Source organism: Diabrotica virgifera, chromosome 3 (genome assembly GCF_917563875.1).
Source record: "Diabrotica virgifera virgifera chromosome 3, PGI_DIABVI_V3a".
In the NCBI taxonomy this organism is placed as follows: Eukaryota; Metazoa; Arthropoda; class Insecta; order Coleoptera; family Chrysomelidae; genus Diabrotica; species Diabrotica virgifera.
The window spans coordinates 30,259,323-30,331,411 of NC_065445.1; the positions used below are offsets into that span (position 1 = coordinate 30,259,323).

The 72,089-nt window shown below is 32.3% G+C and overlaps 1 long non-coding RNA gene across 1 annotated transcript; it reads right to left on the reverse strand.

Annotated features, from left to right (window-relative positions):
• Window positions 1-31,787: 31,787 nt before the first annotated feature.
• On the reverse strand, window positions 31,788-36,903 carry LOC114324248 (uncharacterized). The gene is made up of 2 exons (XR_007697006.1): window positions 36,765-36,903; window positions 31,788-32,373 (listed from the first exon to the last, which is right to left on the reverse strand). It is a non-coding gene; the product is annotated as an uncharacterized LOC114324248 (long non-coding RNA).
• Window positions 36,904-72,089: the final 35,186 nt, after the last annotated feature.

Here is a 72,089-nt window from a genome sequence, read left to right on the forward strand (position 1 = left end):
TTCATTGTTCCAGTGATTATTCTCATGGTTTGATTAAATTGGACATCGATTTTGTTTGTATTTGCACTATTTAGCCATACTGGTGCACAACATTCTGCCAGCAGTCGTCAGAAGTATGTACAGAAACACCCCAAGTTGTTCCAGCCAGTTTTTTTATTATATTGTTTCTAGTTCTCCGATTACCTGCTACGTTGGTAAGATGACTTGAAGGTTAGTGTTCTATCAAGGATGACGCCTAGATATTGGGGGTTGTTGTGTTATAACACTATTAACACGTTGTCGCGACAAAAATACATGTAACGACGAAATTCACCCTGTAGGAATAATGGAAAATAGAATTTGACAAAAATGGATGTAAACGTGTTACATAATTTGAAGAACATTTTTTCGGTTGCTCAGTAACATAAGAGATATGGGGGTGATTCTTAACGGGGTGTTATTAATATGTTGTTATTAGCTTAGAAATAAGTAAATAGAAAAATCAAATAAGAATATCAAATAAAAAGAAATACAATATTGGGCGCCACTGGTTTCCTTGTGAGAACCATAAATATACAAAAATAGAAACGTAAAAGAAAAGATAGCTAAATCAAAAATTAAACAAAAACCTAGTCAATACAACATTTATAAAATAATTATGGTGTGACTTACCTTATCTATGTCTTTACTCAGAAAATTCTTTGTTGAACTTACGAAACAAGACAAAGGGAAAAGACAATAATAAGTAGTATTTTGCAATGAACCAGTTTTTTTATTGAAACAAAATAAAATAAAATAAAAAGATCTGTCATCTCTTACGATTTTACATAAAGAGATCATGTCTACCAAAAAGAAAATGAAAAGTTTACAAAAAAATACCTTGTACTAATCCTGTATCTTCTCTTGGTTGGTTTTAAGTCCAAGGCACAATTCACTTCACTAAAGTCATTAGTTCTTTCGTATATTAAACGGGATAAAAAATATAAAAGCAACTTCATGCTTTAACTATGATGTTAGAAACTGCTAACACACAAAAACATCTAACTATCTTCTGCATAATTCCTGGATAATTTCTGACTGCATGTAAGAAAAATTATACAAATAGTGGTATGAAAATATCGACATCCGCCTAACAGTAGCGAAAATGCCGGAGTACACGTTGTATGCCGGGCTGAGCTAAACTACAAGCATTAGCCAGCCAGCCGAAGAAACTCAAATTCAACTACATCTTAATCTTCTTGACGGCTCAAACTAGACTTCTCTACAGCTCAAACGTAACTACTTGACGGCTCAAACGTCACTGACTTTTTGATCTCTCTTAATTTAATCTTCAGAACCCAAACGCCCCTTCCAAAATCATTTGATTTCCCCATTAATAATCCTTAACAACCAATTACAGACTTAAGGCACTCACTTAATCAAAATCTTAACCAGTATCTCATCCAATCACCAAGAGGATAAACAAAACGATTCCAGCAGATACCACCACCCACTCTTATTTAGCTCTCTTCACAACTAAGGCCCTTTCTCAGACGAGTCAGCAAAAAAAACACTGGGACTCCTATCTCTGAACCACTTATCTCTATAAGATAAATATTTTCCAGACCCGCTGTCGGTAAAAACAATTTACTCAAAGATTTGTAGCTAAAGATCACTGGCGGTTTGAAATAACGTAAGCACATTGAGAAATAAACATTCATCTATTCGCGAAAAACAAAACTTCTGCCTATAACTGATCCAATATCGTGAGAACGAAAGAACCAAACATTTCCACGCAACAACTCTGAATCATACAATTTCTGAAAGGGATTTAGATACAGGGTGAGGCGATAGAATTACGGATTCGAAAACGTTAATGATTTTTGTACCTGTTACAGACTAGAGTGTTAGGACCTAAGTACCAGTTCTTGTGAGTAATTTGTGTAGTTATATCTTCGTTTGGAGTTCGTTTTGCTGCCTCTTTACTATTAACTTAGAAGCAGCCAATGGCCAGGTCGTCAGCATAAGCGAATTTTAAAATACCGAACATAACGTAATAAAGGCTAAATAATAAAGGAGCTAGCGCTGACACTTGGGTAAGTCGTTGTTAAGTCTTCTAACCTTACTCTGTGCATCATTCACATTATATACCTGAAACAGGTTGTTAGTTAGTAGGTTGTTTATCAGCTGACAACTTTTAAGACATGGTATGATTTTAGTTAACTTAAAGGCCCTCTCTCCATACAGTCTCATAGGAAGCGTCATCATAGTAAGCCGTGTCATCGGTAAAAGTTTTAATGTTTACATTTTCATATGTTGCTAAGTTCGTTCCTTTGAAGTCTAACATCGATAAAATTAATCAATTTTAAAAGTAAATCCTATAATTTTATAACTACCTTAAAGCCCTAATCAAATGTTTCTGATCTCGCAAAACTGTGAATACGAAATAAAAATACAAGGTTCGCAAAACAATTTCGCATTGAACGGGATAGTTTCGTCAGATGCAATCAGTTGTACGATTCTATTAAGGGCGAATGCTGATATTAAATCAAAGCCAATCATGCTAGATACATACCCGATCTATTATTGACTTTTACGAGAGTTACTAATATGGAGTACACTTTTATTAAAATCGTTTTCGATTCACTGGCAAAATAGAATTTGTATTTTACCCTGAAATTGCATGGCAGAGTACTATGTTTGATATTTTAACATGTAAACGCACATAAAAATAATTAAACCATTGTTTTAATGTGAGCTAATTAATATCGGACATCAGAAATGTTCTTTATAGTTTTTGAAATAATTTGAATAACGAAATAGTTATTTTCCTCATACAAATAGTCACACTTTTCCGCACGCGACTGCAGTTTGGCGAACGACGCGAAGCGGGAGTTCGACAAGCAGTCGAGTGCGGAAAAGGGACTTTCTGCAAGCGTTAGGAACATTATTTTTTCTACGAGTCTTTAAAAAATGACCAAATCTTAATTAATTAAATTAATTAATATGAAAATACATACACAAATTAATTCTTTGACAAGGTTGTCAAAACCAAACTTTCAGCATAATTGTTTAGCATGACGACGATCTTGGTTTCCATGACGACGATTCAAAACCACTGTTATTGTCTACTGACTTGACTTTCGAATATTATGTCAGAATTATTTTATTTCATCGAATTCTCGCGTTAATTTCATTAAAACATGAACACAATAAGATATATTTGAAATGTATTAGTAAATAATTTTTAAATATTAGTTTATTGCATGTATTATAATTACTTAAGGCCATATTAACATATCTAAATTAACACGCGTGCGGAAAAGTAAAACTGTCCAAACTAAAACGCGTGCGCGAAAGTAGACATTTTTGCACGCTCGTAGAAAAAAAATATTTCGAGAAATTTTCACACTTTTTGCCATAGAAAGTTATCAGAAAGCTTTCGATGAAATAAAACATGGCGAACTGATGGCAATACTGATAGAACTGATGGTTGGGAATCATTTAGCACAGGACATAAAGATAAAAATAGTTGTGCGAGAAGGATGTACGCTGTCCCCATTAATATTTAATATATGTTAAATAGTTTTTTAAAACGCTCAAAAAAAAGGAAAAAGCTGATACACCTTATTAATTTAGTCTTAATAAAATTTCGTTAGAATTGTGTTTTTGGTGACCAAGAGTTACACACTGGTAACATTTAATGGTATAAGCCACAACAGATTTAGTTGGACTTATTAATTCAGATCTTCTTCAGACACCAATTAAGAAATATACGATTTGCTACTTTTAATTTAGTGCTGTATATAAAAAACAACGGTTACACACAAAAAGATTATAGTGATATATGAACCACCAAATGGAAATTCAGCTCAGTTATTATCTGCTAAAGCAAAATAACTTAGAATTGCTTCGACTGTAGACTTTTTTAGCAGAAGAAGCACTGTTTCTCAACGAACAAATTGATGAGCTATGGACTGCTTTACCTTCAACCCCATAGACCAGAGGTCACCAATTAGCGGATCGCGGTCCGCATACGACCGTCAGCTAGTTTTGTGCGGACCGTCAATAAATTCAGAATGTACCTAGTGTTTGGCAATTTTGAAAATATTTGGCCATGAAATTGTGTACTATGTTTAGCTCAACTTATGTGTGCGAAGCCGCTTTATCAAGAATGAACTTTATTAAAAATCGGTAGAGATCTCACTTAACAGATGAATATCTCAACTCCCTAACGAGACTCATTTGCACTAAACTCATTCCAAAGTTCAGACATATTGCACATAAAAAATGTCATTTTTCTCTCTGATAATTTAATTTTGTAAAGAGCGTTCCCCCTTATTTTTATACTCACTAATAATTAATTTTGAAATTAAGTAAGCTGTAATATAAAATTAGTGTCATGTGCATTTTTTTATATTCATTTCCTCTCTACTATATGATAAAAAAAATTATCTAAAATAATTTTCAGATTTAATAAGTTTGCAACAAACACCTTGCATTGAAACTAATGTAGAAAAGATAACATGTTAATTAGGGGAGTGCATTTAGATTTTCACTTCGGAAAAAATCAAACAAGATAAAACTTTTTGTAATTTCATTAAGAAATGTTTAATAAACAACATATCAAAAAGTTCTACTCGAGAAGTGGGTGCTTCATTTTTTATTAAACAAATGAACAGCGAAGTTAGATGTTTTTTTAAATAACTCCGAAAATAAAATTTTTAGAAAAAAACTGACGTAACCATTGAAAAATTCAGAAAATTTTACAAAAAAAATCTTATATAAAGATTTTTCTAAAATTAAATCTCTAGCTTCTGTAATTTTTTATTTATAACGTTAAAGTCACGCTTCTCACACACATTGGCGCAATGTAAACTAGCGTTGGAAGAAGGGCACGGTTGAGTTTTTTTAATGTAATTCTTTAACTAATGGATCAAAAGAAATTTTACAAATTGGACATGAAAGAAGATAAAATAAGCTATCTTATGGTTGTAATAAAAAGAAATAAAATGTATGGACATAAGTACGGTGTGGGCGGAAAATGAGACTTACATGAATTTTGTTTAAAAATGATTTAAAAATGTGTAACTAATAAAATTTTACTTACAAAGCTCTAAAATTTGCACAACTTACTCTCAATCATGTTACTAAACGACGCGCGACGTTTCATTGAAAAAAAAATCTCAAAAATTTAATTCAAATAATACGCTGTCTCAAAAAATGTAATTTTTGAAAACTTCGTAGTTCTACAGAATTCCCACCACTTTAAGACGGTATTACTCAAATTTGAATAAATCTAATACAATTTTTTTAATATTTTTTTAAAGCCTAGGATGTAATCTTTAAAAAACACTGAATTATTTTAGATTAAAAATGAAATAAACAATTTCTTTTTGAGAAAACTAAGAAAGATAACAAAAATGTAATACAAAAACCGAAAATTACCAGCTGAAAAAATGTATATACAGAGTGATCAAAACTTTTTTCTGTAAAACTTACCTAAAATTAATTTACTAATAAGCTTCAAAAATAATAAATGTTCAACAAAAAAAAATTTTTTTAGCTCTTATACAGTATGTCCGCGCAACTTGGAACCTATTGATAACTTTTTTAATATCAGTTTTACGAAAAATATTATTCTTTATAAAATACTCTGCATCGTATATAACATAAGATGCAACCATAAAATTTCAAATTTTGTTAGTTTTGTACGAGGTATGTCAAAAAATATGAATTTCACTCAAGAGTAAAGTACCTTTATATTTCACAATATCGAAAATTTTTATAAAGAAAAGTTGTTTGGAATTAAAAACTATATTCCAATATGTAATTATATCCTTCTAATCGAAAATTTGTTTTTTTTTAGTATTGTTTCAAATTAATTAAACAAACATCATTAAATTTTCACCTATTATTTATGATAACTGATTTATTATTAATTTTATGAAGAAAGTTATTCGTCATAAATAGCTGTGCATGGTCTAACACTTAATATGCAAATATAAAATAATATATTTTATCAATATTATACGAGGTATTATGTAAAAAAATTGCAAAAAAGTGTAATTGCATATTGACACATCGTTTTTAATTCTGAACAACTTTCCATAATAACAATTTTCAGTATTATGAAAAATATAGGTATTTTACTCCTAATTGAAATTTTTATTTATTGACATATCTTGTAAAAAATTGATAAAAATTGATATTTTATGATTGCATTTAAAGTTTTAGAATATGCAGAGCTTTTTAGTAAGAATAACTTTTTATTTATGATTCCATTGCAACAATTTTTTTGAATACTGAAGAGATAGATTTTGAATAATTGGTTCTTTCTTTCTAATACATTTTAATTTTTAATATTTTTGTGAAAATTATTTGTTTATCTTTTTTTTTAAGAATGAAATTCCATATTTGTTTGATTGGATCCTACTTGTTTTTCATTTAAATATCCGCCATTTTGGATCCGCCATTTTGAAATTTAAATTTTTAATCTTTAATTCAGATTCAACAACCTGTTAAAAATAAAGACAATAACTGTTTTAGAAAAATGTTCTTTTTTATGTTCTTTTTAGAAAATCCGCATTTTGGATCCGCCATTTTATAGTTTATAATGTTAACATTTAAGTTAGGTTTATCAAAGCTCTCAAAAATAAATATATGTAGAAATAAATACATTTTGTAAAGAAATTATGATTTTACAACTATTTTTTAAGTTATCCGCCATTTTGGATCTGCCATTTTATAATTTAAATAATCAAAATTTGATTCAGGTTCAGCAACCTCTCAAAAATATTCACATATATGTAAACAAACACGTTTTATAAAAAAAATTCGGATTTTACAACTGCTTGTTAAGGAATTTTAGGAAAAAATCCGCCATTTTGAATCCGCCATTTTGAATTTGCAAATTGTAATGTCAGATTCGGGTTAAGCATAATCAAAACTAAAATAAAAACATTTTTTATCAAAATAAAATGTTGAATTCACCCATATTCTTAACATTATTTATACAAAACAATTGTTATTGTTTAAACAATTAATAAACAATTAGCGGCGAAATTTGTGAGTAGAACTTTTTACTTTAACATATTTATAAACTAACAAAAAAAGTTTTAGAAAAATATAACCTTGTTTGATTTTTTCCGAAACATTGTATCTTCTCGTTCTAATTGCACTCCCCTAAATTAGCATTTTGTACTATGATTATTTATTTTAAATTCCTCAGTTTCCTTTCTACAAAATTGAAGATGTCTAAAAACTTCATTAGCATTCAAAATATAAATTCCTGATTTTTAAAATATTCTCAGTAACATTTTACAATACTGCTGTTTTCAAAATATACTGATAATAACATCAAAACAATACACAATAAATATATTATTTATTGTACCAGGAAAACTTACAGAAAAGTATACAGTAACCAAACTCAGATATTATTAGTTTTCCTTTCATTAGTTTTCCTTTCACAATCAGATATTATTAGTTTTCCTTTCCATATTAGTCCATGTGTGAGGCCAATTTCGTATGAAAACTGTTTCTGACTCGATTTCTTTGCGGATTCCTGTTCAAAAATGTCCCCTTTAAACAAATCAGAAGGGTGCCGGGTGAAACAATTTTTTAAGCAAATTCAAAATTACTTTTGTGCCTCTAAAAATGTATTTTTAGGTTTCTTAGGTAATTATAAACAATAAAGGTCTCTTGTCATATTTCTGAAAAGTTGATAGTTTTCGAGTTATAAGCGATTTAAAATCTGAAAAATGCGAAAATATGCATTTGCGATGGTTGAAAACTCTTTAATAAAATGACTGATCTTTTTTATTTAAGATGACCCAAAAATGCTAAAAACATATTTTCGCTGGCAAAAAAGGTGATGGTTTTAATTTGTTAAAAAATATATTAAACAATTTCTGCCCAAAAATGTCGCCCGGCACTCTTCTGATTGTTTATAGGGGATATTTTTTAACAAGAATCCACAAAGAAACCGAATCAGAACAGTCAGACACAGGCAGCATAAATCCGGACCCCGGAAGTGTCATAGGTTTTCGAAACGGACCCTCAGGGAAACTAATTGGTGACCCCTGCATAGACCATAAACCAGGTAGATTTCTCGACAATAAGGTTGTACTTTCACTAGGAGACAAAAATTGTTACTTGTTATAATGGAATAACTGGAAATTGATTATACTGGCGAGATAAGTCTCCAATACATGGCGAAAAACCTGTACGGGCCTCTTCAGCAGCTGAACCGGTAATGGGTTCAAAAAAATTTGTCTCTCAGATATAATTCACACAACGTTAACTCTTCAGCCACATCGGCTTTCTTTTAGTGTATATGTTACAGTTCAAGTTGATTCTCAGTTAGAGTTGACTCAAACTAGTTGGAGTCAACTCCAACTGAAACGAGCAGTAAAAGTTGATTTTAAAAATTTAAATCAACTTTTACTAGTTGGAGTTGACTCTTCCTGGATCGATTCAGTAAATGTTGATTATACGAGAATCTCAAGCGCATTTTTGATGAGTGTGCGTTTCTTTGTTTTGACCGTTTCAACTACTTATTAGTATAGTCTGTAACGTCGCCCCCGTTAGGTAAATTATTCTGATTCGATTTTTTGCACAAACTTACTCAAAGAAATACATCCGTATAACAATCCTTATAACAAATACATAAGGTGTCACGCGGTACCACGGTCGAAAAATTGTTTAACCAATTTCAGTAAAGTCAGTCAGTAAAGTGACTCTTTATCGAACGAGTCTGATATTACGAGCAGAGAAACAGACGCGTTCGATAAAGAGTATTGAGGTGGTGCGTACAAAATTGTATCGTCAATCATAAAAAACATTAACACTTACTTACAACTTTGAGGATTTTTTTTTTAATTTTAGACGAAATAAAAAATTCCAATGACAGTAATGACAGATGACTTTTGCATGATGGCCGGTTTTGATGTTTAATCGATAGTTATCAATATTTTATACCTACCTAATTACTAAATCTGTAAAGTTTTGATTTATTTTGTATGAATATAATTGCGAAACACTACAGAATTTTACTTTTTGGCATACATTTTATTAATAATAAGATACATTTTGTACAATATTTTTAATAATTAAAGTAAATAAATTTTAATTTCACTCAGATAAATAATCGATTGCTGCCATTGACCACTTACATTCAATCTCAGTTAATTTGATTAATTATCGCGGCAGGTAACAATACAACAAACTGAGGGCAAATGAGTACAATACTGCCGAAAATAAGGGCAAATGAGTACAATAATGAATGATTTTAGTGACGTTTGGCGATGAACAATGATTTTAAACAAATTCGCAAAAATAAATTTTTTCACTTCGTACAAATTTTTTTTAGATCCTTTGTGCCTTTTTTTCTCTAAAATTGACTGTTGTCGAGTTATTAGCGACTTAAAATTTGAAAAACGCCAAAATAACCATTTTCAAGGTTTAATAACTCGGTTAAAGATAATTATTGTGAAAGTCCAGCGAGCGGCCGTGGAGTAACGGCATAATCGCTGGCCTCATACGCCAGTGCACGTGGGTTCGAGCCCTGCTAAAGACAAACCATTTTCGTTTCCAATAATGACACGAGCCGTCTCACCGTGCCTCGGAGAGCACGTTAAGCCGTCGGTCCCCCTGGGCTAGTGTACATCGACACTAGTTACTTGAAACAGGGTTAAAGATGTAATTGGCGCCGGAACTGTCCGAAAGGCAAAAATGCCATACGATATTATATATTATGAAAGTCAGAAACTAAAAGAAATCAAAGATTAAAGCTACCTCTATAAGATCCTGAAGAAATTTTTGTCATTATTTCATTAATAAGATATTATTTTTAATTATCAACAATGAGCGCTAACCGTGTATTGAGGCGGCCGTCAATTTGAGTGCGAGTGAGATTCACCATTGGACGGCTGGAATGGTGCATCTCTTTAGCACCCACCATTGACGGCCGCCTAATACGCACTTAGCGCTCATTGTTAATAATTAAAGATAAAGCTCAGTAATAAAATAGTGACAAAAATTTCTGCTGGATCTTGTAGAGGGGGCTATAAACTTTGATTTGGTCACTTTCCGACTTTCATAATAATGGATTTTAACCGAGTTATTAAGCCTTGAAAATGGCTATTTTCGCATTTTTCAAATTTTAAATCGCGTATAACTCGACAACAATCAATTTTAGAGAAAAATCACAAAATACCTTTTTTCTACGAGCGTGCAAAAATGTCTACTTTCGCGAACGCGTTTTAGTTTAGAAAGTTTTACTTTTCCGCACGCGTGTTACTTTTCCGCACGCGTGTTAATTTTTTAAAGACTCATAGAAAAAATATTGTTCCTAACGCTTGCAGAAAGTCTCTTTTCCGCACTCGACTGCTTGCCGAACTCCCGCTTCGCGTCGTTCGGCAAACTGCAGCCGCGTGCGGAAAAGTATGACTTTCTGCACTTGTTAGGAAAATAACTATTTTTGCTCAGAATAACCCAAATGATCTAAAAAAATTGTTCGAAGTGAAAAAATTATTTTTGTGAATTTGTCTAAAAAAAATTGTTTAAACAATTTATCGATCAAGGTACTGCCTGGCACCCATTAGATTTGTTATAAGGACCTCTTTTTGAGTAAGTTTGTGCAAAAAATTCTAATCGGAGTAATTGACCTAACGGGGGCGACGATAAAGCCTAGACTAATTTGAACATATTCAGTAACATTTAATTTCTAGAATCGGCTGTTTGTGTGAATCAGAATCAACTTTTACTAAATGGCATTGGGAAGAGTATACTTTTCCTAGTTGGAGTCTACTTTTACTAGTAAATGTTTAATATAAATCTTCATTTTATATTTATAATCAACTTTTACTGAAACCAGCCGTTAGAGTTGACTCCAACTAGTTGGAGTCAACTCCAACTGGATAATCAACTTGAACTATAACATATATAATTATTTCGATTTTGATTATCCAATCGACGGTTTTCAGATTTTAAGACAAAGTTCGGAATACAACGATAGGTATATTAGTTTGTGTCAACGAACAAGTATGTTTATTCCAATCCTAAAGTGCTTTCTGTGGAAATATTTATGATATCCATTAAAAACATAAATAAATTTAAGATGCAAATTATATTCTTATCCAGGGTCGCATAAAAGTTACTGCTTTCTGAATTAAATGAAATTTTAAACATTTCTTGGATCGCTACAACTTCCAAAAATATTTTCAGGCCACAATAATAAAAATACCCATCTATGTAGTATCTAATCTGATTAAAATATTTTACATTTTTTTGCTTTCTGTTTGGCTATTTTATATATCTCTGTTTTTCCTTGTATAATTTTCTGTTTTAGCTTTTGATACTGCCACTTTTACTTCCTTTTTCGTGACTTTATTATTTTGGCAATTGTGTCCGACCTTTTTTTTGCCACTAGATATATAATTTTCTCTTCTAGTTTATTTTTTCTTGAACCTTATTTGACGACGACCAGGTTTGTTTCTTCTCCATCTTCTTTCCTGGTGTTTTTCCAAGTATTTCAACAGCAGTATCTGTAACAATACTGGTCATCTTCCTCCAAATTGTATCAGGAGGTCCTGTCATATCCTAACATGTTTTTTTTTCTATTCTTAAGCTGAATATAATGCTGAATATAATAAGCTGAATAAGTCGAAAGCAGGTACATATTGTGTACCTGCTTTCGTATCTTTTAACATCCACCACTTAATTGTTTGTTGTCCTTTCTGGTATCAGAATAAAGAGTCGAAACAAAAAGCTAAAGGAATACAATTCTCCAAATAAACAAACTAATAACTCATACAGAAAGTTTAAGTGCTTTATATCGTCCATTATATTCCAAAAAAATTGTTTTTAATATAAAAATATAAATTTTCATCGTAGTTCTGAGAATAACTTGTTCGATTTAATTTTCAATATTTTATTATTCCACATTCATTTTATTCATTCATAATTTTATTTTATTTAAACTGTTCATTAATCAATTTGGAGCTAAAACAAATTGTTATCCATATTTATTTTATGTATTTACTAGCAGGTAACATTTTATATTTATAAATTTATAAATTTAATATATTAATCAATTCCGAAAGTAATGGTTATATTTTAATTAATGTTGGAACATCAGGTTTTACTCTAAAATATTATATTTGCTTTAATTCACATAGTGCAATTTATTAATTTGTGTTGCTAACAGTGAATACAAAAATTATATTGCGAAAGAGTTTTTGATATACAGGGTGGGCCATCTTTGCACGGCTTTATTTTATAGATGCGAAAATAGATAAAACACTCGAACACGTACATTTTTTCTAAAAACACTCGGACACGTACATTTTTATTCCAAAAACATTGTTTTAATATCAAAATATAAATTTTCATCGTAGTTCTGAAAATAACTTGTTCGATTTTATTTTCAAGATTTTATTATTCCACATTCAATTTAATTCATTCATAATTTTATTTTATTTAAACTGTTTTTAATCAATTTGGAGCTAAAACAAATTGTTAGCTATATTAATTTTATGTATTTTCCAGCAGGTAACATTTTATATTTATAAATATATTAATCAATTCCGAAAAGTAATGGTTATATTTTAATTAATTTTGGAACCTTCAGTTTTACTCTAAAATATTATATTTGCTTTAATTCACTTAGTGCAATTTATTAATTTGTTTTGCTAACCGTGAATACAAAAATTATATTGCAAAATAGTTTTTGATATACAGGGTGGGCCATCTTTCCACAGCTTTATTTTATAGATGCGAAAATAGATACGACTAACGGCCACGTAAATTTTTTCTAACTGATCTTGTTTTTAAACATTTTTTGGATCGCTACAACTTCTAAAAATCTTTTCAGGCCATAATAAGAAAAATACCCATCTAGCATCTAATCTGATTTAATTTTTTTTTCCTTTTTTTGCTCTCTGTTTGGCTATTTTATATATCTCTGTTTCTACTAGACTAATTTTCTGTTGTAGCTTTTGATACTGTTACTTTTACTCCATTTTTCGTGACTTTATAGTTTTAACAATTGTGTCCTACCTTTTTTTACCAATGGTTATATAATTTTCTCTTCTAGTATATTTTTTTGAACTTTCTTTGACGACGGCCAGGTTTGTTTATTATCCATCTTCTTTCCTGATGTTTTTCCAAGTATTTGAACAGCAGTATCTGTAACAATACTGGTCATCTTCCTCCAAATTGTATCAGAAGTTCCTGTCATATTCTAACATATGTTTTTTTTATTCTTAAGCTGAATATGCCTGCTTTCGTATCTTTTAACATCCACCACTTAATTGTTTGTTGTCTTCTCTGGCATCAGAATAAATAGTCGAAACAAAAAGCTAAAGGAATACAATTTTTCAAATAAACGAACTAATAATTCATACAGAAGTCCTTTATATCATTCATCATATTCCAAAAACATTGTTTTTAATATCAAAATATAAATTTTTATCGTAGTTCTGAAAATAACTTTTTCGATTTGATTTTCAAGATTTTATTATTCCAGATTCATTTTATTCATTCATAATTTTATTTTATTTAAACTGTTTATTAATCAGTTTGGAGCTAAAACAAATTGCTAGCCATACTTATTTTATGTATTTACTAGCAGGTAACATTTTATATTTATAAATTTATAAATTTAATATATTAATAAATTCCGAAAGCAATGGTTATATTTTAATTAATTTTGGAACATCAGGTTTTACTCTAAAATATTATATTTGCTTTAATTCACTTAGTGCAATTTATTAATTTGTGTTGCTAACAGAGAATACAAAAATTATATTGCGAAAGAGTTTTTGATATACGTCAGGGTGGGCCATCTTTGCACGGCTTTATTTTATAGATGCGAAAATAAATAAAACTCTCGGACACGTACATTTTTTCTAAAAACACTCGGACACGTACATTTTTATTCCAAAAACATTGTTTTAATATCAAAATAAAAATTTTCATCGTAGTTCTGAAAATAACTTGTTCGATTTTATTTTCAAGATTTTATTATTCCACATTCATTTTATTCATTCATAATTTTATTTTATTTAAACTGTTCATTAATCAATTTGGAGCTAAAACAAATTGTTAGCCATATTTATTTTATGTATTTACCAGCAGGTAACATTTTATATTTATAAATGTATTAATCAATTCCGAAAGCAATGGTTACATTTTAATTTCCGAAACAATGGCTATATTTTAATTAATTTTGGAACATTCGGTTTTACTCTAAAATATTATATTTGCTTTAATTCACTTAGTGCAATTTATTAATTTGTGTTGCTAACCGTGAATACAAAAATTAAATGGCAAAAGAGTTTTTGATATACAGGGTGGGCCATCTTTCCACGGCTTTATTTTATAGATACGAAATAGATAAAACTCTCGGACACGTACATTTTATCGAACTTGTCTTGTTCATTTAATAAATCTTTTTCTTCTTCCTCAGCTTTGCCCTTTCCAGGGTTCGTTGTTCCTTACTCTTCTTAGCCACTTATATCTGTCCATTGTATCTTCTTGATCTAGACTTTTCTCTCTTAATTCCTCTGTCACACAGTCCTTCCATATTCTCCTCGGTTTTCCTTTACTAGTTCTTCCATCAGTTTCTAACAGTTCTATCTTTCATTAGTTACATTACAATATGCATTTACAATAGCAAAATCTTAAAGGTATAAAACAGTTGTTACCCACCATTTACAACCAATGAGATTTAGTAGAAAGCAAGGTATTTGTCAAAGAGATCAACGCCGCTTATAACTATGTAGAAGATGCAACCAAAAGTCGACTGCGCTCCAGAAAATATCTAATACAAGCCGCAGAATCAGCTACAGCCACCGGCTTCAACATGATCACCAAATGGATCCATGTATGGTCGGAAGCTCAACCAAATACAGATATACCTTGGATCAGAGAGACTCCTCCTAGATTTGACCTACCACGTATTAACTGTATTAGAACTCAACATGGTCGATGTGCGTATATGTTGCACAAATGGAGTAAGCTACCATCACTGTCATGCAGCTGCGGCGAGGTCCAATCTATCAAGCACATAACGGAGGAGTGACACCAGCGAGCCTACGAGGGCAGTTTACAAGATTTCTTGTTTACGACGATTGAGTCGATTAATTACATAAACAGCATTCAATGAATTATCGTAAAGAGAACTAATAACTTCCACACACATTTTTGGCCTCTGTCATTCCATATGCAAATTGATATTCCACTGTACTCATCTCCTACAAAATCAGATGCACTCAGTTTCAATGGTTTATCATTTAGCAAAGGATTCTTAATATAATGCTTTCTATTCTAGTTCCTGAACTACCTACAAATAAGTAAAATTTAATAAAAAAATTTTGTCCTGGTAAAAGGTATATTAGTTTAAAAAGCCTCTATAGGGCTACAAATATAGAAACAAAACGTTTTCGCTCTGTAACAAGAGCATCATCAGTGTTACAAGAACATGGTGAGCCACCCAAAAATACAAAGATTGAAACCTTTTAAAAATAGACCAAAAGTCTCATATAGATATAAACGTCATAAAATCCAAAGGATGGATACAATTTTTATGGATGTGGCTTTAGGGCAAATAACTCCCACACATGGTAAGTGGGTTAATTAATTGGGTCATTGTGTTATAAGAGGAGACAGGCAACTAAGTTGCCTAACTAAATACATATACATGTAGATATTTAATAATTTTAAAATTTATATACCTTATTTTTTTTAATTCTAATTAGTAGTTATTTTTGAAGAGTTTTGAAAGGTAATACCTGGTTGGTTTTGCTTTAAAACATTTATTTGACAACATAAATTGTGTTTGTATTGTGCATTTTACCATGAAAACGACGATCATAGTATGGAAGACTGTAGAAGAACCCGTGAGAAAAAATATTTCTCACTGCAAAGGTCGACTTTTCTCACTGCGTGAGGAATTGTTCGTTTTAAATGTATGTAAGTTGTGAGAAAAGTTGCATATTGTATAGCATCCATAAAAAACATTTTTTAATGATTTTTAACGGTAAGCATCAGTCAGCATATCTTTTACGTTTAAATTTTTTCATCATTGAACATTGAGGTTATTAACTTGGGAGCAGTCACGCTCACTTCTGTCACGTAAGTAGTCGCGCGTAGAGAAAAAAATCTCACAATAAGAATTTAAATGCGAATTTAAAACAAATTTCTATTTTATAATATTTTTACTTACCTACTTGTTATGCTGAAAATATCTATTTTTAACAGTTTTGAAGCTAATTGGTTCTCACCAAAGCCATAAATTCCAAAAAAATAAAATAAAAAAATTAAAAAAATTAAAAAAAAAATTTCTACGCGTTACAACAATCTTCCACGAGGCAGTTACGAGTGAGAAGTTATGTTGCAAAATTTTTCATCAAGTTATCACGGAAAAGGACAAAATGTGAGATTTTTTCTAACGGCGCGACTGCTCCCGGGTTAAAAGGTAAACATGAACAATGAGTACTTCTTCTTCTTATGGTGCCTATCCGTTACGGATGTTGGACACTAACATGGCTATTTTGGCTTTGTTGACTGCTGCCCTGAAAAGTCCGGTAGTGGTTAAGTTAAACCATTTTCGCAGGTTATGCAGCCAGGATATTCTTCTTCGTCCTGGACCTCTTTTCCCATGCACTTTACCTTGAAGTATGGTCCGAAGTAGGTCATATCGTTGTTCATTGCGCATTATATGGCCCAGGTATTCCAGTTTGTGACGTTTTATGGTTACGACTAGTTCGCGCTCTTTACCCATTCTATGTAGAACTTCTTCGTTGGTAACTCTGTCTATCCAGGAAATCCTCAACATGCGTCTATAGCACCACATCTCAAATGCTTCGAGTCTCTTCAGTGATGCTTCAGTTAAGGTCCATGACTCCACGCCATATAAAAGAACGGAGAATACGTAGCATTTAATAAACGAACTTTTATTTCCAATTTTATATCGTGGCTGTTAAAGATTTTTTTCATCTTGACGAAAGCTGATCTTGTCTTCTCGATCCTTATCTTAATTTCCGTCGATTGGTCCCACTGTTCATTTAAGTTTGCACCTAAATAACAAAAGTTGGTGATTTGTAATCAAGTATATTCAAATGGGAAATAAACCACAATTTTACCTAAAAATGATTTTATTAACGTCCCAGGAACGCAACTCATCAATATTGGCAATATCATTTTAAAGTCGTCTAGTTTAAAATGTATATATAATACGTGTCTGAATTACCGGTATAAATGAGTCAGATTAAATAAATTATTAGAAGAATTTTTTACTAAGCAACAACATTTTTGTTTATTTAGTATTATTTTGTATTTTGACAACGACACCCGACTTGGGCGTCGAAACGTTAATAAAATCATGTTTAGGTAAAATTGTGGCTTATTTCCCATTCGAATAATAATATACTTGGTTATAAAAATGCCACAAGAAAATAGCTTCAGAACAACATTGGTGATTTGTATTATAGGTTGTTGATTAACTAGTAATTGACCAGGTGGTATCCTATTTTTGCTTATAACCATGTATTTGGTTTTTTTGATGTTAAAATCAAGCTCAAACCTTCTACTTACTTCTGCCACCCTGGAGACAAGTGTCTGCAGACCTTCAAGACTGTCTGCAAAAATGACAGTATCATCAGCGTATCTTATGTTGTTCAATCGTTATCGGTTTATAAGTATTCCCTCGTCTATGTCTGTTAGCGCTAGGTTCATAATGTGCTCTGAGTATGTATTGAACAATAATGGGGACAATATACATCCCTGTCGCACACCTCTTTTTACCTTTATGTCGTCTGTTAACTGATCCCCTATTTTAACAGCTGCAGTTTGTTCGTAATAGATATTGTTTATTATACGGCGATCTCTGCTGTCTAGACCAATTGAATTTAATATTTTCATCAGCTCGTCTTGTTTTATTCTATCGAACGCTTTCTGGTAATCAACAAAACACACATATATCTCACAATTCACGTCTCTACATCTTTGAAAGAGAACTTGTATTGCAAAAAGTTCCTCTCGAGTACCCAATGGATCCCTGAAGCCGAATTGTGTGTTTGTCATGTGTCAATGGGTACCGAAACGTCAATATACAATCTTATAAACTTAAACATTTAGTATTCCAATTGCATTCATATCCACAGTGAAATACAATCAATGATTTAAATTCACTTTAATAATTGCATATCTATGTATGTATATTTGGGAGCAATACATAGTGCCTATTGAAGATTAGTAAGAAGGCAAAATTCAAGTTATGTTACTTATTTCTGCTTTATTATGATAGAAGTCAACTTTCCGCTTTGCATTAATTTGTACTTATAATTTTTCAGAAACGAATAGAACTCGATTTGACTACTTATTGTTGTATTTTTACAACACATAAGACAGCATTTGCCAAATTCCATTTTCCCCAAATAATGCAAAGTTTCGCCATTTCACGCACACGATAGTTTATCATATCCCCTCCAACTACTTGCACACAGCGAATACGCGTCCTTATAATAGAAGGCAACCAATTAATCAGCCGCGTACAATTGGTGAACAACATTTATTTTTGTAAATTTTAATTTTAATCGAGAGGAGTTATTAACTATCTTTTTCTACCAATAAAAAAGAAGAAGGTCGTAGAAAAAGTATAGTATTCTACTCGCGTATACTGGCTATGAATTACGACATTTATCGTAATTGAAAGTGAATTGAATTGAATCGATGCTGATGTTTGCTCGTGTCGCAATCCTCATCATCGTGAGTAAAGCCATCATTACATGCTCGTTGAATAATATACTATTATTAATGATAATTAATAATAAACTAACAAGAACAATTAATTATTTAGATGGGAAATAAGCCCCAATTAAATTGAATAAAATAATTTTATTAACGTTTCGACGCCCAAATCGGGTGTCGTTTTCAAAATACAAAATACTACTAAATTAAACAAAAATGTTGTTGCTTAGTAAAAAATTCTTCTAATAATTTATTTAAGCTGACTCATTTATCTCTCATATATTATACATTTTAAAGTAGAAGACTTTAAAATGATATTGCCAATATTTATGAGTTGCGTTTCTGGGACGACTTTACTGAAAGATAGTTCATTCGATTACATGAAATCAACCCCAACTCAAGAATATCCGCCACAAAAAAATCGTAGCGTGTGATCTGTCTTTAAAAAGACAACCAAACGCAACAGTGACAGTAAAATTCTCGCGTTAGAGATTCTATAGTAAATCACGAGGAAAAACCAGGAAAAAACCTGGTGATAATATCCCGACATCGTACGTATTTGGTTTTACGTTTAGTTTACTCTTAAAACTAATACCAAATTCTGACTTTAATATACAATACTGTCGGAAAAATGAAAGAATACTCGTGAACGATCACATCAATCATTTATTTTGTATTTGCTGCCTTTTGTATTTCTATAAATAACAAACGTTTGTTATAGAAAAAGACAGCAAATACAAAATAAGTGATTGATGTGATCGTTCACGCTTTCATTTTTCCGACCGTATTGTATATTAAAGTCAGAATTTGGTATTAGTTTTAAGAGTAAACTAAATGTAAAACCAAATACGTACGATGTCGGGATATTATCACGAGGTTTTTTCCTGGTTTTCCTTCGTGATTTACTATGGAATCTCTAACGCGAGAATTTTACTGTCACCGTTGCGTTTGGTTGTCTTTTTAAAGACAGATCACGATTTTTTTGTGACGGATATTCTTGAGTTGGGGTTGATTTCATATAATCGAATGAACTATCTTTCAGTAAAGTCGTCCCAGAAACGCAACTCATAAATATTGGTAATATCATTTTAAAGTCTTCTACTTTAAAATGTATAATAATGTCTGAATTGCCGATATAAATGAGTCAGATTAAATAAATTATTAGAAGATATTTTTAATAAGCAACAACATTTGTGTGTAATTTAGTAGTATTTTGAATTTTGACAACGACACCCGATTTGGGCATCGAAACGTTAATAAAATTATTTATTTCAATTTAATTGTGGCTTATTTCCTATCTAAATAGTTAATTATAAAAATACCACAAGGAAATAGCTTCAGAACAATAACAAGAAGAACAGACATTTTGCTACTTTGTTTCTTTATTTTTATTAATACCTGATACATTTAGCCCCCTCGTCCAATCTTTGTCCGTGTATCTGTACTATATTTTGTAGTTTTGTGTGTCACGCACCAGAGACATTACTTGAAGTAGCTCGTGTGCATTTTTCGCTGATTACTTTTGTTCTCAGAGTTCTGAAAAGTAATCTGTGGAAATGGTTCGCTTTGAAAGTTAGAAGTAATGAGGTGGGCGGTTCAATTAGTCTGAAACTAAGGACTCGCCGTATACTGGCATCGTAAACAGTGTCAAGGAATTAAGAAAAATATTTGCCCACTCGAGAAAGATAAACTGATTAAAATTTTCAGATTAGAATATATCTTAATCATGTGGATAATACGGCTGATACGTATGGGGCCGGGGGTCATATTAGGTGATTTAATGCGGTTTGCTTTAGAATTAGACTAATTATTATATTATACAGTGAGCACGTAAAGGTTGGAATACATTCATTTTCTCGAGAATGGACGACTTTGTAGAAAATATACTTGATATAATAATCTAATAACATATTTCTAACGATTTCTTTTAATTTCAGGTAATAAAATGGGAGTATATTTTGGGTATGTATATTTTTAACATTTCTTTGAAGGACCTAAGTTCAAACCAATATTTTAATTAAAATCTTTAAAGTAAGGTACGTTTGTCGACAGTCACATTAAAAAAGTATGTACCTGACGTAGGTATAAGCTCACGTGGTAAACTTTAGTTAAACTTTTTACTAAGAGTCTTAATAATAATAACGGGCTCTCATTCGACGTCTTATTTGTCATGTTATCTATTAATGTGATAGGTAGACAGACAGACTGACATAAAACCGGAAGTTTATATTTTTTGCGCTCATCTGGCTCGAGTATAAGGAGCGTCGAATAATATATCGCACGTGCTGGTCGCACAGTAAAACCAGAAGTCCGAGGTCAAATTTCTCATCATTGATACATCCTTGGGCTTTCATTCGGCACCTCATTTGTCATTATGTCTATTATAATGACGGAGGAGCGGTGCTTACAAAGTTTCTGGGACAAACTGACATCAATAATAATTCAGTTTTTGTGGTAAACTTACACGAAAACCTACAAAAGGCGCGTGTTTTACTATTATCGACAAAGACAGAATGAATATTTTGAAGCTAATAAGAGACTACAAATTAAATGTCTTCACGGCCACGTCGTTTGTCAAAAAAAGATTTTTTCTGATAGGTTAGATCAGAAAAACTCACAAGGTCAGGTTGTACAGTACAGTGACCTACAAGGTAACTGTACTGTACAAGTACAACCAGTTTAGACAAATCCTCCTCACCATTGCAAAATATCTAGGTCTGGATCCCGCGAATGAAAAAAAAAGTTGATTAATATCAAGCTGAAAATTTTTTAATAGCTTAAGGGTGTCTAGTCGGACAAACTTTGATATATGGGAACACTGGAACAGTGGAGGTTTTAATTGTGGAACAGGTTAAAAATTTGGAACGGTCAGACCACGACAACGGCACATGAATTTTGTCCGACAGAACAGACTTAAACTCTACGAACAGAGATTCAACTCTCATGCAAAAAATCAGACTGCTATTTATCACCAAATGGGCGTTTTAATGAGTGGAACATGTAGAATATGTCAAATGACAGGAATTATGACAGGTGATAAATAGCAGTCTGATTTTTGCATGAGAGTTTATTCTCTGTTCGGAGAGTTTAAGTCTGTTCTGTTCGACAAAATAAATGTGCCGTTTTCGTGGTCTGAACGTTCCAAATTTTTAACCTGTTCCCCAATTAAAACTGCCCGTTCCAGTGTTCCCATATATCAAAGTTTATCCGACTAAGCTACTAACACATTTTCAGCTTGCTATTTATCAACTTTTTTTTCATAAGCGGGATCCAGACCTAATCTGTTTGAGCGATCCTGACAAAAAGTTTCCACATTTTTTCAAAATTCGTGAAAACAAACAACCACGATGCAGTACAAATTTGATGAAATGATGCAGTAAACATTTGGACACCCACGATATGGTACGTCTTTTCTGTAGATTTCCCCCAGATTTTCCAGTTCAAAAATAGCAACCAGTAATTTCCTGATTTTTTAAATGCTTCGTTTGCTGGAGTATACTCCCAAAAATTTATAGAATAATCCTCGTATTATCAAAAAAAAAGTTCTACAAAGCGTAAAACTAGTTGTCGCCCAAATTCTATAAAACTAAAATGAATTCCTGTCGTAGATAATAAATACTCAGCAATTAATTCCCATCTATCTGCAGTAATTGCAACACACAACAGCAAAACAAAGCACGGAATCGAACGAAGTTCACTCCAAATTACAATAGTTATCCGCTGGCGAAAAATAACAAGGTCTTTTTGCCCGTTCGCTTCCATAGTTCCAGCTTTCGGTTTCGCGTTAAACGAGAATAAAGAACATTTTAAAAAGCTCTCCAAGTAATAAACGAAATTGCACAAAAAGTGCCTTTTTGATCCTTTAAATCCTAACAAAATAACGACGTGTATGATGCGAGTTATATCCAGGTGCAACAAAATATAAGTTATAGTAGTTTAGAGTTAAATTCGTTTTAATGCGAACTTCTGTACAAGCATGCACATTTGTGAAATTATATTAATACAGTTTCAGAATTGTGTGGACTATATGTTGTTAGGTTTTTGGTTCAAGGTAAATTTAGAGAGGGAGGTTGTGTTGTACAGATAATATTATATTTATTTATTTATCGTATGGCAATTACAACACATTTAGAACAAAATTACAAACACTAGTAGTATAGGTATATGACAAATTTTAAATAGTTACAAACAAACATAAAGTGTATTAATATAAACAATTGACTCTGAAGTTGCAAACAGGAAGTCTTCAGGGCTACTATTGTAGGATCTTGAGGGACACTTCTCAATAATGTGGTCAATGATTTGGTTCTCCACACAGTCACATTGAGGAGATGGGTTCTTTCCCCATTTATGTAGCATGTATGCACATCTGCCATGTCTGGTTCGGATCCTATTTAGAGTGGACCATGTTTTACGTGGAAGATCAAAACCTGGTGGCTTGTGGGTAATGCAGGGCATGTTATTTTGCCATGCGTTCCATTCTTGGGACCATGCATTCGTGATGTTGAACTCCTCATGTATCATTCTTGCCGTTTTTATTGGTGGTTTTCGAGAGCGAAGACGGGTATCTCGTGCATCCTCGGTATCTTGGTGGATCGGCAGATTTATATTGTTCATGATCTTTTTGTGTTCACGGGTAAGTGCGCAAACTCGTCGTAAATGTGGAGGTGGGATGTGACTTAATACTGGAAGCCATTGGGTGGGAGTTGATTTAATTGTACCAGCTGTCATCCTCATAGTGCAGTGCAGCTGAGTGTCGAACTTTTTTACGTGTGGGCTGTGTGGCCAAACTGGAGCACAATATTCAGAGGTCGATAAACAAGGGCTAAGGCAGTAGAGCAGAAAGTGGAATCCGATGCTCCCCAGGTGGTACCGCAGAGCTTCTGTATGATGTTATTTTTTGTACTCAACTTTTGGGCAGTTTTTGTTAGATGCTCTTTAAATGATAGAGTTCTGTCTAGTGTTACACCCAGGTACTTAGGTGTTTTGTTGTGGGTAAGTGTGGTATTTTCAAACCGTATGTTGAGTTCTTTCCAGTTAGTTTATTGTTCAGGTGAAAGCAACTAACTTCTGTTTTGGATGCATTTGGTTAAAGTCCCCACTTGCGAAAATATTTGCCCAATATATATAAGTCTGCCGTCAGAACTTCTTCAGACGTTTCTAATGTTCTGCATCGTGTAGTGAGGGCCCAGTCATCGGCGTATCCGAAATTTCTTGATTGTGTTTCCGGCATATCTGCTAAGTATAAGTTAAATACTAGTGGAGAGAGCACTGACCTCTGTGGTAGGCCATTCTTGAGTTTATTTGGTGGGCTGATATCTGTGCCCATCACTACTTGAAACATTCGGTCGTTGAGCATGCTATTTAGGCGTGCTATTGGTTTACAGGGGATTGCACGGAGAATTTTGTATATGAGGCCCTCTCTCCATACTGTGTCGTAAGCTGCCGAGAGATCAATAAATGCCGCTGAAGTTTTAAGTCTTCTTTGGAAAACCGGTTCGATGTAGGTGGTGAGTGACATTACCTGGTCCGCGCAACTTCGTTCTGGTCGAAAACCTGCTTATTTGACTGGGATCACCTGGAACAGTTCTGTGCTGATTCTATTATATATAGTCCTCTCTAATAGTTTTTAGATGGCAGAGAGAAACGCAATTGGTCTGTAGTTTTTTAGGATGTCGGCGGGTTTTTCTAGCTTATTATGGCTATTATCTTAGAGCGCTTTAGTTCTTGTGGAATATTTCCAGTTTCCATGATGTCTGTGAAAAATTGAGCCAGCCAAACTTTTGTATACTTGCCACAATTTACTAGGAATTCAGGGTGAATATTATCAAATCCTGGTGCTTTTGCTGGCTTAACGTCTTTAAGAGCCTCGGATAGGTCTTCGCTGGTGAAAGGGAGGGAATTCTCCGTTTTTGTGGGTACATGTTTTAAAGTTTTAAGTTCTCCCTTTACGTAGATGGTTGTGCTTTATCCTTTGGTGCCCTGGATGTTTTTACTCTGTGTGATGCTACGGCCTCTTGTTTTACTGCTGCCTCTCGGCGTTTCATGCGGACACCACTCCCTAATTTTCTTAATAATGACCATGCCTGTCTGCTTCATTTCTGGAAGTTTAGACTTCCTACTGTTTCGGTCCACTTTTGGCTTCTAGCGGCATCTAGGCTGTAAAGTAGTTCATCCGCTATTTCTTGTTTGCTAGTTTCAAGAAAGCTCTGATATAATTCCTAGCTATTTTCTGACCAGCCAAGGATATATTCTTTGCGATAGCCTCTCGGTATGTGTTTTTTGGCTGAACTTAGCACGGCACCAACAAATATGTGGTAGTTTTTGATATTAAGTGTCATCCACCCTAGGCATTTATCCAGATCCGCAGAGAAATCAATCCAGTTGGCATTTTTAAAATTCTATCTTGGACGTGGAATAGAACTAATTAAAGTGATTTGCGTCCCTACTTCTATTATTACTGGTGGATGTTGGCTGTGTGCGAAATTAGTTAGAACTCTTCGTGAAGCCCCTAGAGGTAAGTCTTTGTTGTCGGTCGAAACGAAGTATAGGTCGGGGTTGTATTCCCGCTTCCATGCCGCGGATCTGAAGGTTGGTCGATCTTTGGCATCAAACAAAAGGTACAGGCGTTCGTCTTCTGCCCATTTTATTAAAGCATTCCCATTCGCATCACTATTTTTGTACTTCAACTGTTCATGATGGCTATTGTAATTTCCAACGTATACAGCAGGGTGAGGATGTACTTCAATTGCTTGGCCTGGCCAAGACGTAGCAGGTGGCTTGTAAATGTTGGACACGGTAATGCTTGCGATTTTTGTGACCACATTATAAATACAGTCATCAGTGGAAGTAGAGATTAGCGAAGCATTTTCAATACCTTCTTTGACATATGTGGCTGTGCCGTATGTTCGGTGGTAAGTTGCGCCCAACAGTTCATAGCCCGGTATTTTGCCCCTTTTTTGTAGTTGCTCCTCTGTTTCGCAGTGCGTTTCCTGTGTAGTAACTAAGTCAATGTTGTCCTATTTTAATAGTTTTGATAGAAACTGGCTTTTAGCATAGCTTATGCCTTCTATGTTTATAAGGCAAATTCGAACTATAGGTCCGATTGGTCTGGTTGTGCGGTCCTCACAAGGGCAGTTTATTTTGTTTATTATCTTTCGTTGGAAGTGTTGTTTGGTCAGGAGATCCTAAGGATTGTCTGACTGCTAGTATGTGCTAGTTCATTTAGCATTACCCAGGGTGCACGTGTAGTATTCTACTACGGACGCGAACTAGATCGACACCCCATAATATTATAAATAAAGACAGATAAGTTTTAATTTGTTTCAGAGAATACCACCATCTGTTTACACATTTCAACCTCTTGGTGTCATCAGAAAAGCCTGTGGTGTACTGTGAATCCAAATCAAATCTAACTGTCGAGTAAGCAAATTAATAGGAAGTAACTTGCAAATACACGCTATAGCGACATCTAACAAATTTTAGAAGGATATGGTATAGTTTGGAAAGATTAATTGTTTCTGAAAATGTTTCGGGGAAAGATCAAGAGGACGACCACCAATTAGATGGTCCGAGCAAATTAAGAATTCAGCTGGAAACTCATTTTGCCAAGTTCTTAGAGCAGCTGAAGATATAGAACAATTGACAAAAATAGTTAGGAATATTGGAATAAATCACGATCTTCAGTAATGGGGAAACAACAAGAGAGAGAGAGAGAGAGGGTATAGAATAGAGTAAAAATATGCTTTATTGTCACTGAAAATTATACAAATTTTATAGACAAAGCTTAATATAAAGTCAGAAAAAATAAATAAATAAGAACAATAACAATAACAATAACAATAACAATAACAATAACAATAACAATAACAATAACAATAACAATAACAATAACCATAACAAATACATTTTTCTGAAATTTGATAAATCGTCAATATAAAAAATACAAAAATGCAAAATATAAGTTAATAAAATAAAGAAAAGGAAAAAAACAAAATAGATATATTTTAACAATTAATAGAAATTGCAAAGTGAACATACAACAAAGTAAACTATATAGGGTGAGGCAGATAACTGGCCTATTAGAAATATCTCGAGAACTAAAGGCAACAGAATCATGAAAATTGTAATAAAGGGCTTTTGAAGGATGATCTATTAAATGAAAATATTTTCATCTCTTTGCATCTTCCGGTTATACCGGAAGTTGCTTATAACTTCGTTTTTTTAAATGGGACACCCTGTATATTTTTACATTCTTGGATTCTCTTCGATGTCTTCTTTCTTAAAATATAAGGTTTTGTAATATTATACAGGGTATTTTAAAAGATAATTACGTTTTTTTATTAATTTCGTAGCAAAATTCACACCCTGTAGAATTGTAGTAGTTTGACATCTAAACCTCTACTTACGTTCAAATGATTTTTAATATACTCTACTATTGTTAAGAATCATTAGTATAGCTAAATTTTTAATTTTAGTATACAGGGTTGGTCGAAACTCGGAATGAGTATTTTCTGAGTTTTCTTAAATGGAACACCCTACATTTTTGTATTGTAGTGAAATGATATTTTATAGTACTTTTTTATTTCTTAAGCATTCCCTATACCTAACTGCTTTAATTTGTGAGTTATTGGTGATTCAAGCTAAACATTAATTGCAACAAAAAATACGTAAAATTTTATTAGGTTGGCCGTGAAAGTACTCAATCCCAAATAAGTTTTCAGAAATAAATACATATTAATCCAGACTGGTCCTTAAAATTACCAATAATGGTTTAGCTATCGAAATACCTACTTAGTTAAGATTGTTGGTGCGATTAACAATTAAGCACAAATTAAAGCAGTTAGGTATAGGGAATGCTTAAGAAATAAAAAAGTACCATAAAATATCATTTCATTACAACACTAAAATACAGGGTGTTCCATTTAAGAAAACTCAGAAAATACTCATTCCGCGTTTCGACCAACCCTGTATACTAAAATTAAAAATTTAGCTATACTAATGATTCTTAACAATAGTAGAGTATATTAAAAATCATTTGAACGTAAGTAGAGTTTTAGATGTCAAACTACTACAATTCTACAGGGTGTGAATATTGCTACGAAATTAATAAAAAAACGTAATTATCTTTTAAAATACCCTGTATAATATTACAAAACTGTATATTTTAAGAAAGAAGACATCGAAGAGAATCCAAAAATGTAAAAATATACAGGGTGTTCCATTTAAAAAAACGAAGTTATAAGCAACTTCCGGTATAACCGGAAGTTGCAAAGAGATGAAAATATTTTCATTTAATAGACCGTCCTTCAAAACCCCCGTATTCCAATTTTCATGATTCTGTTGCCTTTAGTTCTCGAGATATTTCTAATAGGCCAGTTATCTGCCTCACCCTGTAGACATACATAGGAACTAATAAGTTTAATCTGCTGCATGTGACACCCAAGTATAGATAAGTTTGGTTACTTGTACATGTACATTACTGTAATTTCTTAGTTAGTCATTAAGAAACTCTTTTACTGAATAATATGGTCTTTTAGATAGACGTGCTTTTGTCATTTTACGGAACTTGGGGAAAGATGTTGCAGATTTGAGTTGTAAAGGAAGATGGTTGTATAGTTTTTTTGCGGAATATTATATAGATTTATTTACTAACTCAGAGGACGGGATCGGTAAATAGACATCAAAAGTTGCATTTCTGGTGGAGTAGTCATGAAGAGGCCTTGCTGGAAAGACATGCATGTGTTTACGAATTAAGCAAACAGTTTCTAAAATAGGAATATAAAGATGGAAGGGATAAAATTCCATGATCTTTGAAGTAACTTCTGCAATTCTTCTGAGGCGAAAGAGATACCTTATTGCTCTTTTTTGTAATTTAAAATTAACATCTAATTGGGCAGCTATACTAGAACCCCAAAAAGGAAGACTATATCGAAGATGAGACTCGAACAAGGAAAAATATATTAGTTTAGAAGATGCTAAATTGAGTTCTTTCGAAACAGATCTTATAGCATAGCAGGCTGAGGCGAGTTTCTTACTTAACAAATCGATATGAAGGGACCATTTGAGGTTGCTGTCTAAAAAAATACCAAGAAATTTTACAGAATCAACGGTAGAGATCTGGCTGTTATTAACAAGTAGGGGTTGAAGAGCACTTTTATAGGATAATGCTACTGTCTTATCCACGTTAAAAGAGAGTAAATTAGAGTCAGGCCAGGATTTTATCGTAAGCAAATCTGAAGTTATAGTTGCATGAAGAGATGCAATAGTTGAGTTGCTTTAAGTGATACTGGTGTCATCAGCAAAAAGAAAGATTTTTTCATCGATTTTTAAATTAGTGATGTCATTTAAAAAGATAAGGAACAGTGTAGGACCCAATACTGAACTTTGTGGTACTCCAGATACAATGTTTTTGAGACTAGAGTAAGTATCATTTGCTCTAACTAGTTGTTTCCTATTATTTAAGTAAGATTGGAACCAATTCGAAGAAATACCTCTAATTCCAGAGAAACTTAGTTTTTTAATCAAAATGTCGTGATTTACACAATCAAAAGCTTTGGCGTAGTCACAGAAAACAGTGGCAGTATAAAGATTATTGTTTAGTGCTTGGTAAACCTCATGAAGCACAGAAAACATGGCATCAGTTGTACATTTATTAGTTAAAAAGCCGAACTGATTTTGGGATAAGATGTTGTTATCAATGAGAAAGGACATAAGTCGGGTTTTTATGAGTCTCTCAATAATTTTGGAGAGTACCGGTAGTAAGGCGATAGGTCTATAGTTGCAAGCATTAGATTTTTCACCACCCTTGTGAAGAGGAATAATAATGGCTATCTTTAGGCACTCTGGGAATTTGCCTCTTTCAAAGGAATCATTAATTAGTGAGACGAGGATTTCGAACACATTTTCTGTGAGATTTGAGAAGATTTTTATGGGTAGTCCATCAGTACTACAGGATGATTTGCTTTTGATACTATTGATCGTTTGGATCAGTTCAGATTTATCGATTGGTCTTATGAAGAATGAATTCGAGAACACTCCTGAATTAGGGAGATAGGAAATGGGATCTTTTTGAGGCAAAAGAGTAGAAGTTATATTTTTACTCACATTAACAAAGAATTCGTTTAGATTTTTAGGGTCTGGAAGGGCAAATGTTTGAACTGCGTGAGTTTTTTTTCGAAGATTGTTTATTATGGACCAAGTTTCTTTTGCAACACTTTTAGAGCTTCGCAGACGATTTTGATAGTAGGCTTTTTTAGCTGATTTGATGAGTTTTAGATAGGTTACCCTATACTTGGTAATATATTGAGTGACAGAGACGTTGGTAGCAAACTTCTTGTTATACAATAGTGAAATATAGGTGAAAGTGAGAATTTGTTTCCGACCTAAGAAATCTATCGATAAGCGCCTTATGCAATTGAACAAAGAGAAAATTATTTGTTTAGCGATGGTTAAACCCAGAGAAAGGTTCGCGCACAGAAGGAGATATGTTAGCTTCGATGGCTAACACAAGAGAGGTCTTTAGCCTTCATTGGCTAACAATGAATATAGCCTTTCATCATAGAATGTCTAAGAATGTCTAGATATAGGAGTCAGTGCTTTGCTGGTTGACCACAATAAAGAATAGGTATTTCCATGTCAAACAAAAGCTAGGATGAACCAATTGACATCTAGATTACAAACAATGTTACGAAACTTGAAATTTATATTTACTATTTCTATTTCTAGGAATAAAAGTTAAAAGGCGGTCATGAAATCGTAAGTAAAATCCATTAATTAATAAAAAAAGTCATGGCAACAAGAAATAATGCCGAAAGAATGGTGTGGTAATATTATTGTACCCATACACAAGAAAGGAAAAAGGAATCATGCATGAATTACAGAGGAATCTCACTAATCAACTCTACGTTTAAAATATTGGCTTTGATATTATTAAAAAGATTAGTACCATACGCCGAAGAAATAGTTGATGAATACCTGTGTGGTTTCAGGCCTGGAAGATCGACTATTGATCAAATATTTACAATAAGACAAATGCTTGAAAAGTATTGGGAATATAATCAAGACGTGTATCAGATCTTTATAGACTTCAAACAGGCTTATGATTCAATTAATCGTGCAACATTATGGAAGGCAATGATCGAGCTGGGCGTACCCAAGAAACTAGCTGCGGTAACACAAATATGTGTAAGTAACTAAGTAACTCCTTTGCACAAGTTAGAATAGGGGAAAAAATATCAAATGCTTTCTGCGTAAATTCTGGACTGAGATAGGGAGATCCGTTGTCTTTATTGTTGTTTAACCTGGGCTTAGAATATGTCATGCGGAAAATATATCACAAAATCAAACCAGACATAACAGCTCGGGGAGCAAAAATCATGCTCGCCTTTGCCGATGACGTAGACGCAGTAGCATAATCAACATTAGAAATTAAGAATATTTTCTCGAGCTTTGAAGAAGCTGCATTAAACATCGGTCTCAAAATAAATGAAGACAAAACCAAAAACAATGGTCGTCTCAAAACAAGAACGACGGCAAATAAGGCAAAACATTACTATAAACGATCACAACTTCGAAGTGGTTAAAGAATTTAAATATCTAGGAGCAACAATCACAAATGACAACAAATTAGAGCGAGAAGTTGAAACGAGAATAATGACAGGAAACAGATCTTTCTTTGCAATGCAACATCTAATGAAGTCAAAACTTCTTTCACGAGGTGCAAAAATCCAGATATATAGCACCATAATACGACCAGCAGTCGCGTATGGAAGCGAAACATGGACGCTAACAAAAACAGAAGTAACTAAATTGCTGGTGTGAGAACGTAAAATCCTTCGAATGGTATATGGCCCTTGCAGAGACAGCGTGACAAACGAATGGAGGCACAGATACAATAACGAGCTAGAGTCTCTATTCGGAAAATAAATAAAATAAAATAAAATAAAATAAAATAAAAATAAAAATAAAAATAAAAATAAAAATAAAAATAAAAATAAAAATAAAAATAAAAATAAAAATAAAAATAAAAATAAAAATAAAAATAAAAATAAAAATAAAAATAAAAATAAAAATAAAAATAAAAACGTTTATTGCCTTAATAAAATTTTACATTTCATTCTACTTAAGATATTTCATTTCTTCATCTAGGTGTTCCGCTATGTGCATCACCTCCTCTGAACTGCATCCTTGGGGCTTGGTTCTTCACTTGTTGTTTGTTTCCTGGACATCTTCTTCTGTAGGTACTTTTTCTGGCTTCATACCTACTTTCCTGACCGGTTGCAACCACCTGGCTACCGTCTGATCATGTAGTCGATCAGACGGTGTTTTTCTCTTAATATCATCTGGATCCTGTTATTCTCGAGGATATTCCTGGTCTTAATGAGTCTTCTTGTGGCCTGGTGGAAGAAGTAATGTGTCCTTTTCTCAGCCACCTCCCTCAGTGGTGTGTACTGGAGCCTTTCCTGGATGGTTGCATTTGTCACCCGGTCCTGCCATGCTGAGCCATCGATGATTCTGTAGCATGACGTTTCGGTGCCTTCTAATCTTCTCCAGTTGGTGTTGGCTGTGGAAGTCCATACTGGTACGGCGTATAGCATCATGGACCTCACGTAAGCTTGGTACAGTTGAATCTTCTTCTTCTTTGACAATGGAGATGACCTGAAAATATAAGGCTTATAAATATATTAGTCTTTTTACAGTAGTGGCTTTTTCCTTGATTTTCTTTTTATGCAGAGTGAAGTTGAGTCTACTGTCCAGGTGAACGCCTAGGTACTTCACTGATGGAGTTGATTGGATGATATTTCCTCTCATCGTTAGTTCAGTTGGAGGTGGTCCAGATTGTTGTGTGAAGATGATGAACTGCGTCTTCTCAGTGTTGATTTTTATTTTCCATTTATCAGTGAAGTCAGCTATCCTCTCTAGGTGATTTTATAGTGTTTGTACTATTCTTCTTTCTTATTTACCTGAAGTGTAGATTATTCGGAAAAGAAAATCTAGTCAGATATATAAAGGCCGATAGACTCAGATGGGCAGGGCATGTGATACGCAGTAGTGACAACCCCCTTATCACTGAGAACTAGTGGCACAGGACCGACAAACATGGAAGGCAATAATAGTAAACGCGGCAAAGACTCACGAAGAGTTGTAGCGCAATTGATGATGATGATGATGAATAAAAATAAAAGTTAATCAAACATATATATTGTGTTATCCCGCAAACAAATGATAATTTGAAAACATTATTCCGGCAATATATTCCAGTACATTATTTTGAAGTTGCTCTGTATATCGTAGTTTCACAGCCAGTTTAGATAATACGAATCAGATCTAGGCGATGTATAGATTAACTAAATTGCATACTTGAAACAAGATGAGCAACACCGACAAAATATATATGACCAATGAATTGATCCCGGTTCAACTAACAAGCTAAGCAATAACTAAATTTACGTATCTCTGCACATTCCGTTATATCGGGAGTGGCCGTAACAGCAGCAGTGTGCATTTTCTGGACATCCTAATTAGAATTGAACATCTGCAAACGAATAGGAGTGAGCCAGTATTCGTTACGACTGAGTTGCAATTACTAGAGACTGATAGATTGATAGAAAACAAGGTCATCAACTAATTGCATCCTATTAATCCTCTATTTGAATGTTTGAGGATTCCAACAAAAGGAGACAAAATACAGTAAGTTTAACTTAGAAGTTTAAATGTTTATTTATATCAATTGGATACGAAGAAATATAAAGTATGTACAAATTATGTCTTAGCACATAGAAATACACAAAGTAATTTTTTTTATTTAATATTTTTTCTTCTCCCCACCCACTATTAGGGGAGGAAAGTTTGCTAAATGTGCAGTCACCCGAGCGCTTTGGGACCTATTGGGTAGTGAAGAGTAGGTTCTAAAACCAAAAAAAGTTAAGTAAAGTTTTCCATTTTAGTGAGGACTTTCCATTTTTAATTTAATTTTCCATTTACAACAATCGTTTTTTCCGATTATAGCGCCATTTATGCATATTTCGAAAAAATGTTTCAAATAAAAGTGACTTATTTTTACGTAAGGAATCCGAATAGTAATGATTAATAGTTAAATTATTTGATTTCTACGTGCATATTAATAAGTAAAGCGAATATTGAAAATATAAAATATGAGAACATCTATGGTTTTGGAGATGGAGGTTAGGTATCGAGAAAAGGTTATAAAAAACCATAGATGTAAAAATATAATGAATACAACAAGATAGGTACAATGAATTTCTTACCCCAGTAGATCGTCTGTTTTAAAAAAAATGATTTATTATCCTGAAACCATTGGTTTTATTGCCAGAGAAATTAGACTCACATCATATTGAAAGTGATGATAATACTACTGTGTACCACGGTTTACAGTATATTCACATATTCACTAAAATGAAGAGAGTGTTCTGTGGAAGAAATTTGAGCCTCGAAATGAAACTTCGCCTGATGAGATGTTACGTACTTCCTGTGCTGTTCTACGGAATGGAGTCATGGACGCTGAAAAAGATTGATACCAAAAAATTAGAGGCATTTGAACTGTGGATGTATCGCAGAATCTTGAAAATATCATGGACGGAGAGAGTCACGAACGTAGAGGTCTTGAGAAGAATGAATAAAGAAAAGGAAGTCATATTTATGATCAAAAAACAAAAACTGCAATACTTGGAACACATTACAAGAAGCGAAAGATATGAACTGCTTCGAATAATTATGCAGGGGAAGATAGCAGAAAAAAGGTCCATAGGAAGAAGACGAAACTCCTGGCTAAAAAATCTACGGGAATGGTATAGCTGTAGCAACAACAAATTGTTTCGGTCAGCAGTTTCGAAAATACGTATAGCCCTGATGATCGCCAACCTTCGGAACGAAGATGGCACTTGAAGAAGAAGAAGTACCACGGTTCTTAGACATTTACTACGGTTGCCTACACCGACTAACCATTGAACATTAATCTCACGATTACGTCACGAAAATACAGTCATTTGAATCGAAATATATTATGGTTAATCGGTATTTTTGTCTTTGATGTATGAAAAAAAAGTAAAAATAGTTGTGAAACAAAGATGTTATAATACACAATTATGGAAAACTATTGTTATTTAAGTGTTTAACTCCATTGTTATTTAAGTGTTTAACTCCATTCCACACTGAAAATTTGTCGCGTATACTGAATTTCCATCAATACTGTATTAACTATTGAATACATACCGTCCTTAGCGATCAGCTAGGTTTATGTGAATTGGAATTACTTGTATAATTTATTGAAAGAATTTAAATAATAGAAAATAAATTTGTCCACACTACATCCAGTACCCGGCATTCTAAAATTTTATCAGCATTATTATTACGTTAATACATAACGAAATTTGAACGTTTTAACCTACTTTATATTATATTCTTATTGGTGCCGTGCAAGTTCGGCAAAGCGACACCTGGTTTGTGCTCTCAGCAACATTTTTCGAACTTTTAATTATATTGGCCAATTATATTAGTCCTGGTTACTGGATAATTTTCAAGCCCATAGTCCAAAAAAATAATAAGAAGAAAAAGTCAGATTCAGGTTATGTTATTAAAACATAAACAATTGTATGTAGTAAATAAAACTAGTTATTAAAATGCAGTACTGCAAGCCAAATACAATTAATTCAATTTACCTTTATAATATAATAATTGCATATCATATCAATATTGTGGAGCAATATATAATTTTTTTTCTTCAATGAGAGTAGGTATGAAATATACGTCAATTTGACAATTTCAATTGACAATATGAATTATTTAAGAAAGTTGCAATATTTTCTCGCTATTCGCACACGATCGTCTCTCGTATCCCCTCCAAGTACTTGCACACCTCGAATAGCTAATACAATGGGTACGATGTACAACAGTAATAAATAACTTTTCATGGATAATTCAAAATAAGTTTTTAAGGAAAACAACACCAAAATTTCAAATACAAAAACATAAAGCAAACTAGGGTTCTGTCGCCAGGGGTGGTACAACGGCCTCCTTAATTCAGATGGACGTACTGGAGTTTTTTTATGTATTTTGACCCGTAAAATACGAATTTTTTGGGTAACAGTTGATCCGGATGTCGATAAGATTGTTATAAACAAAGAACTTGAGGAATTACATAACAGCGATTTTTCGCAAAACAAAATATTTTTTTGCATTTTTTTATTTTCGAGATAAACGCGGTTAAACTTTAAAAAAATCGAAAAAGTGCAATTTTTGAACCCGACTAACTTTTGATTAAAAAATAAAATAGCAATTCTGCTTACTGCATTTGAAAATTCAAGTCCAATTCTACCGGTTTTGATTATTTGCATTGCTAAAAATTAATTTTTTTTTGTTAAACAAAGCTATAAACACATAGTGTCTCGCGTGCCCAATGCATGCGTTTTAATGTACTTAGTAATCTACTTAGAAATTGTCTGAATGCGCTCCTACTCGTTCGATTTCAAATGAGAAATGCATTGAAAACAGCATTCAAGCACTATGTGTTTATTTTTTTGTTTAACAATAAAAAAATTAATTTTTAGCAATAAAAATAATCAAAACCGATATAATTTGACTTTAACTTTCAAATGCGGTAAGCAGAATGCTATTTCATTTTTCAATCAAAAGTTATTCGGGTTCAAATATTGCAATTTTTCGATTTTTTTAAAGTTCAACCGCGTTTATGTCGAAAACTATGCATCCTACGAAAAAACTTGTATAAACATTTTTTGCTTAGAATGGCCCAAAATATACAAAAAATTGTTTTGTTTTGCGAAAAATCGCTGTTACGTGATTCCTCAAGTTCTTTGTTATAACAATCTTATCGACATCCGGATCAACTGTTACTCAAAAAAATTCGTGTTCTACGGGTCAAAATACATATAAAGAACTTGAAGAACTCCATCTGAATTAAGGAGGCCTTTGTACCCCCACTGGCGACAGGACTAGATATATAAAATAAATAATAACACAAATAATAGATACATAGACACAATAATACACATTCAAAAATCAAATATCATTACCGCAACAAATTTAAAAATGGTCTTGTGTACTCTTGTGACGTAAGTCAAAAATTTAAGTCTCCTCACCACAGTCGGAGTAGGCAACCGTAGTAAATGTCTATGAACCGTGACCGTGTACTACTGAAACGGTGATGTGCGATTGACAGTGTCTAGAGAACAGAAAGTAAAATAAGCATAATATTCAAAGGTAATACCACGAGTCCTCTAAATTTTATCGATAATTTTTTTTGTTTTCACGAAAACTTCTTTATTTGGTAAAATTACGAAAACAAACCGAATGATAAAATCACGAGTCTGAAGGACGAGTGATTTTATCGATTTCGGTTTGTTTGAGTGATATTACTGTAAATAAAGAAGTTTAAGTATGAAAACGAAAAAATTTATCAAGCAAAATTTAGAGGACGAGTGGTATTTGAAAAGATTATTTTGTGAACCAATATGTATTATTAGTAAATACGGGCATCTGTGAAATATTTTTAAGACAACTAGGATCAATATCTTAAGTAGGTTATAGATAAATTATTTTATGATTTAAAAATGAACCAATTTATTTATTATATTGTTGATACATAAAAAACTGTTTAAATCGAAAATGAACAATTATTAAAAACACAATTTTTATAACTAATATGAGATTTTCCAATGTCGTTCCTAACGTCTAATCTGTCGTCACTTTCAATATAATTAATTACAGTCGCAGTTGATGTACTGGCAATGCACTCAGTTGTAGTAGTTGTTCTAAGTTTATTAATAATTTTTTTATGATGTTCTTTATTAACTTGTAAATAAGGTTTTAACGAAGAAGCTGTGGCATGTCCAATTATTTTTATTGCCTACTGTCCTTGAATTCCTGCCTTAACAAGATGAGATACTACACTGGATCGGCTTGAATGATTTGTTATTTTTCGGTTTTGTGTGTCCAATCCGCATTTTTTGCAGAGTTCTTCAACCATTTAGCCATTTCATTTGGTCCAATGGGAGTATTTTTATACCATATTCCATTACCTGTTTGCCAGTATGGATTTGGGGTAAGGAAAAATCTATCGCTGGTAATATTTTTACCACGCTTCTCCATGATTTTTTTATATAGTCTTATTGGGCACCTTTCTGGATCTTTAATGTTTGGTGTCAGCCATTTTGAATTCGAACAGTTTTTTTGACCACCTTGGCATGTTTTGGTAAAAATTGGATTATATTCAATCCTTCCTGTTTCTTTGCCGGCATTATTTATTTCATATTTGAAATAATCAATTCTACAATGAACACCCTCACCACCGCGCCATGCTAACTCGTAAGAGACAATGGCATGAGTCTATAATACTCAAATATTCTTTTTCATCCAGCTCTATAGCACTTTGTTTTCTTTTTTCGGGACGACTTTGTAACTCTTTCCTTTTTGCATTTCCCACGTCTCTTGCCTTCTTAAATTCAATGTCGATAAACGGGTTAAAACTTATATTAAACTCTGAAAAATATTTTTCTTGAATCATTTTGGCTGTTACATTCCAAATAGTTTTAACAGAGTATTCCTTGTATTCTTCACCATTTATTTTCTTCATATTCATTCCCCAATCTTCAAGAACTTTTGCAATTTCTTGAATACTTGTATTATCATTCAACTGATAGTTCCTTACTGTGCAAAATTGCTCAAATTGTGTCCAAACAGACCTTTTTGTCTTAATTGTATTTTGAGACGTATTATTTTTTAACAAATCTTTAATTTGTTCATGATTATTGTCACCAAATCTAACGCTAACGTCCATTTTGTTAAATTAAATTATGACGATGTTAAATCGCGAAAATTTAAATCGGTCAAAATTGCGCGGCCTACTTGCTTCGTGGTCTTACCCAGCTACGCTGGATGAGTTCACCACAGTGCAGTGGTGTAATTGGTTTTGCCTAACCCCCAGGTGAATGCATTTTATTTAATTATTATTCACCCGTGTTTTTGTAATAATAAAATAGGAGAATGTAATTTTAGGACTATTTTACTAATTCTACTAATATAATGTGTATTTTAAAAGTAACTATTGTTCCAAAATATTACGTTGTAAATATTCGAATCCTTTTATGTGATAACACTGGTTTGTTGAAATCGGCAACAAAATAGAAGAATTAGTTCTGTGTTCTGTGTACGGTTTACATCGGTTCTGTTTGACGTTTATGAAAAGTTTAGAAATATTTATTTTGAAAATAAAAACTGTAGAAAATCTGAGTATAACGTGGTTAGTGTTTTTAAAATATCTATTTACCAGGGCTGTTCATAAATTAAGTTAGTAAACACAGGTATGTACGTATTATGTGAAATTTAGGGTACCTTAAGTTTTATCAGGGAAGAGACTGTTTTATCAAGGAAGAGGCTGCTTTATCAAGGAAGAGGCTGTTTTATCAGTATTACACTCAATGATTGGCTAGAACGACGCGTGGTGATTGGCTGAAAAAGCAAAAACGTCAGAATTTGACAGGTGAAAAAAATAATCCCTATTATGACTTAGATATTTTAGTATGTAAAGAGAATTGCCTATAACAGGAAGTAGAGGGCACCAAACAAGTTTTTAACAAGAAAAACCGGTAAAAGAAATTATATAGAAAAATTATTATTATTGAAGTATTAAAGAAAATAAAATAAAATAATTATTTAAAAATAAAACAGCACAGACGTGAGGTTTATAACGTTACAACATCAAATGAATGGTGTATTATAAAACATGATTTTAATTTCTAATAGTCTAGAAACTCATCTCCATTTCAAGCAACTTTTCGAACTTCTGGAAGAGTAAACATTCTAAAGTATAAGCGTAAGGGATCGATTAGGCGTTACAAAGTTAGTCGTTTATCAAAAGATTTGACAGGAAGCTGTGGGCTCACGTTTGCTCTCTCTCTTTCTGCTTTCCAGCTCGAGATATATTCCAACGTCTTTGCCTTTCCAGTATCATATATTCATAGCCAACTACCAGCAGAAGGTAAAATATTTACTCTAGTGTGCGATTTCGCATTCATCAGCTTTCAAAGAGTTTCCTATCTCCTTCTGCCCCTTCCGACGCATTTAATTTTTCGATCAAGTTACTCTATGTCTCTTCCAGGATTGTTTACATTGGTTATAAGGGAGAATCTACAGAACAGTGCTGGATTTGTTGTGACCGAATAAGATTCTATTAGAGGTAGAATATTTTATTATAGTGAAAAATAAGAATATGGCAATAATTTTGTGATCCTACATATACAGGGTGAGTCATGAGGAACTATACATACTCCTACCTCGTATAGAGGCCCCTATGGGGAATAACAAATGACCATTAAAAAGTGTCTGCTCCCATTGTTTAATAATATACAGGGCGAGTTTCGCATTTTGACAGAAAGTTGTATTCGTCATAATTTTTGAACGGTCAGAGCGATGTGTCTCTTATTTTGTTCAATCATTACACTATTGCCACCTAATCAACTGATTTATTCAAACTAGAAAAAATCAGGTCCGGCTTTAAAAAAATTAGTTCGTTTGGGCCTTAGAAAAAATTTCACCCTGTATAAGCTTTTTGAAAACTCTAATATGAATTTTACAAATTAGACAAATAGGCAATTAAAATAGCATATTTATTTTTTTCCGCACACGATTGCTTAATTTTTTATAAAAAAATCAAATTTGATTGTGAATTAAAAGTTTGGTAAAGTGAACCATAGATATACCAAAATTGACTTTTATTACCAAAATTAATTTTTTTTGAACAAATATTTAATTTATGTTACCACCAATCAACTGATTTATTCAAACAAGAAAAAAATCAGGCCCAGATTTAAAAAATAAGTTCGTTTTGGTCTTAGAAAAAATTTCACCCTGTATACACTTTTTGAAAACTCTAATATGATTTTTACAAATTAGACAAATCGGCAATTAAAATGGCATATTTATTTTTTTCCCCACACGATTACTTAATTTTTTATAAAAAAAATCAAATTTGACTATGAATAATTAAAAGTTTGGTATAGTGAACCATAGATTTAAAAAAAATAACTTTTATTAAAAAAATTAATTTTTTTTGAACAAATATTTAATTTATGTTATCACCCAATCAACTGATTTATTCAAACTAGAAAAAAATCAGGCACGTATTTAAAAAATTAATTTGTTTGGGTCTTAGAAAAAATTTCACCTTGTATACGTTTTTGAAAACTCTAATATGAATTTTACAAATAAGATAAATAGGCAATTAAAATGGCAGATTTATTTTTTCCCCACACGATTACTTATTTTTTTATTAAAAAATCAAATTTGACTATGCATAAAAAGTTTGGCAAAGTTTTTGCATATATTTAAAAAAATTAACTTTTTTTACAAAAATTAATTTACAAAAACAACGTTTTTCTTAAAATTAAAAGTTTTACCATTTTTTTTTTCTATAACACGTCTAGATCTAAAACTTCCCATAACACTTCTTTTGGACTCTATAGTTTAACATAGACGTGATCAAATTGATACATTTAAAATTTTTCCACCTAATTTTTGCGATTTACAAGTTTTCAGCTTTTACAAGAAGAAGACTGAAAGTCTACAACAATTTTCATAGTCTTCACAATGGTAAGAGGTATGTGCTGTAAAAATTTCAGAAAAAAATATTAAAATGGAACAGAGTTGTAGCGAGTTAAACCGTGAGTTATTTTTTTTTTTCATTTTTAGGTTAAAATTCCGATTTTAACAAATTTGATTTTTTAATAAAAAATTAAGTAATCGTGTGGGAAAAAAAATAAATATGCCATTTTAATTGCCTATTTGTCTTATTTGTAAAATTTATATTAGAGTTTTCAAAAAGCGTATACAGGGTGAAATTTTTTCTAAGACCAAAACGAATTAATTTTTTAAATCCGGACCTGATTTTTCTCTAGTTTGAATAAATCAGTTGATTGGATGGTAACATAAATTACTTATTTATTAAAAAAATTAATTTTTGTAATAAAAGTTATTTTTTTTAATATATGGTTCACTTTACCAAACTTTTAATTCATAGTGAAATTTTAGTAATCGTGTGCGGAAAAAAACAAATATGCCATTTTAATTGCCTATTTGTCTAATTTGTAAAATTCATATTAGAGTTTTCAAAAAGCGTATACTAGGTGAAATTTACCCAAACGAACTAATTTTTTTAAAGCCGGACCTGATTTTTTTCTAGTTTGAATAAATTAGTTGATTAGGTGGTAATAGTGTAACGATTGGCCAAAATAAGAGACACATCGATTTGACCGTTCAAAAATTATGACGAATACAAATTTCTGTCAAAATGCGAAACTCACCCTGTATATTATTAAACAATGGGAGCAGACACTTTTTAATGGTCATTTGTTATTCCCCATAGGAGCCTCTATACGAGGTAGGAGTATGTACAGTTCCTCATGACTCACCCTGTATTATAAATTTTACACATTTTCTTATAGCCCAGTAAATGAACGGGAAATTCGGTGATACCGTGTAATTTTCAGGGGCAACTCCGAATTGGATGAAAATTTGGATTTAGGTTCTACTTACCCTCCACTTCAAAATTGAAGTTGTGCCGTTGGTTACTTTTACTTGGAGGGTGACAGTCACCCCTTGTCGGGGGTGAAAAAACATACGTTCAAAATAAGACCGGAAATGGATAAATTGATGTATTTTAATCAACTTTTGTTCTATAGAGTTTTTTACTTAAGTCAATACTTTTCGAGTTATTTGCCATTGAAAATGTTGATTTTTCGAAAAATAACTACGTTTTCAGCCGGTTTTTCGCAAATAAGTCAAAAAGTAAATATTTTATCGAAAAAAATATCCTTAGCAAAAGTGAAGCTTATAAAAAACCCAAAAAAATGATGTATCAGTAAAGTCTATCAATCAAATAAAGTTGTAGCTCATGAAAAATACGTTTTTATTCGTCTAATTCCAAATCGAATATTTCAAGGTGAAATCACCGAAAAATTAAGCACTTTTCGGGAAAAACCCATTTAAACTTTTTTAAAGTGCTTCTAAATAGCTTTGTTTTAATTGTTAACAAAAGAATTAGCATTAAAAATAAGCGAGTTACGCTTAAAATAAAGTTGGCCCTCTTTTCTTTTGTAAAAAATTATGAAAATTTCGCCGTGTTTAGCTCCCCAAATGAAATTAATCGCTACCGCTTTACAAACAATTTACTTACCTATCTATTTTTTATATAATCTTTCAGTCTCACCGGTTTAAAGTGTTTATTTTTGAAAGGATTATAATTGAGAAAGCTTGAATGGGTCACTAATCACGAGTGTATGCAAATTTTGAACAGCCATATCTTAACCAATTTTTGTCTTACGGAGAAACAAAAAGAAATTAGAATTTTTATAATAGCAAAACTTACATTTTTTTACTCTTTAAGATTTTGCTTATCACTAATACTTTTTAAGTTATTTTGAAAAAATGAAGTTTTTCAAAAATTTTTAGAATTTTTTTTTTACTATAAAACCAAATGTTTTCAAAAATAAACACTTCAAACCAATCTAACTTACAGATCATATAAACAATACACATAGAGTTAAAGTAGATGATAAAGCCAAACGAATAATTTCATTTAGGGTGCTAAATAGAGGGAAGTTTTCACGATTTTTTTTTTTACCAAAAAAAGGGCCAACTTTTTTTTAGCGTAACTCGTTTATTTTTGATGCTGTAAGCTTTTGTTGAAAAAAAATACTAAGCTTTTTTTCGATACTTTAAAAATGTTAATAAGGTTTTCCCGAAAAACGCTTCTTTCTTCGGTGATTTCGCGTTGAATTATTCGATTTGGAATTAGACGAATAAGATCGTATTTTTCATGAGCTTCAACTTTGCTTCTACTCAATTTGTAGACTTAATGGTACAGAATTTTTTTCGTTTTTTTATAGGCTACACTTTTGCTAAAAATGTTTTTTGGTAAAATATTTACTTTTTGAGTTATTTGGGAAACAGTCTGAAAGCGTAGTTTTTTTGTCGAAAAATCAACATTTTAAATCCCGAATAACTCGAAAAGTATTGACTTACGTAAAAAACTTTATAAAACAAAAGGTGCTTCAAATAAGTCAATTTATCCATTTCCGGCCTTATTTGAACATGCGCTTTTCACCCCTCGAGAAGGGATAAATGTCACCCCCCAAGTAAAAGCAACCAACGGCACAAATTCAACTTTGGAGTGGAGGGTAAGTAGAATCTAAATCCAAATTTTCATGCAAATCGGAGTTGTCCCTGGAACTTACACTCCAAAACGGTCATTTATTGGGCTATTAAGTATAGGAAAAATTTAGATAAGCGTCATTTACAATAGGGAACTTGCACATTTTTTTTATTAGATAATAATGTTCAGTTTTGTTTAAAAATGAGATTTCCAAAATTTCACTATTCAAAAACTCACTTGTTATGTGGCAAGAAACACTTTAAAACGGTTAGGGGGTGCAAAAATATCTATTATACACTAAAGATCAAATTACTTATAGGAATAATTCGATTAATAGTTCATAAATAATATATTTCTTAAATCTTGAATGCTGATGACGTTAGTACTATCAGCTGCGCATGACGTCTTCGGGGGTCATATACAGATGTACACAACATTCGTTTTTAGAGGTTAGTATTTGTTTTACTTTGACTGAAACGAGTTGTCTTTCTATTGGTTACGTAGATAAAAGTGTTTTTATAACATCAGTTTAGATTCGTATTATGGATGAAGCAATTCTAGGGCCATCGTAACCAAAACACTACAATGCAACATATCACTTTCAGAACTTATTACGTAAATTATTAAAATCAACCTCAATAATTGTTCTTGTATTGTGGTTTAACTTTTTTATAATCACCTAATTTCTCTATAATCAACCTCAATGATTGTTGTTGTATTGTGGTTTAACTTTTTAACGAAAACATTTCGTTTTAATCGTTTTATTTTCCTCCGACACACTACACGTCCAGCTGAAATCGTTGCTATTAAGTAGGCTAGTTTTTTAATCTCGATTTGTTAAGCAAAGCTTAACACTTCGTGAATGTCAAACTAAATTTTAAATTAAGTATTAATAAAACATCAATGACATTTGATAGTGAATTTAATTATTATATAAAATAAATAAGATGTTCAAAAATACAATTTGAGTATATTTTAAAAGCAATAATTTATTAACAGCTATTATTTATATTATCAACAACACAACAATTATTTATTTAACATTCGAGTGTACGGCCTCCCCTTTATGCTAAATGGACTGTTCCATTTGTTATGAAATTAAAATATAGTTGGTTCGCTAAACTCGACACAACTGGCTAGTGATTTTAGTAGGTAATTTTTTTGTTTTTGCGAATTTTGCCAAAATTGACAAAATTACTAATTATTTAGTAATTATTAACTAATTAGTAATTATTTTTTTGCCAAATTGGCAAATTTATTGACTAAAATAACTAACCAGTTGTGTCTGAGTTTAGCGAACCGACAGTATATGAAATAATATTGTTTGGTATAAAAAATTATGGTCTGATATGTGCAATTACATCCTTCTAATGGAAAAAAATATTTGAAGATTTTCCTCAAATTATGGATACCAACAACATTTTCATTTATAACTCTTTTATTTTTAATTTGACGAAGAAAAGTTATTCTTCATAAAAAGCTCTTCATGTTCTAAGATTTATGATGCAACTATCATATGTAAAATTTTATTAATTTTATACGAGGTATATAAAAAAGATGAATTTCGATTAAGAGTAAACTACCTTTATAGTTCATAACATTTACATTAGAATGATATAATTGCACACTAGAACATAATTATTAATTCTAAACTACTTTTCATAACAGTAATTTTCCATATTATGAATTAAAATACGTAAATAAACAAAGTTTTCGTTATGATTATGCTCGCTTTTTCAGCTTGTTTATAATCACCTAATTTTTCTTTGACTTTTCCCTGTCTTTATTTTTATTTGTAAACTTTAACACATTTGTGTTGTTGTTTAGTTGTTTATTTATCTTGAGGTGTTGTCCTACCAAACACATTAACTTGTAGTTCAACTAAAATACAACCACATTATATCCTAATTAAGGACAGAGTGCATAGTTGCTGTTAATTTTCCCCACATCGGGGCGCAAATATAAATCAGGCGATAAGGTTCATTAGAGTATCCTGTAAAGTTTCCCGTGCATGTTTTCCATAACCCAAGCACCACAAAGGGAAGTGAGACATTTCGACCAATCGTTTTCTCCCGCTGTTTTTCATTCTTTATAGCCCTTGCTGTCTCAAAGTCGATAGTTGTGCAACGGCTGCGCATTTTAACTGATTTATGTACTTTTAACTGTTTTTGGTCCCTTTCTTGTTATGAATGGTTGCAAGCGACTGATAAAGCAAACAGTATAGGTAAATATAATGAAACAAAACGTATTTTTAAAAATAACTAAACAAATAAGTACAAACAAGAACTTTCGCTCTATAAGAGCTTTTTCAGAAAAGAAACGACAAATTAAATATTTACGATTGTCAACAATTTTCAATCATTCCTAAAGGAAGATTGGGAAGGACATAAGGAATCTATATAGGGGGGCAAAAAGCAAAAAGAAAGGATATTGTGTTAAACTTCTATTAATGAAAGATTGAAATGGAAAAACTCTAATGAATGAAAAATGCATTTTAAACAGATGGAAAAATTATTTCGAACATTTGCTGAATGGACCAGAAAACTTGAAAGTAAAGTTAGATAACGAGGAACGATGTCCAAGTACACAATCAAATTCATTTCATATATGGGACGACATGCCTCACACTACGAAAGAAGTTAAAATTATTATAAAGAGCTTAAAAACAATTTAGAAAAAGTTTAATAAAAGACCATCTGCGAATTGCATGCATGAAAAAGTGCAGGTATTAATGGAAAAAATATGGAATAAAGAACAATGATTAGCAAAAGAACGGTCGGAAGCAATATGTCCCATTTACAAAAAAGGAGATAAGAGCTTCTTCTTCTTTTTGTATAGACATGACTCTCTGTTTTTTCAATGTGCCTCTAGTAAGTTGTCGTTCCATCGTTTTCGTGGTCTTCCCACTGATCGTCTTCCTATTGGGGAACCGTCTCTCGCTGTCCTGACTATCCTATTTGTTGTCATTCGGCTTATGTGGTCATTCTATTCTTCTGTTTCTTACCCAGTTAGTAATGTTATACACCTTGCACCTCCGTCGTATATCTGTACTTCTAGCTCTGTCCCTTAGAGTCTTATCATCGATTTTTCGAAGGGTTTTCTTCTCCGCTGTTTCGAGCAATCTTTTTGTCATCTCTGTGTCGAGTCGTGTTTCTGCCGCGTATATCATTATTGGTCTGATGACTGTTTTGTAAATTCTGCCTTTCATTTCTTTTCCGATATTTTTATTTCTCCATATTGTGCCATTCAGGCAACCTGCGGCTCTGTTTGCTCTATTCACTTGATCTTCCACTTCTGTTTCGAGCCTTCCGTAGCTAGATAGTGTGATGCCTAGGTATCTAAACTCCATCACTTGTTCTATTATCTGACCTTCCAACTCCAATTTATATCTTATCGGATCTGCTGTTATAACCATGCATTTTGTCTTTTGTGAGGAAATTAACAGGTTAAATTTTGTTGAATTGGTGCAGCATACGTTGTAAATCATGTTCACTTTAAGAGATTAGTATTGCATCGTCCGCATTACAGATTATTTTAAGTTGTTTTTCTCCCATTTGGTATCCTTTTTTAGTTCTTACTTTTTTATTATTTCGTCCATGATCAGGTTGAACAATGAAGGACTCAAGATGCCTTATCCCATTGCCGGCTTCAATTGGGTCATCGTCATTAATTCATCGTCCACTTTTATTTTTATTGTGTTGTTCTGGTAGATGTTTTCGATTGTTTTAATTATTTCTAGAGGTACCTCTCTCGAGTATAACAAATGGATAACGTCCTTTAATGTGACCCTGTCAAATGCTTTCTTAAGGTCCACGAAACATAAATATGCTGGTTTGTTGTATTCCAACAATTTCTCTTGAACTTGCCTCATTATGAATATAGCGTCAGTGCATGACCTTCCCGACCTAAAACCTTTTTTTCTTCTGCTAATGTTATAATTTCATTCAATTTGTTTGTTGTCACTTTGGTTGTTAATTTTAATGTTGTGTTTAATAAGTTAATTCCTCTGTAATTCCCCGGGTCCGATTTGTCTCCTTTTTTGAAGAGAGGTGTTAGGATGCTTGATCTCCATTTTTGCGGTATTCTGTTTTGTTCTATTGTTTTTTGTATTATATTAGTTTTAATAGTTGTTTAGTTGAGATAAGAGCGAATTCACAAGTTACAGAACATAGCATTGCTATATATTGCACACAAAATATTGGCAATCAATATAAATAATATACAAAAAAAAGGAAAAATATTTTTTTCGTATCTCTTACGATAAAGAAGTAATTGGACTTTCTCGCAGTAATGCCTCACCCTGTATGTGTTTTGTTTAAAACATATTATCAGTGTATGTCTGAATGTCTAAAAATTCTGTTATAAATAGGTACTATTAACAAACTAAGTTCTCAATCCAGTAGTACAGAAAACGAAAATAAATATAGTTCTCATACCACTAGATTGACAACAGATGGAAACACTCTGGTTACTACCTCCGCGACTTTCAAAAATTAAATACGGGTGCTAAGACGAACGTTAAGATGAGGGAATTTTAAATATTTCACGTCCCATCTGCACAGCGTGGTAAAGTTCCAACGAGAGGGTTTCCTAAGTACTCCACAAAAGAATAAATGAATTAAAAATGTATAAACATTTTCAATATCTTTGCAACCTAAAAAATGCAGCAGCATTATACCCTAGTTATATTGGAGAGTGGAGGAAGAGTCTATACCGGTTTCGGGGATTTTTTCCCTCATCAGTAGTCTCATATCCTCTTATCTCCAATTCAACCAGGTACCTCGATCTGTGCCTTTCCAGATGGCAGAGAAAAAAATGTCACGGATATTGTAGCGACATCTTCTAAGAAACAAAAATCCCCGAAACCGGTATAGACCCTTCCTGCACTCTCCGATTTAACCAGAGTATATTGCTTCTGCATTTTCAGGTGGCAAAGAAATTGAAAATGTTTATACATTTTTAGATACTATTAAATTGTCTCCTTTTTACTGTATTCTGTGTCAAAAAAATTATTATTCTCTACGTATTTGCATCAAGGGTCTATCCAGATTTTTTAAATTTTTTTCAGCCATCCAAAATATCCTAATGTTTTTGATATCACCATTTTGTCGCATATTTATGTCGTTTTTATGTAAAACAATTTTTTCTCTGCGTATCTAAGAATATTTTGAGTAATTATAAGAGCCCATATTTTCGGCAACCACCAGGAAACAAAAAATTAAGAAGTTTCCTTAATAAAGGAGAGGAGGAAAAGTGAAAAAATATGCTAATTTGAGAAGCTAAAATAATCTAGGCTTTTTTAATTAAATGTCTGCCGTTTCATATAAAAGTTGTCTAACTTTTCTCAATTAAATAATGGGGAACGTACTCAACAATCCCGAAAATTTTAGCAAGGATTTCGGCCTTTTATCTTTATAGAATCATAATTTTTTTTAATGTAGCGTCCGGAAATACACGATTTTCAAAAGATTTTATACACTTTTGTACTTTTTACATGTAAGTTCTCGCCAAATTGTTCTCAAACCAATCTAATTGATTTTATGTAATAGTTATTTTCCTAACTAGTGCGAAAAGTGATACTTTCACGCACGAGACTGCCGTTGATCCAAACGACGCGATATCGGAGTTCGGGCAAGCAGTCGAGTGCGGGAGAAACACTTTCCGGATGAGTTAGGAACAATATTTTTTCTAGGGCCGTACTATTGGAAAAAAGCCACAAAAAATAAAGATATATCAATTTTTATTTAGATGTGGAAATGCACAAATTAATTGTTTGATAAGCTGGTCAAAACCAAAATTTTAATATAATGGGTTACCACGACGACGATATTGGTTTCCATGACGACGATTCAAAACCATTGTAATTGTCTACTGATCTAACTTTTAAATATTGTGTCAAAATAATTTTATTTAATGCAATTATCGCGCTAATTTCATTAAAACATGAACAACATAAGATAAATTTGAAATAAATTAGTAAATAATATCTAAATATTAGTTTATTGCATGTATTATAAATTATAATATATTATAATGTCATATTACAAGGTATTTTACTTTCCCGCACGCCGTGCGGGAAAATTTACTTTCACGCACGTCGTGCGGGAAAGTGCAACTTTCGGAAACGAAATGCTTGCGTGAAAGTGGCTTCTTTAGCACGGCCGTAGAAAAATATATTTTCGATCATTTTTTTAGGAGGGGGCTTCGCGGATGTTTTTACCAAATTGTAGTATATTACTATACCTCAAAAATTAGCCTACAGCTCTTTTTAGCCCTCTAAGTGACCTTGGGCCTGAGATATGTCTCTCGAAAGGGTCTCTTATGCTATATTAGTCTTCTATGCTATATTGGAAGAGCCCAGTGGACCCAGTCTTATCAAACAGTATCTTAGTTTTCTTGTTATAATGTCAACGTTTTAAGTAAATAATTTTAAAAAAGGCAAAAGACACGTTTTACTTTATAAGAAGAACGAAAAAAACTTTCCTAGAACAGGGGTCACCAATTAGCGGACCGCGGTCCGCATCCGGACCGTGAGCTAGTTTTGTGCGGACCGTCAATAAACTCAGAATATACCTAGTGTTTGGCAATTTTGAAAATGTTTGGCCATGAAATAGTGTACTATGTTTGGCTCAACTTATGTGTGCGAAGCCGCTTTATCAAGAATGAACCTTATTAAAAATTGGTAGAGATCTCACTTAACAGATGAATATCTCAACTCCCTAATGAGACTCAGTTGCATTAAACTCACTCCAAACTTCAGACAGGTTGTATATAAAAGATGTCATTTTTCTCTCTGATAATTTAATTTTGTAAAGAGTTTTCCCCCGTATTGTTATACTTACTAATCATTAATTTTGAAATTAAGTAAGCTGTGATATAAAATTGTCATGTGTATTTTTTATATTCATTTCCTCCCTACTATAATATGTTAAGTACATTTCAGATGTGCATTTAATTAAAATAATTTTCAGATTTTATAAGTTTGCAACAAACACCTTGCATTGAAACTAATGTAGAAAAGATAACGTGTTAATTAGCATTTTGTACTATGGTTATTCAGTATGGTCTAACAAGGTGAAGCTGAACACAAAATTAACAATCTACAGAACAATTGTGGTACCTATTATAACTTATGGAGCAGAGTGTTGGCAACTCACAGGAAAGGAAAGAAAAAATATAGAAGTAGCGGAAATGGATTACTTACGTAGAGCATGCAGAGTATCTAGATTAGAACATGTACCAAATGAGGAAATAAGACGACGGACAAATAGTTTATATTCCACGGTTGACCATATAGAAACAAAGAAATTGCTATGGTATGGTCATGTTATGAGGATGTCAGAGGAAAGATGGCCAAAAAGAGCACTAAATTACACACCCATAAATAGAAGAAGAAGAGGAAGGCCTACATAAACATGGAAGAAAGGCATAGAACAGTCTATGGCACATAGAGCTATTGACGAAAACGAATGGGTGGATAGAAAACGATGGCGAGCGAAATGTGGGATGCGGAGGAGACCGTAGAACAGAAGTGAATGGAAATTACTACACAACCAACGCACCTGCTCATAGTCAATATTATTATTAGTAAACAGACATAAAAATAACATAAACCTTACGCCAATCAATAATTATTTATTTACACTATTATAATGTATTGATAACAAATGAAAAAATTATTTGTTGTACAAAATAAAAATATTTTGTAGAAATAAACTCCACACTTTTTTATGAGGTTAGTAGACACTCCCACTATTGCTAATAATTCTTCCTTTTTTAATGAAAGATTAAGTTGATTTTAGCAGTTAATAGTGTGATGTAGGAATTTTTGTGTTGTACATACATAAATATGTTTCCTATTCCGAATGTGTCAAAGTGAATCTCGGTAGAGCGAATTCAGTATATATAAACTTTACTTATGAACTTTTATTAAACAGTTTAATTATGACAAGCGTTGTCATAATAAAATACAAAGTTGATGTTTTTGTAAAAGCTGTTACCTAGCTACCCAAAATCGTCCCGAAAGTAAAAAAATCGTCCCGAAAATGAAAAAATTAGTCCCGAAAGTAATTACTTTTGGTACGAGTTGTGTAAAATGGTACTTTCGATTTAATAAATCATGCGGAAAGTTTTATTTTCGGGACGGCTGCAGAAAAAAATTTTTACCTACAATTTTATTACAAAATATGATAATAAAATGATATTAAAATCAAATAAAAAATAATGAGTTAAAAATTGAAAATATTTCTGAATTTATTAAATAAAAACCTGTATTGGGATCAAAATTTACCCCCTTGGTCATCCGAATGTTAAAGCCATAATAAATTTTTGGAAAGCGTTAACCATCTCTCAATTTTTAAAATATTTTCTTCTTATAGCACGTGCCCTACTGAGCGATATGCTTAATTGGAAAATTTCATTTCCCAGTTAGACTACGTGATAAATGTATGTGTTGAAACGCTGTCGTTTCCAAATTAATCCTCTACCAGAAAAGCCACCTTTTTCATTAATTATAAGCTGAAACATCATTCAACAACACTCATGAAATCGAACAAAAAACACCACATACGGAATTATTTCCTGATCTGCATTTTGAAGCTGTGTAAATTTAGATATAACAAAATATTCGAAACGCGAAAACAAAATAAAATAAGAAAAATATATATTTTATAATATAATGTACCGGGTGTCCACTTATATTTTCCCCCATTTTAACTGCATATAACTTCTAAACGGCTCAAGATAGAAATCTGCGGTTTTCGCCGAAATGTTTTATTTTAGTAAAAATTTTGTTTCAATGGATAAATTATTTATACTGTTTAAAAAAAATGGCGGTTAAAAAAAACGTTGTTTACTTTTTATAATGAAACACCCAGTACATTTTTTTGTAAATTGAAAGAACGGTCCTTCACATATCCAGTGATATAAAGTTTTTTAAAATCGGTTGTTAAATGACGGAGTAATTAATTTTTAAAATGAGAGATGCAATGTGGAAATCACAAAACAGAATATCAGTTTGCTTAGTTATTTCAATTATGTTATTTAGTTTTGTGATTTCCATGTTATGTTGCATCTTTCATTTTAAAAATTAATTACTCAGTCATTTGAAAACCCATTTTAAAAAACCTTATATCGCTGTATAGGTGAATGACCGTTCTTTTAATTTACAAAAAAATATACTGTGTGTTCCATTAAAAAAAAGTCAACAAGGTTATTTTCACAAATCCGCCATTTTTTTTCGTAATTTAAAGAGATATAAAAAATTCAATCCATTCGAACAAAACTTTTATAGCCTAGTAAATGAACGGGAAATTCCGTGTAATCTCAGGGGCAACACCTATTTTCATGAAAATTTGGATTTAGGTTCTACTTACCCTCCAATTTAAAGTTGAAATTGTGCCGTTGGTTGCTTTTACTTGGGGGGTTACAGTCACCCCTTCTCGAGGGTGAAAAGACATACGTTCAAGATAAGACAGGGAATGGATAAATTCACTGATTTTAGGCAACTGTTGTTCTATAGAGTTTTTACGTAAGTCAATATTTTCGAGTTATTTGCCATTGAAAATGTTGATTTTTCGACAAAAAAACTACGTTTCCGACGGTTTTTCGCAAATAACTCAAAAAGTAAATATTTTATCGAAAAAATATCCTTAAAAAAAGTGTAGCTTATAAAAGACCCAAAAAAATGATGTATCAGTAAAGTCTATCAATCAAGTAAAAAAAAAGTTGTAGCTCATGAAAAATACGTTCTTATTTGTCTAATCCCAAATCGAATATTTCAAGGTGGAATCACCGAATAATTAAGCACTTTTCGGGAAAAACCCATTTAAACTTTTTTAAAGTGTTTATAAGTAGCTTTGTTTTAATTGTTAACAAAAGTTTTAGCATTAAAAATAAGCGCGTTACGCTCAAAATAAAAAGTTTTCCTTCTTTTTTTTTTGTAAATAATCATGAAAATCTCGCCGTGTTTAGCTCCCCAAATGAAATTAATCGCTACCGCTTTACAAATAATTTACTTACCTATCTATTTTTTATATGATCTGTCAGTCTCACCGGTTTAAAGTGTTTATTTTTGAAAGGGTTATAATTAAGAAAGCTTGAATGGGTCACTAATCACGAGTGTATGCAAATTTTGAACAGTCCTATCTTAACCAATTTTTGTCTTACGGAGAAACAAAATGAAACTGGCATATTTATAATAGCAAAACCTACATTTCTTTACTATTTAAGATTTGTCTTATCACTAATACTTTTTAAGTTATTTTGAAAAAATGAAATTTTTCAAAAATAAGCACTTCAAACCAATCAAACTTAGAGATCATACAGTGCGGTGGAATAAGTGTTGCCCCCCCTGTTAACTTGTTTATTTTAAGAATATAAGCAAAACGCTCGGACAGGTCGATTTTTAAACTAACCATAGTATACTATAGCAACAACATTTCGAACTTTACGCGATCCCTCTTCAGGTGACAGCCTTAAGTTTCATTTTTTTAAATGGGAAAGTACAGCATGTGACACCTCATTTAACAGCCATTGAAATACTAATTTCAAAAATGTATAACACTTTAATCCTGTTTGAGAGCGTAGGCGCAAAAATTTTGGTCGAATTCTTTCTAAATGCAATAATTTTTTTTTTAATCTTGAAAAAACTAATAAATATTTATGAAAAATTTAAACGCAGAATGAAATATTACAGTATTCTCGATGGTCCAAAATTCCTGAGAACTCCTATAATGTTTATTTTAATAAGTCACAGTGATGAAAAAAGAGAAAATTTAGTGTGATTTTTAATTTCAAATATATCATTCAAAAGAAACTTTTTGTTTATTATAAGGGACTGTCAGCCATCGGTAATAATCTAATCTTTCATTCTGCGTTTAAATTTTTCGAAAATACTTATTAGTTTTCTCAGAAATTTTACATAATACAGAATACTTATTAGTTTACGATCTCAAAAAGGATTAAAGTGTTACACATTTTTGAAATCAGTATTTTAAGAGCTTTTAAATGAGGTGCCACATGATGTACTTTACCATTTAAAAAAATCAAAGTTATGCCTGTCACCTGAAGAGGGATTGCGTAAAGTTGGAAACTTTGATGCTATAATATACTATAGTTAGTTTAAAAATCGACCTGTCCGAGCGTTTTGCTTATATTCGTAAAATAAACAAGTATACAGGGGGGGGGGGCAACACTTATTCCACCGCACTGTATAAACAATCCACACAAAGTTAAAATAGATGTAAAGCCAAACGATTAATTTCATTTAGGGTGCTAAAATTTAGCACCCTAAATGAAATTTAAATTTTTGGTCATCAGCAAAAATAAAATTAGAGACGCAAACTGCTCATCAAGAATAAACCAGTGCACCGAGTAAATAAATGAATCAAAATAAATCAGTTTCAAATTATCATCTAATGCAATGGTACAGATTCGAAAGCATCCACTTGATTTCATAGACGCTAAAATGTTTTTAACTTTTTTCAAACGGAATAGTTCAGAATTATCATCTTGAAGTTGATTTTCAGCAGGCAGTTTATAATAAAAAGGGGACCCTGTTGGCTGCAGCCACTTAAATTTATACACCTTCTTCTCACTATCACTACAACTTGCTTCTACAGCAATACAAATTTTCATCGATGTAATATTCATCCTTAATTTGTCCATATAACGGCTTGAAAATCTATTGTTATCACTATTTTCGCTTGGTAAGCTTAAGTTCTTGATTTATAAGAGTAGTTTCATACTCTTATTCTTGTAAGAGATAGCTGTATCAATTCATCTAAAAAAGAGTTTATTTACAATATCTACAAGATGGATTAAAAACATTAATATAACTAAAACAACTTAAAAATACAAACCTAAAAAAGAGAATCAAGAACAATGCTATTTCTTATGAGTTTTTGACAACTATCAAATAATTTACAAAACGTCAGTCAAACTACAAACTACAATTATAGAGTCATGCCGCCTAAAACTACAAATACCCTAAAAATTATCGAAATGTTGTTTTATTAAAAATAAGCATAGTTTTATTTTTACAACAGTATATATGAAAAAATAGTAAATGAACAATGGAATCACTCACACGAAATAAAATGTAGAATAGAGAAGGTTAGGAGTGCATACAATCACGTGGCCAAACTCTTTAAAAGCCACAACCTTAATCTGGAGATAAAAATAAGGCTCCTACGATGTTATATCTTCTCAATAATATACTATGAAGTTGAATCCTGGACACTCACTAAAGCGATGAAGAAAAAACTTTAAGCCTTCGAGGTGTGGCTATACAGGCGTATCCTAAGGATATCATGGACGGACAAGATAACCAACGAGACCGTAATATGAAGAATGGGGAAAGAAAGAGAGGTGATGTATACCATTAAAAGGAGAAAGTTAGAATATCTCGGACACATAATGAGAGACTGCACTAAATACAGACTACTGAAGATAATCCTTCAGCGCAAAGTATTCCGGAAGGCGAGGAATTGGGGAAGAAGAATATCATGGTTAAAGGACCTGAGGAAATCGTTCTCCACAACAACAACTAATCTATTTAAAGCATCAGTTAATAAAATAATTATAGCCACAATGATCGCCAATATTCGAAAAGAATAGGCACCAAAAGAAGAAGAAATAATGCTACTTTCATTTTGTCATCACCACTTTCATTTAAAAAGTTTCGTAAGGCTGTTACTAATCGAATTCAATAAGTTTCATTGAGATGAATCCAAATGCAAAAATTTGGTAGGTTCATTGCTTCATTGACTCCCCTGAAAATAAAATGCAAGTAAAAAATTATTCCAGAAAAAAAGTTGTTTACTGCGTCAACAACAAATATTTTTTATTGAGTTTTAGAATCTAGAACTGTTTTCTATGCACCGAACCGTTTCTGCACAGCATTGCATATTCACGAGTTGCGGAAAGTGCACAATAGTATATTGTGCAACAAGTGCAGAAAGGTACTAATTTCTCACGAGTTTGAAAAGTTGCGGTACGAGCGCAAGCGAGTGCCGCAATTCAAACGAGTGAGAAATTACCTTTCTGCACGTGTTTCACACTATACTTTTTCTACAAGCACAGTTTTTCCTAAAAATAAAAATCACAATTTCCAAACGACGATTAATTATAATAGGTACCTATGTGATAAATTTTAAAATGTATTTAATTAATACCTACTAATCAATTTAAATTCCTTATACCTAAATAAATTGCACGGAAATCAGTTAAAAAATTAATGCACTGCCTTAATTTGTTTAAATTTAAACAATTATTACACATTATGGACATTATATTTATGCAGTCACGGATTTACACAAAACCTACTTCATTCGACGTCTCTTGCACAGGTTGCTAAGTCCTTATTGATTATTTGATAATTATAAAATGTTTAATAAGAATAAAATTGTAAAATAAAACAGTTGTAACATCCATAATTTAGTTTCTATGCTATAGCAAGGGCGGATCCAGGGAGGGGGCCATAGGGGCCATGGCCCCCTCCGAAAATTAAAAAAAATATAAATTTAAATATTTGCATTTCAAATGTTTTTAACTTCAACACATATAAACAATATGTACAAAACAGGGGATAAATATGTTTTCTGGACTAGAATTGAAAAAAGGAAGTAACGGAAGCTTCAAGAGTGACTTGGGTTTTTTATAAATCAAAATGTTGATAATTTTACAAAGTGCCAATTGTTAGAACGACCTTGACAGCCATCAAAATCATGTAAATTTCCATAATATTCTATACACACAAAGAATAAAAAAGAAATGAAGCGTTACTTGGGTCACTAGCACTTAGAACAAAGGAGTTGGTTGGTATTTTCGCATAGTCAAAATAATTGTTTTACAAGTATTGTGTTTTATTTTTCTAATGAAAAATATGGTCACAATAACAGGATGACAGCCCAAAGCCTTGTCACGAAACCTTTAACATATTTCGCCAAATTCATGAGCAAAGACGGAGCCATATAAACCCATGAAAAAACATCATACCACAAGGAGTGCGTTCAGGTTGAGCTGGATTTTCTACAAAGTTATCGCAACCCTCAAAAGTCAGTCATTAACCAGATAGACTCTCAGAGGTCTAAACAGATACAAAAAAAAATAAAGAAAGACTACGACCAATAGTAGGGTCTATAGTGTTCTTACGTCGACAAAATATTCCTCTAAGCTAAGAGACCATCATGATGATGGCCTTCTGATTCTGGAAGAAGATGCTGGACCTAGTAATGAGGGGAATTGTTAAGGTTTAAAATCGCATCAGGAGATAAGACTCTTAAATAACACCTATCCACATTTTCTTCCTGAGCAACATACATTAGTAGCAGCAGTCAAAATCAATTATTAACATGTGGTGGAACGACCGACGTATTCCACGTGGAACAGCTTTCTCTAAATTTGAGATACACAGATACATACACAATAACAACATTCGTGAAGACTTTGTCAAATTCATTGACGCTTATGAGAACCTAAAAATAATTAGTAAAAATCAAGAAAGAGTGAAATAACAAAGCCTGACAGGAGAAGCATTGGGAAAATAGTATTAAATTTGTTGAAAGAACTGCTCTTAGATCCGAAGAAATGTGTAGGAGTCGGTACTATGGCAGAAATGGTGAGTTTTAAGGCACTTCTCACACACGGTAAAAGTGTGTGAAAACCAAAGTGCCTTAAAACTCACCATTGTAACCCTAATTTTTAAAAATTACTCCCCGTACCTCCGGTACTCCTCCCAAAAAAAAGTTTATGGCCCCTCCCGAAAATTGGTCCTAGATCCGCCCTTGTGCTATAGTTAAATATAATAATTGTCTTATAGGTTATATATTTGTCTAAAGTTTAACCACGGATGTAAACAGAATATAACGTTACTCAGAATGAGGTAGTCCACGGATGTAAACAGAATATAACGTTACTCAGAATGCGGTAGTCCACGGATGTAAACAGAATATAACGTTACTCAGAATGCGGTAGTCCACGGATGTAAACAGAATATAACGTTATTCAGAATGAGGTAGTCAACTGTGCAGAAAAGAACTTTGCGGCACAGAAACGTGACTTTTCTGCACACTAATGTCAAATATCTTATACTGTGAGAAAATATCAAGTTTGCTAACATAAAACCGTGCAGAAAAGTGCACTTTGAATAGTGGTTGTAGAAAATAGTATATTGTGCAACAAGTGCAGAAAGGTACTAATTTCTCACGAGTTTGAAAAGTTGCGGTACGAGCGCAAGCGAGTGCCGCAATTCAAACGAGTGAGAAATTACCTTTCTGCACGTGTTTCACACTATACTTTTTCTACAAGCACAGTTTTTCCTAAAAATAAAAATCACAATTTCCAAACGACGATTAATTATAATAGGTACCTATGTGATAAATTTTAAACTGTATTTAATTAATACCTACTAATCAATTTAAATTCCTTATACCTAAATAAATTGCACAGAAATCAGTTAAAAAATTAATGCACTGCCTTAATTTGTTTAAATTTAAACAAGTATTACACATTATTGACACTATATTTATGCAGTCACGGATTTACACAAAACCTACTTCATTCCACGTCTCTTGCACAGGTTGCTAAATCCTTATTGGTTATTTGATAATTATAAAATGTTTAATAAGAATAAAATTGTAAAATAAAACAGTTGTAACATCCATAATTTAGTTTCTATGCTATAGTTAAATATAATAATTGTCTTATAGGTTATATATTTTTGTCTAAAGTTTAACCACGGATGTAAACAGAATATAACGTTACTCAGAATGCGGTAGTCCACGGATGTAAACAGAATATAACGTTACTCAGAATGAGGTAGTCAACTGTGCAGAAAAGAACTTTGCGGCACAGAAACGTCACTTTGCGGCACAGAAACGTCACTTTTCTGCACACTAATGTCAAAAATCTTATACTGTGAGAAAATATCAAGTTTGCTAACATAAAACCGTGCAGAAAAGTGCACTTTGAATAGTGGTTGTAGAAAAAAGATTTTTTAATGCACGACGACCACTAATTGAGACGATGCGATATTGGTTCATTTCGGCTGTCATTCAACGCATCAAAAACAAAAATATTGGAAGCTTTTTATGATTTCACAGACAAATTTTATGAAATTAGATCGTTGTTTACTATTTACTTGTGTTTTATTAGATAAAATCGATAATGTTAAATAAACTATCATCTTTGGTATTATATATTTTATCATATTTTTAACTAAAAATATTGTATATTTTGGTTCTTCTTCTTGCAGGATATGGTCCTGTGTATTCTATCACAAGAGTAACTCTGATGGTAGTGTTCATTATAGTGACGAATAAATTGAATTATTTCAGGGGTGAAAAATAACTAAAAATTTTTTAACTCAGATTTACTTAAGTAACTTACTAAGGAAGTAAAACTGCACTTGCAGGGCCCCCGCGAGGCTGATTGGCGCCCGCGTGCGGGACATATTTTAGCGCCCTTTAAATTTACTATACAGGGTGAATGGGGAGGAACGCACCAAACTTTAAGACTGTATAATATACGTAAAAATAATCAAACATAACTCATATATGTTGTTATTTGATTTTTAGTTGTTTCCGAGATACGGGGTGTTAAAATATTTCTTACAAACTGACGATTTATTTATTGCTCTAAAACCGGTTGAGATCTGCAAATGAAATTTGGTGGGTTTTAAGACATAGTTGGTGCACATGTTTTTACACACAATTAAGAATTTTATATTGACCATTGGCCCGCGTACGGGTAATAGTCTAAAATTTTTGAAACAAAAAAAAATAGTTTGTACATTTTTTTCAGTTCAAAAATAGTACAGTAGTTCAAACTTTTCAAACAAATTTTATACAGGGTGTCTACATAACTAGGAACCATATGGGAAACTGTTTTATTATTAATTTTACGAGAAATATAAGTTATCCTTTATAAAAAGTTCTGCATTGTCTAGAACTCAGAATGCCACTATTAAATATCAAATTTTATTATTCTTATACGAGGTATGTCAAAAAATATGAACTTGGGTCTAGAGCAAAGTTTAGTTTTCACAATATTGAAAAGTTATTATGAAAAGTTGTGTTTCTATATGCAATTACATCCTTCTAATTGAAATATATTGTGATCTAGAAAGGCACTTTAATTTTGATCGAAACTCATATTTTGTACATATATATCATATAAAATTGAAAAAAATTAATAGGATTTGATGGTTGCATCTTAGATTTTAGATCATGCAAAGATTTTTAGAAAGAACTTTTTATCGTACATTAATAAATTGTACTTTTCAACAACGCCCTTTTCATTCATTAGCAATAATGTGATGTCTTTTATTATTAATAATGAGCCCTTTTCAGTTATTTAAAATAATGTGGTGACTCTTTTATTATTATTGATTAATTAATCAATAACAATAAAAGAGTTATCGCATTATTCGTAATAAATGAAAAGGGAGTTGGGTATCTGTAATTTGAGAAAAAAAATCAATGAAAAGGATGTAATTACATATTAAAACATTACATAGTTTTTAATTAATTCCAAACATCTTTTCATAATAACAATTTTCAATATTATCTCTCTTTCGAAATATAAGGTACTCTTGATCGAAATTGATATTTTTGATACTCATAAGATTGACACAATTTTATATTTGGTTGCGTTTTAGTTTTTAGACTATGCAAAGCATTTTATGAAGAATAAATTTTTACCGTAAAATTAGTAATAAAAAAGTTTCCCATATGGTTTCAAGTTACGCAGACACAGTGTCTTAATTATTTTCTTTTTCTTTTTCAAAATAAATTGTAAATTTGGATTTTATTAGAGGAAACCCGATTATAACTATTTAAAATGCTATGCAATGATTATGATACTTACCATTTTCACAATTAATTTAATTTCACCACCACTTAAAATCATAACAAAAAAAAAGATTGTTCATTATTTTTTACACGAAAACAAAAGTTTAAAATCGGGGCAGAGCAAACCCAACCTATAATGCAATATTAGTCGTATACCAATATAAAATAAAATTGTAAAGCTTTTACTGCAGGAAATCACCCGTTCACCAGTAACAGTAAATAATGTTTGTGCCTAATAAACGCATAGACGAGAAAGGAAAAGATACTCAAGTCAAATACATAATTATAATTCATAGAGTATTTGTTTACTAAGGGTAATTATATATAAATTCGAGTAAAAGATTCACTTTATACGAGTAAAACTGCTTGATCCTGCAAGTTATGTTTTTGTTGGAGTAAAACTGCTAAGTTGCGTTTTATGGATGTCAATTTATGTTTTTACTCGTCAAGGAGTGTGATTTGATGTTTATTTCACTATTTTGATTTTGAGTGTCGCTTTAGTTTACAACATCAAATCGATTGGATGGTATGCCAAGCGTAATTCAATCTAGTTCAAAGAAAAAAATTAGGAAGGAACAACAAAATGTAATATATTTTTGACGGAGTAAGTTCAACATATCAGAACGGGAATATTTATTTTTTCAGTAATAACACAATATTTGATTTTTGAGATTTCTCTAGCTGTTCATGAAATAATTAAAATTGTATATAAAAAATTATTATCTCATTTAAAATAAATATTTCTTATTTACCAAACCTTCGGTTTGGCGCCCCTTTGGGGTTACGCCCGCGTGCGCCGCACGCGTTGCACGCCCGGTTACGGCGGCCCTGTGCACTTGTAGGTAGATGGTATATAAATTTATTAAAATTTTTATCTAAAAAGATCCAAATTGGATTGAAGTGGGTACATCTATAGTACAAAAAACACAAACGTTTTCGGACCAATCAGTAGTTAGGTCAAAAAATCTTAGTATTACAATAATTAGGCCATTTCGGCTACAAGAATGTCGACAATAAGTCGATGTTAAAAGAATATAGAAATGTAATGAGATTATAGTGTAGTCTTCATCTTGGCTTCAAACTGTTTTTCTCCTCAATTTGCTCCTCAAGTATTGAAGTATGTTTTGGTTCTTAAGTATTTAACTAACTTTTCCAAATCCTGCCTGTGCTAGTCGTGCTCTTCTAGTGATTTTCACACTTTGGTTCTCTTTGACAAGTTTCAAAATTTGGCCTAGCTAGATAATATTCCTGGGGTTCTTCTATCTCACCACTATTCATACTTTACTCATAATCTCTGGGGTCACCTGTGTTTGTCATTGTTTTTGTTTTTCTCATATTCAATTTTATGCCGACGTATTGGGAGCTACCCGAGTTCTTCCATTATAAGAGACTAAGTTTTCAATCTAATGGCATATAAAACAACATAATGTTACTCTACATCCCACCAGACTGAACACAATGGGAACCTTCTCTGGTTACACCTCCGAGGCTTCTACGATTTGCAATCCATAACGGATGCTGAGACTAAGGACGATGAGGGAATTTTACAATTTATAATTCACGTCCCATCTGCTAAGCGCGGTAAAGTTCCAACGAGAATGGTTCCCTTCTACTCCAATCAGAGTAAACATGTAAATCAGAAATGAATAACCATTTTCAATTTCGTTGCAAACCGAAAATATAGCCGCATCATGTTCTAGTCCAATCAGAGAGTGCAGCAAGCACCTCTACCTGTTTCGAAACTTATTAGTCTCTCATCAGAAAGCACATATGCTGCTCTCTCTGATCCAAACAAAACAAACTCCAGCGTGCAGTCACGGATTGCAACTATCGAAATGGCATAGATGCCCCAGCGGCAACTGCTAGCAAAATACGAAGTTTTCAATCTAATGGCATATAAAACAACATAATGATACTCTACATCCCACCAGACTAAAAACAATGGGAACCTTCTCTGTTCACACCTCCGAGGCTTCTACAATTTGCAAGCCATAACGGATGCTGAGACTAAGGAAGATGAGGGAATTTTACAATTTATAATTCACGTCTCATCTGCTCAGCTCGGTAAAGTTCCAACGAGAATGGTTCCCTTCCTACTCCAATCAGAGTAAACAATAGATGGTGGGATGTAGAGTAACATTATGTTATTTTATATGCCATTAGATTGAAAACTTAGTCTTTTGCTAGCAGTTGTTGCTAGGGCATCTATGCCATTTCGTTCGTTGCAATCCGTGACTGCACGCCGGGGTTTGTTTTGGTTGGATCAGAGAGAGCAGCATATGTGCCTCCTAATGAGAGACTAATAAGTTTCGAAACCGGTAGAGGTGCTTGCTGCACTCTCTGATTGGACTAGAATATGATGCGGCTGTATTTTCGTTTTGCAACGAAATTGAAAATGGTTATTTATTTTTGGTCTTTTATTATAATTTGTAGTTCCTCTAATGTGCTCACTATAATCACAACGTCGTTATTCGGTCCATTAGGCGTTGCAGTGCTTCAGCATTATCTGCCAGAATGACCGTGTCATCAGCGTATCGCAGGTTATTTATACATTGCCCGTTTATAATTATACCATCCGAGGTGCCTTCGTAATAAGTAAACAACAGCATATAAAACCGTCTATATAAAATATGTACATAATACCACAGATTAACCCAACACAGATGCGAAACCCTGGCGATAACTCTGGTACCGAGTTTTGGTAAACTCCTCCCACTTTGAGTTACCAAAAGGGTAGTCGCTTAGTAGCTCGCTTAGTATGTAGGCTTAAGCTTATTGTAAGTTCCTGAATAACCTCGACAGTACATGCGCTTATTGTAGTGTTAAATTGACGGGCTGATTATTGGGAATTTTTTCTATTTATCAAGTGTGTTTAAATAGTTTTGTTATATTTAAAAAAATGGTTGGATATACGTGTATTTGTGTGTTCATCTAAGACGGGTCAAGGAGTATAATTTTTTAGATTGCCAAAGGATGAAGTAAGGTATGTAGTGTCATTAATAAATTGATTTACTTTCTAAATACTGATTAAGCGGCATATTATTTATATCATATTAATTATATTAATCTCGAAACTTACATAAAATGGTTACTCAAGCTATGTGTGTTAGAAATAGTTCCAATAGTAAGAATGAATAACGCCCTATTATTGAAGATAGTCAAAATAATTTTAAAAAATAAAAGAGATATTAACAAGACATTAAATTTTTATTAAAAAACATCTTATGTTATATGAGTGAGCTATGGTTAAAAGCTACTAAAAGACCAGATTTGTTAGATGAGGATATAACTAGATATAGAATTTGTGAAAAGCATTTTGAAAATAAATTTTTATGCACATCTTCACGACGAAAACTCTTGTATGACAATGCTTTGCCGTCAATTTTTTCCGAATCTAAAGATATCTGCGCGAATACGTCTGAGGCGCCGCCGGAAAAAGTTCAAATATTGTCAGGTAAAAAATTAGGTAAATATCAATAATTTCAATAATAAAAAGATATGATTTTTTAGATAATAAAATAACGCCTGCGGCGGAAAATTTACAAGGTAACATCCTCTAAACTAGTTTCTATCAGCCCCAGTAAGGAAAAAGATGAACACATTTCTACAAGAATTACAAAAGATGTTTCCCAGTTATCACCTTCAGTATCATTACAAACACCAGCATCTTTTATGTATAACTTGCCACGTGAATCTAAACTGAAATGTAAAATCAGGTTTTTAAAAAGCAAACTTTTAAATTGAAAAGTATGTAAAAAACAAAACGGTACAAAACAAGAGTTAGAGCTGTTTAAAAAATTATGTGACAAATTTCTTAATAAATTATTGGCCGAAATTGTAAAAACTCAGGCACTGTTGCAGAAAATAGTTCCAAAGCCAGAAGATATTCTCAGGAATACAAACAAGTCGCTCTTACTTTATACTTTTTGGGACCCAAAACTTATCACTTTTTGAAAAAAATCTTTATTTACCAACTAAACGTTGTTTGGAAGAAATTACTGGAAAAATTGTTTGTAAACCTGGATTGTCTCAGACCTCTATATTTAATGCGGTCCAGTTAAAAGTTAAGACTATGTCAGAATTGGATAAAAATTGTATTATATGCATTGATGAAGCTGCGCTTAAGTCAAATCTTTATTTTCATTTGGGTCGTGCTGAAATTGTTGGATATCAAGATATAGGGAAAGAAAAAAATAAATCTTCAGTGGCAAAAAACGTTGCGGTTATTATGGCAAGAGGGCTGTTTCAGAATTGGAAACAACCAATTGCTTATTTTTTTTAAATACAACCTTTGATGCCAATGACTTAACTGAAGTTCTCACTGAATGTGTTAGCAAATTATCAGAATCTGGGTGACATGTTCAATGTCTTCTAACTGATTTAGGGTCAAACTTTATAAAGCTTTCCAGAAACTTAAATATCACTGTCGAAAACCCTGAATTTGAGTTGGGAGGTCATAAGCTTATTTATTTTTTTGATCCTCCACATTTACAAAAAGCAACTAGGAACAACTTAATTAACAATTCGTTCCATTTTGATAATAAAAAAACTTCTTGGGTGTTTGTGGAGCATTTTTATAGGGAAGATAAAAAACAGCCTTATAGATGTGCACCTAAACTTACCGACGCACATATACGACCAACAAACTTTCAAAAAATGAAAGTGAAGTTAGCGACTGAAGTTTTAAGTGGAACGGTTGCAAGCGGTATGCAGACTTGCATGACATTAGAATCCCTACCCCTTGATGCTGCAGGTACCATTGAAGTAATAAATAAGTTTGACAAATTATTCGATATATTCAATTCTACCAATATATATATATATATATATATATATATATATATATATATATACAAGCTGTACGCTCCCGAGGAAGCTGAAGCTGTTTTCACTTGAAGATCCTTTTTGTGGGGGATCATCCCATTCTGACTTTGGTTTTACAATTGCTGGTGTGACTTCGCTGTTTCCACTACCTTTCTCCATTCTTCTCTCTCTCTGATTTTGCTTCCTATATTTCTAATTTCCATACTTCTTAAGTCTTCTTCCACTTGTTGTCTCCATCTGAGTTTAGGCCTGCCTCTGGTTCTTGTACCTGGTGGTATCCATTCGGTTATAACTCTTAACGGATTGTTCTTCTCTCTTCTCATTATGTGTCCATACCATCTAATTCTCTGTGCTTTTGTTGCTCTTACTATGTTCTCTTGACCCATCCATTCTTGTATTTCGTGGTTCATCCATTGCCTTGCATCCTCTTCGTTTTCCCTCTTTGGTCCCAGAATTTTTCTCATAATTTTTCTCTCAAAAACTTTCAGCTGCTCTTCTTCTCTTGCTGTTAATGTGAATGTCTCCAAAGCATATAGCACTATTGGTCTTATGGTCGTTTTGTAGATTTTCATTTTTGTATTTCGGCTTATCTTCTTATCTTTGAAAATTTTTTTATTTCTGTAGAATGCTTTGTTTCCTGCTTGAATTCTTCTTTTCATATCTACACTTTCATTTCTTCTGTTGACTAATACTCCCAAATATTTGAATGTTTCAACCTCTTCGAAGCTGTGTGCGTCTATTGTCATTTCTGTCAGTTGCGTCTTCTTTTTTTTACTTACATTCATGTATTTTGTTTTATTTTCATTTATTTCCAGTCCTCTTAGTTTGGATTCGTTTTCTATTTCTTGAAAGGTTTTCTTTAATGCCTTTTTATCTGTTGCTACTATGGTTATATCGTCCGCATAGCCAATTATTTGTACTGTATTTTTATTTATAGTTCCTGCGTTTGACAACTTTTTTATTATCTTATCTAATGATAGAATAAATAGTACAGTTGAGAGCGCATCTCCTTGTCTTACTCCATTTTTAATTTTTATTATTTCTGTTCTCTCTCTTCCGTTGTCCATTGTTGCTTGGGAATCTTGCATTGTCATTTCTATCATTCTTATAATTTTATTTGGTATTTTGCTCTCTTGTAAGTCTTGGATCATTTTTCTTCTACTTAGTTTGTCAAAAGCCTGTTTAAAGTCTAGAAAAAGTATATGTGCTTCTCCGTCGTACTCGTATGTTTTCTCTATCGCTTGTTTTAGTGTATGGATAGCATCTATCGTGGATCTTCCTTTTCTGAAACCGTACTGGTAGTCTCCTATGCTTTGTTCTGTGTATATTGTTAGTCTGTCTCTAATTATACCAGTCAGTACTTTATATGTTACATTCAGTAAATTAATTGCTCGGTAGTTTTTACATATCCTGTGGTCTCCTTGTTTTGGGATTGTCACAATAATTCCTTTCTTCCATTCTTCGGGCATTGTTTCCTTATTCCATATATTCTGTATTAGTTCATAAATCTTTCTGTATAGTGCTTCACCCCCGTATTTTATAAGTTCTGCACATATTCCGTCGTCTCCCGCTGTTTTCCCGTTTTTCAGTTTGCATATTGTATCTTTTACTTCTGTATAGGTCAATTCTTCTTCTTCACCTTGTTCCGGGTTCATTATTGTTTCTCTTTCTTCTTCTACATCCGTTTCTTGATACATTTCTTCGAAATACTTCTGCCATGTTTCTGCTTCTATGGCTACATTAGCTGTCCGTTTTCTACTACCTAGCTTTAAGTATTGGTACAGTGGTTTTGAATTGTGTCTCTTATTTTCTGTTTCGATCTCGTTCATAATTTCGTCTACTTTTTTATTTTTCTTTGATTTAAACAATTTCTTTGTCTTTTTCCTTTGATCTTGGTATTTTTCTCGTTCCTCTTCTTTACCTGTGCTTAGCCATTTCAATCTTGTTTTATTCTTTTCGTCCACTGCTAGTTTGCACTCTTCGTCAAACCAATTGTTTCTTCTTTCTTTTTGCATTTTTCCAACTACTTTCTCTGCTGCAGTGTTTATTCCTTGTTTGATTTTTTTCCACTGCTCCTCCATTTCTTGTTCCTCCTTGAACTGCATCTCTACATTTACTTCTTTTACAAATCTTCTTTTTACTCCTTTATCTTTCAATTTATCTACGTCCCATCTTCCCTGTGCTTTTCGTCTTTCATTCTTTGTTGTTTTTATTTTACATTTTGCAATCACTAGCATATGGTCCGAATCGATGTTTGCCCCTCTGTGAGATCTCACGTCATTTATCGACTGTTTGTGTGACTTTTTAATAAGTACATGGTCTATTTGATTCCCCTCCAGACTGCCTGGTCTCATCCATGTTATCTTGTGTATGTTTTTGTGTTTATATCTCGTGCTACTTATGTCCATGTTTAATGCCGCTGCTAAATTACATAATCTTTCTCCATTATTGTTTGTTGTGCTATGTAATGAGTTTTCCCCTGCAACCTCCCTAAAGCATTTTTCTTTACCTATTTGTGCGTTGAAATCGCCTATAATAATTAATATATCTTCTCCCGGGATTTTTTCGGCATTTTCTTCTAGTGTTTCATAGAACTGTTGTTTTATTAAGTCATCACTGTTTTCTGTGGGTGCATAGACATTTATTATGGACAACTTGTTCGGTTTGCTGTTTACTCTTATGTATGATAATCTTTGACTTATGGGTTTAAATTCCATAACTTTATGCCTCATTTCCCCTAACACAATAAAAGCAGTTCCTCCATATCCTTGTTTTTCTTCTCCAGCATACAATACTGTATAATTTTCTTTTTCGATTTTTCCATGTCCCCCCCACCTGGTTTCTTGAATTCCTGTAATATCTATATTGTATTGTTTCAACTGCGTCGCTAGCTCTTCCATTTTTCCTTCTTCTAGCAGTGTCCTGACGTTCCATGTTCCAATTTTTTTTGTCATTTTTTTAATTCTCTTCCTTTTTTTTGTATTTTTCTTATTATTTTGAATATACCGTGACTCATTTACCTCTTCGTTTGGATTGTCTGTTTCCTTTTCATCCATCCGTTCTCTTTTGTCTAGTTTTTTGGGACATTTTCAATTTCTATAAGTTTATTTTCTCTTGCATTCCATTTTAGCACTTTGTCATTTATTTCTAATTTCTGGTATCTGATTTTTACTTTTGCTCCTTTGCTTCTCTGTTGTTTTGCTATGTCTCTGATTTCTTTTTGTATCTTTGCTTCCTTGAACGTCAGCGCTGCATCTATGTATATTTCTCTACAGTCTCTTGTGTATTTGAGTTTACCTTTTTCTTGCAGTATTTTCTGTTTGTCTTCCCAGCTCTTCGTTTCTATTATACATTTCTTGTATCCTATCTTAAACGCACTTTTAACTTCTATTTTCAGTTGCAGCTCTGTTTCCATCATTTTTTGTATGTTTTCTCTTAGTCTAACTTCATCTTCCAGATCTACCTGAATTCCTGTTATGATTAATTTATTGCGTATTTTTTCTTTATCGATCTTCTCTAATCTATTCTCCATGAGTGTTAACGCTTTTTTGAGTTCTTCGTTTTCTTTCTCCTATTTTTGTTCTTTTTTTTCTACTTCTCTTTTTAAATTTTCTGTTTCTGCTTTGTTTTGCTTAAGCTTCTGCTTAATATCTTCCAGTTCGTTTTTCATATCCTTGATTTCATCTTTAATCTCTGTTTTGCTTTCCAGAATATCTTCTTTAATTTCTTGCCTCATCTGGCACAGCAATATCTTAATCTCCTCCATGTCCGTTAATATTGTACTTACTTTTTTTATGCGCGTGTCTGGAGCTTTTTTGCTTTTATGTTGCTCTTCTTTGTCTTCTTCAATCGAGCTGTCGTGCTCCGGTTTGTGTCTTTTTCCTTCTGTTTTATTTTCTTCGTTGTTCATCTATTTGTCTTGTTGTTTGTTTTCTAGACTGAAAATCTTTATCAATATAATGCGAGAAAAATATATTTTTACTTAAAGCTTATAATATACACAAAAAATAGGAAAATGTAACATGTGTCTAATAGTAATTTTTATTATTATTATCTTCTTATTTTTTATTACGTTTTGCTAAGGTCTCAGATATTTTGCACACGCCGGCAACGTCGCAGAATATTTGGCCGTACTTCTGTTTGCTAATTTATTTATGGCTTTCAGTAATTAAATATTCATTAATGTTTAATTATACACGTTTTTGTTATATTCAATGTTTGTTGTATTTGTAACTTAAAAAAATACTGTTCTGTATAATATTATTGCAAATCTCCTCTCTTACGTGCATCAAATTAACAAAAAGATGACTTACAGTTGAAATGTTGAATTCACCACACACTTTGTGAAAATTTCACCAAAAACCAATGTTTACTTCCGTACTAAAACAACTTTTTTCACCAGAGAGCAAATCAACTTGTGTTCACACCAACTTTTAACACTCGAATTGTATCTATCTCGAATCTACCAATATATGTCACCCAAATAGATTTAAAAATGTTTTTAAAGGTTTAGACTACCAGCTCAATTATATTGACGACATGTGGACATTTTTGAATAATTTGAAAATATATAAAGACAATAAAGATGTAACATCAAAATCTAAATTTCGTACTGGTTGGATGGTGATAATAAAAGGTCTATAAGTTCTTTGGCAGCGACTGGAAAGGGCAGGGTTTCTTTACTTAAAAGTCAGACGAATAAACCAAGATAGTTTAAAAGTTTTTTTCGGAAATTTTAGACAACAAGGAGGAAACTCCGTAAACCCTACCCCAATTCAATGTGAAAGAACATTTAGAAAATTATTTTGCCTTAATTTTTTACACCTAGAACATATGAGTTGTGCAGATGACTTAGTGAATATATTAACAAGCTTAAATTATATCAAACACAATATTTTTGAACCTAAAAATCTTACCAAAAATATAAATACCGCTATATCCATTCCTGATTCCAACTACCGGTACGAAAATATAGGTACAGTAGAAAATTCCTTTACTTATGTATGTGGATATTTGATCAAAAAAGCTCTACAAATGCATGATTGCACTCTTTTCAATAAGGCTTTTCAAGAATAATATTAACTACACTTTATCTGGTTTTGTTCTGGAAGGCCATACCTGGATTTCCCAAATTACTGTCACCAGACGACTGTCACTTTTCTAATACCTAGTTTACTTTCTCTTGTTTTGTTAAGGATAAAACTTTGTTTTGTTTTGTTTTGTTTTGTAGCTAGTTTACTTTCTTTTGTTTTGTACCAAATTAGAATTCGCAAATTACCCTACTATATATTTATATCGTGTTCACTTTCAAGCAACTTTTTATTATTTTTCAATATACACAGAAATTTAATAAATGACCATTTATATATAAATCTGTAACGATTGTCACTTTTCTAACAGTTAGTTAACTTTCTCTTGTTTTGTTAAGGACCAATGTTTTGTTAAGTTTTGTTTGTCTTAATTTTTAGTTTAAATATAGTAAATATCAAATCAGGTGTAAAAGTAAGTATTATAGA